The sequence below is a fragment of the Lissotriton vulgaris genome, chromosome 10 (genome assembly GCF_964263255.1).
Source record: "Lissotriton vulgaris chromosome 10, aLisVul1.2, whole genome shotgun sequence".
NCBI lineage: Eukaryota > Metazoa > Chordata > Amphibia > Caudata > Salamandridae > Lissotriton > Lissotriton vulgaris.
Window position 1 is genome coordinate 557,221,494 of NC_141698.1, and position 72,089 is coordinate 557,293,582.

A 72,089-nucleotide genomic window follows, 5' to 3' on the forward strand; every position below is an offset into this window, starting at 1 on the left:
TTCTTCTTAACGACGTCTAGTCCAATCGCCACCGCGTATATCTTGCTATCAATCGACTTCATGCCTGCCGGCAGCTCCAACAGGATAGTTCTAGTGTCATCCTCTGCATCATCAGGTGACCCAGTGGCCTCTTGCCTCCGGTCTGATCACCCATCGTTTCAGTAGCACTTGTGCTTTGCTTGCTCTCAAATTGCAGCTTGGGCTGCTTAGGATCAGATTTCCCCCTGCTGGTGAGGACATCAGCAGGTTTCTGCACGCTGTCCAGCTGCACCACTCAGCACACACCCAGCCACAGTGGTCCCCCTAGCACAAAGCCCACTCGCTGAGCACCAACTCGTCTGTTGCAGAGCCGTCACAACCGGGTGCAGACGACCAACACCAGGACACATAGATTTCTATCCGCTACCCACAACATCGCCAGGGTCCGGGATATCACGACCAGGCCGAGCTCATAGACAAGCCTTCAGTCACAGCCGCAATCAGGGCAGATTCCAACACAGTGCGGTCCTGTCCAACGCGCAGGGTTCCAATCCTCCCCACCTCGTGGCACCCACTCCTCAGACCACCAACCGGAGCCACAAGAGACTTACAGGCTCATCAGCACTTCATAGAGACGTAAGGCATCTGTTATGATGTGTGCCTCGTGAGGGTCTCGTGTGGTCTTGTGAATGTCTGTGTGTGTATTCTGAGTGATTTAGAATGTTAGGCTGACGGCACTCGGTCAGTGTCAGTTACACTGGACTGTCGAGGTAGTCGGATGCCAGGCTGTGCTTTTAGAATAAAGCTTACCTGAAACTACGTTCGTTTCTGCTGTTTCCTGTACGATCCCTCACAACATTTTTGGCGATGATGCTTGTGGTGATATCACGAACCGCTCCTGCTTTTCTTCGTCTTTCATCGAGTTTCATCGTGGTCAAGCACAGCCTGGTGATCCTTGACATCTGGGTCCGTTTCTTTGATGTTCGGTGAGGTCTCCACGACTTTCTGTTTGCCAGGACTTCTGGAGGTACTTTTTCTGTTAATTTCGGCGTTTCTGTGTTGTTTCCTTCAATTGGTTGCGAGCGTGGCCAACGGCTGTCTTTGCCTCAGTCACGTCATCGTTGGAGACACGTCATTGGAACGCATGTTTATCGTGGAACGCAATGTTACGTGCAGCCATTTTCTGCGATCTGAAGGCAGTGGCATGCGTGCGTAACGTCTTGCGTCAACACCGTGCCTCCATTTTTCTTCCCGATCAGCTGTTTTCTTTCACAAGTGTTTCGGATTCCTTTGTGAAGTTTGGCTTAATGTCCCGCAGTGTTTTGCCGATTTCAGGTACTGTTTCTTCAACGTTAATCTTCAGTGGAGCAGCTTTAACGCGGTGGTGTCTGTTTTTTTTTTTTGTTACTCTTTATAAATTTGTATGCACAAAATAGACTTTAAACAGAATTTTCGTTTGTGCATTTCATATGTTCAATTATTTTGATTATGGTGATTTGCACACCTTGTCTTAACTTTTGTGCAAATTTTACACGGTGATTTGCACACCTGTTCTACATTTGGTACCTTTCTTCTACGGTGATTTGCACACCTTTGATTTGTTTTGTGCAGATTATCTTATTTTCACACGTTATTCACACGGTGATTTGCACACCTTTCCTTGTTTGTGCAGATTCTGACATTTTTACACTGTTTTAATTCTCTCACATATTTTATTACCATTGTCCTTACCTTCTTAGACAACATGAATACCAATGTTGTCACGCCTCCTATGTTTTTATCTCTTCCTGGTACTCCTGTTATTGATTGGGAAGATTGGGTTGAGATGTTAGAAAATTACATAGTGGCTCTGGATGGGAAAAAATTTCATCCTGAGAGGAAGAAGGCATTATTGCTTAGCACTCTGGGCAATGAGGGCCAACTTATTTTCAAGTATTTACCTGTAGCAATGGGTCCAAATGGTCAACCGATGGATGATATTTTTAAAGAAGCTCTTAGAAGGCTTGAGATAAGGTTTGCCAAAGAAGTTAACTTAGTGATGGCAAGATATAGATTCTATTCACAACCACAAGCTGAAAACGAAACCATAGATGAGTTTGTCTCTAGGTTACGTGAGTTATCTATTAAGTGTCGTTTTGGCATTATGACTGATGAACTTATTCGTAACCAGCTCATTGTTCAATGTCGCCATAGGAAGATCCAAGAGAGACTTTGGGCGGCTAAAGATCCTTCGTTAAAAGATGCCATAGATATGGCTAAAGTGATAGAAGAATCACAGAAATGTATCAAAGAACTTGAGCAGCGTGATAGAAGTTCTTCTAGTTCTTCTTCGCAGATTGGTAATGTTGGTTTTTGCTCTTCATAGGATAATTCCGATGTAAGTGTAGTTTCAAAACGTGTACACAAAGCTAATTCCAGTGTGAATTTTTCCTCTAAACCTAAGGGGAAAGAATGTTGGCATTGTGGCAGTCAGTTTCATTTGGGGGATTTCAATAAGTGTTATGCAATCGAACAAATATGTAGGAAATGTGGGAAAAAAGGGGATTATTCAAGAGTGTGCAAGCAAGGTGATAATGCTGAGAAGAGAAAATCTAGAGCCAATGTCTTACATTCTCCTGACAATTCTCAGAGTTCCAATAGAGTATTAGTTGTACAACATGAGAGTAATGATTATGTTGGTGATGTTTGTGACATTAATACTCGGAGAGTAACACGTCCCTCTGTGGAGTTCACTGTCTGTGGGCAAAAGGTGTTTTTGATCGTAGATTCAGGTTCTCTTTTCACTATCATCCCAGAGTCCTTATTTACCAGACTTTGGAAAGGGGTGCTTCTTTCCGATAAGGACATCAGTCCAGTAGGATATCAGGGCCAGATTATTGATATTCTGGGCTATATGTTTGGGGTTATTACCTTCGGCTCCAAGAGTGTAGAAGGGAAAGTGTATATTGCCAAAGATAGTCCACCAATTCTAGGTTGGATGCACCAATTTGACTTACACATAGTAATTAATCCGAGGTCTCCCAATTGTGTTATGGTTGTGGATGATGACATGTCAATTGGTGATGTCTTGAATGATGCTAGTGGTGTATTTGCAGACAGGTTGGGTTGTGTCAAGAATTACGTCCACAAAATTGTCTTGAAACCCGATGCTACACCAGTACAGCATAAACTTAGGAAAGTGCCTTTGTCAGTCAGGCAAGGTTTGAAAGACTTGCTTCATGATTTACTTGACAACAAGGTAATAGAACCTGTGGAAGTTTAACCTTGGATTTCGCCGGTGGTTTTGACGCTCAAATCGGATGGCCGCCTTAGATTTTGCATCGATTTGAGATCACTCAATAGAGATATAATTGTTGACACCTTCCCTCTGCCTAATATTAGTGAGCTTTTGCAGTTGGTGTGGGGTGGAAGGTACTTTTCTAAAATTGACCTCAGAAGTGCCTACCACCAGATCAGGTTACATCCTGCTTCCAAACCACTTACTGCATTTATTACAACTGAAGGCATATTTCAATTTACACGCATGCCGTTAGGCTTGGCCTCGGCTGTGAGTGGATTCCAGCGCATGATGTCCAACATGTTTGAGGGGTTGGTGGGTGTCGTGTATTTTCAAGACAACATTTTGGTCTCAGGGGAGTCTGTAAGGGAACACAACACCATTTTACGTCAAGTTCTGTGCAGATTGGAAAATACTGGTTTGACTGTCAACAAAAGCAAGTGCACCTTCCTGGATGAGGAAATTGAGTATTTGGGTTACACCATTTCTAGTGGTGGGGTTTCTCCAAAGAAAAATTTATTGATGGCGATTGAAAATGCTCAGCGGCCTCTAGACACGGATCAACTCAGGTCCTTTTTAAGACTAGGAGAATACTATTCAAAATTTGTTCCAATGTTTGCGGATATTTCGGAACCTTTAAGGGTTTTGCTACGGAAGGGTGCTAGATCTTGTAAATCGTTTATAACAGTGGATGCTAGTCTTACTGGTGTTGGAGTGGTATTTTCTCAGTTACAAGCAGGCACCGAAAAAACTATTGCGTTTGCGTCTAGGACGTTAACTCTGGCTGAGGGAAACTATTCAGTAATTGAGCGTGAGGCTCTTGCTGCAGCATGGGGTGTGGAACACTTTAGGGTGTATTTGTGGGGTGTGAAATTTGTCATACGTACTGACCACAAACCGTTGGTGAAAATTTTATCAGCTGGGGATGCAGGGAAGGGTTCTGCACGTTTAGCCAGATTCGCAGCCAGGTTACAGGAGTTTCTTTACGAGGTGGTCTTTATTCATGGATGGCGTAACGTTCAAGCGGATTGCTTGTCCCGCTTAGCTGTTGATTGGGAGAGTGTTGATGAAAATTTGTTGGAGGATTTGCATAATGAGGAAGCTGTTGCTTCTGTTGGTGATGTTTGTGGGGGTTCGTTGGGGGTTTTCTCCAAGGTCCATTGGGTGTCAGAAATAGAGAAAGATTCCACTTTACAGGGTCTCATTGTTTTGATAAAGAATGGGGCTTCACGTGAAAGTTCAGTCCCGATCTCTATCAGGCCTTTTTGGAAAATTCTAGATGAATTATCTTTGTCTTGTCCAAATGTTATCATGAAGGGTGATCGGTTTGTGCCACCTTCTGGTCTCAGATTACACATTTTCAATCTTGCGCATGAGGGCCATTTGGGCAAAGGCTTGACAACTAGAAGGATCAAACAAGAGGTTTGGTGGCCAGGCATGGACGAGCAGGTTAAAGGTTGGGTACAGGCTTGTGGTGCTTGCAAAGAGAGTGAGAAAAGACTGAAGATTGGCAGTCAGAGTGTTATGGGACAGATCAATGATCCAGGCAAACCTTGGTGCAATATTTATTTGGACTTTATAGGTCCTTTTTCTGATTTGGGTGAAGATATGCGTTTTGCCATGGTGGTTGTGGATGTTCATTCCAGATGGTTGTGTGTGGAGTTCATGAGAGACATCACTACAAGGTCAACAATTTTAGTTCTTGAAAATCTTTTTATGCTTGATGGGGTTCCTCAAATGATTTTGACGGACAACGGCACTCAATTAACGTTTAATGAGATGAAGTGTTTTTTTGACAAGTGGGGTGTTAAACATTCGTGTACTTCTTTGTATAATCCCATGGGAAATGGTATTGTTGAAAGGACAAATAGAATGGTTAAAGGCACTATTCAGATGGGTTTAGCTAATGATCTACCTCCCAAACAAATTGTGCAAGATATGGTGTGGGCGTATCTGTCCACTGTACATTGTGTCATGGCTAAGTCTCCGTTTCAGGTCATGAGGGGACGTGTTCCTGGTTCACGGTTTGTTCCTGGTTGGCTTAAGATTTGAGTTTCATCTGAGGGTGAGAGTGATTCTGATGTTGTAGGGGACAAAATCGAAGTTGGAGTTTAGGTTAAAGTGAAGTCTGGTAGGGTTAGAGCTGGTTTGACTAAATTCAGAGATCCTTTTCGAGTGGTCAATGTAGGAAAGTTCTTTGTCATTTTGGATGGTGGTGAGAGGTGGAATTTAAGGAGAGTGGCTTTGTACCAAAAAGGTGGTTCGATCAAACAAGTGGTTGAGGATGATGGTTGTTCTGGAGTTTTGTTGGAGGCTGGTCTTTCTTCAGATTCTGGTGTTGGGCAGTTCGCTGATCAGGGTTTGGATGTTGGTGCAGGGAGTGGTGGTAGTCTAAATCTTGAACAGGATTCTGAACGTAGAGTGCGTAGACCTCCTAGGTATCTTGATGACTATGTTGTGTATTAATTTTGTGGGTTTTTTTTGTTTCTTTTCTTATTAGGGAAGAAGATGTGTTATGATGTGTGCCTCGTGTGGGTCTCGTGTGGTCTCGTGAATGTCTGTGTGTGTATTCTGAGTTCTTTAGAATGTTAGGCTGACGGCTCTCGGTCAGTGTCAGTTGCACTGGACTGTCGAGGTAGTCGGATGCCAGGATGCCAGGTTGTGCTTTTAGAATAAAGCTTACCTGAAACTACGTTCGTTTCTGCTGTTTCCTGTACAATCCCTCACAACACAACGCCCACCGGCTCAAACAAACAAGCCAACTGGAATGTTGGGGCGCCCCGGCCAGTACGCCCCGCCGCAGAGCTCTAGGCCCGCTCGCCTATAGTCTTCACCTCAGGTGTGTCGCGCTCCTGCACCCCAGAGAGCCGGACCCGCCAGCCACCACAGTGCAGAGGCACTAGGGCGACCAGGCAGGACGTGCCGCTAGACCTGCACCAGGCCCAGCCCGCGTCCCACACCCCACTTACTGTGTCTCTAGTCCATCACCACCAGGCTCCTCGATGGGACTGTGCACTACGTCCAGGTGAACACTCCAACAGCCTCGGTGCACTGAAGCCGTTTCCGACGCAGTCTTCAATTTCAGTCTCTGATGGCGTAGCTCCATAGAAGCCGAGCACCACACCATTCAGCCTCCACTTCCGTAACTGCAGCCGAGCTCCCCCTTAAGTGTTAACTGATCTCACCTCGCAGAGCGCCGCCGGTACCAGGACCTACACTTGCGGGCCATTCTGAAACTCATAGGCAGTCTCGCACACCACTTTGCTGCAGCTGCCCAGTTGCCGCGCACCCTCTCGCTGCCGCATCCACAGTGGGTGAACCATCCAGCAGTTGGGCTTGTTAACGGTAGTCCTCCTGCCTCTCTGCAGCGTACAGGCCTCCGCCTCGATGACGATTTGCACCAGGTCAATCCCTGCTCTCTGCAGTCGTCCGTTCTCGGCCCAACAGCTTAGTCCGGATCGGGCACCATTTTCCACAGCAGCCGAGCCGATGCAGAGTCGTGGTCATTCCACGTTGGCTGCAGGAGCGAGCTTCTCCCCCTCCCCCCCCCCCCCTGTCCTCGGCCCACGGGGCTCGTTCCATGATGTCCATGCAGCGCAAAGGCGGTTTATTCGGATGGTATTTGTCGGATATTGTTTCTGGCTGGCAGAGCTCCCTCAAGAGGTAGCCATCCCGCTAAGTCTAGTGAAACTTTGCTTGCCTATTGAATCTTACCTTCACGAAACATTTGTCCTCGACATTCTTGACAGGATATTTGGTCCACGCAATATTTTTTTTCTGACACCGCTTGAATATTAATGCACCTACTTCGGTGTGCATCTTAGCTTTCGGATGACATGGTCAATTGTGGTTTGGCTCAGGGACCCGTTCACCTTTGTACGATTGTAGTAGCCAGAATCACTGAGTCAATTAAAACATTTAGTCACTATTTATTATAAAGGATCCAAGAGTCAAATCAGTTTGTGATATGCTCTGAACTGTTATTGTTACAGAAAAATATCAATCCACTTCCCTTGTCACTATTTATTAGTACCAAGAATAATCATCCTCATTTGTCAAAGGGAATTAATGGCTGCCATTTTATGGATGCTTTAGTATGTATCAAGTTCAAGGATGTTTGTGATGACCATTTACATTACAACTACCTTTTAGGCAGGCAACTATCAAAGCAGTTTGAATGCAATGTGTTTTGTGAAATATTCTAAGTTCATATTGCAACCAATGAGATAGTTGCCAAGTATTCCCATAAAATATTGAGCCAGCTGGTTATGTTAGAGTGCTCAGCATTGTCTTAAGGTGCTTGAGCAAGTCTAAATTACAAATTACCTCCAAATTACCCACCATTATTTTCAATTGTTACCTTCAATTTGCTCTTGACATTTTAATTTCTGTTGCAAATGTGGAGGTTGAACAGGTTTTCTCCATGGTACATTATTTGACAGCTTGTTATGATTTGCACCCGGTGGCTCAATATCCTCTGTTGGCAAGAAATAAGCAATATTTTGAAAGCACTGCAATATGCGTGGGCAATGCCCTTAAGCACTTCTACCTCCTTTCGGAGAAAGACTGTTTCCAGAAACTGACTAGAGGATTTTACATGTGAACATATTCATTATTACAGCCTCTGACAAACACAACGATGATTCACAAGCTGCACTTTTGTGGTAACTTACACTTTTTAAATCCCCACCTCCATTATTTTCTGTGAGAGGGTACTGGAGTACCAGTGGTTGGCCATGTGTAGTGCCAGACCTACTACAATATTGTAAGTAAATACGAAAGTGTATGTTACTACAACATGCAGTTTGTGAAAACCGAAAATAAGTAAACTTACTAAAAAGTGTAAGCGTACTCAAAAGTGTAAATTACCTTTGTGAACCAGATCGAGTGTGTTTATTGTGGATTTAATGTCTGAAGACAGGTTTTTAGTAGCTTGTACCATCATAAAAAACTTTTTAGTTGCCAAGGTGGCACGGGGCAGCTAAGATAGGAAGCGGCAACCAACAGTTTATGGGCTACACTCCTGCTTTGGCTGAAGCCAGCGCTGGCTCCTCCGCTAAGGCGGAGGAGCGTTGCCCCACTGCTCTGTGAGCAGTAGTTAAAGGAACGTTATTAGCAATTTAGATTTCTGTTTCTTGGTGCAGGGCGGGTCGGGCTGCTCTGCTGACAGAGCAGGGGCTAGAGAAAGGAGTGGTTTTCCCACTCAAAGGGTGCATGAATGTTTGGCAGGCTGGCCAAACATTAATGCACACTTTGCATGTTCTCCACCCAGGCTGCATTACAGCCTGGGTGGAGAACATGCCCAGGCCCCCATTCCCCGTCTGAGCGCCGAAACATGGCACTCAAACCATTGCAGCATTTTGAATGGCTTAGGGGAGCCTGGGAGCCCGGGTGTTTTCTATTGCCGGACTCCAGACAGGAAGAAGATAAGACGCGGACGGAGGAGAGACAATGGCGGTCGTAGCCAGGTAAATGTTTTTTAAATTTTTATTTCCCCTCTCCACTCCCCACCACCACTGTCCAGTAGGTGCCACTCCTGGCTAAAGCCCAAGCCATCAGAAGGATACTCCTATGAAAAAGACATATCTCTGTAAATTTAGACTTCCCTCATGGAAAAGATTTAGTATTGCCAACAGGGCTGACCAGATTTCACTGGAACCCCAGTTTTGAATGGAGATTTGGGGTCACGACCCAGACTGCTATCTCCAGTTACAGAGCTTTGTTTGTCTCCAAGTGCTGAATATAACTAAAAAAAAGCTAAGGCAGGGCCAGGGAAGCAATATAGATGTTGCGACACACACCCTAGGGCAGGGCACAAGTCCTAAAAAAAGAAGTGGGGAGATGCTGTCACCGGAAGTGACGTCACAACAGGAAGTGATGTCACGAAAGGTGTCTTGCACCATCAGGCTCACTGCCTCCCCTCGCTCACCCCTTAGATGCAATTGCATCTAAGAAGCCAGCGCGTGTGCAGCGTGCTGTGAGCTCCGATCTCGTCCCAGAGAGGCCAGATGGTGGAGTCCAGCTGTTTGGCAGGGGGGACGGTGTCCACACCCGATAAAATAAGTGGGGGGACCCGCGTGGTACCCCGACCCGAGCCCTGCCCTAGGGGATAGGTCTCTTTCCGGTATTGAACTTAATTTTAAAATAAACTTTCTCACAGGAATATAGCTCGGGGTTGGGGAAGAGCGGGATATTGGGTAGCATACCGGCCCTATACTTTCTTAAATGAGTCATGGCCTGGCAGTTACAGTCAGATCCCCATTTGCAGCAACAGTGACATCAAGTCCCTCTAGCTGGAGACTGGGTAGAGGTCTTTGACCTAACAATATTGTGCCATTTTAAAAATCAGTGGAAAAGAGTACAATGGGCATTTGCTACTAAGTGCCCATTGAAAAAAGAAAAGAAAGAAAGCAGTGCAAGAGAAAGTGAATTAAAATAAGATGATGTGTCCCACTAAAGAATATTTTTATTAAGAATGCGGACACATCCCCTACTTAAAAACAGGACAGTGCAAACTGCAGCTCAAACAAATAACTGCCATAAAGGGGCCAACATGTTTCAGCCAAGTGGGCTATGCTTCCCTAGGCTTTCTTCAGGACCTCTGTTCTCAATATTGCTACTGCGTGTATTGGTAAAAATAACATACAAAAAGACAAAACAGTAAAGATAAGCCTCCCCTAGACTCAGTGAATTCTTGAGGTACCGACGGATAGAGCGGGCCTTAATATCCTGAGCATGGTCCAGGTGAGGTGAGGTCCAGTCCCCTGTCAAGCTGGATGTCATACGCATCCCTTGATGTGGAGGAATAGATTATTTATTCATTCACTGTATCACAGCAAGTATTTATCTTTACTGTTATGTCTATTTTTATGTTATTTTTGGCCGGGATCCAGCCTTGCACAGAGAGGCGTGGTGTCCTCTATGATCAAGTGGTTCACCATCCCCTGTAACTGGTTGACCAAATGATAGAATTGATCACCTGAATGAGTTGATGGTTATCCAGATTCTAACTATGTGGCTGATCCCTACCATATTATCACAGAGAGTCTTTGGTCTGGTGGGTGTTGTTCCTTATATTTAGCTGCTTGAAGTACATTTGATACACTCTACCACTGGGAGAAGTGTTGTGCCTTTTCATTGATATTAGGCATTCAGACTCCCGGTTCGTTGTGTTGTTTTATATACATATTTAACATACATAAACTTTTTTAAAACACTCAAAGTCACTGGGTGATGTCATATGTGAGGTCAAAAGCAGTGCATTGCGGGGTCGCAAATTATAGTTAGCTCTCAGATAACTATAATGGCTGAATTTCGCTGGTTTTGTATGAGTGAAACCTGAGCATAACTATAACGTCCCTGTAACCTTTGTTTTTTTAGTAAAAAAAATAAATATATATATATATATAACCTAGTGGTGGTCACCCCTAGGGAGTTATAGTTAGGTCTGCTTTTCCTTAGAAAGAAAGTTTTTTGGTTAGCAAATAATGATGGCCCCCCCTTTGGCCAATCTTCTCAAACTTTTCCCAATTTTCTTTTCATCTACCTCAGCTCCTTCGGGGAAGGTATAGGGGTGACTATATATATGGATAGCGGTAGATATATACAAAACCAGTCCTTTTGAAAAATTCTAATTACGAAGTAGATATATATATATAGATATCCGAGAAAAACTGCTGTGATAAGCAAAAACACGCACTCGGAAAGGTGCAGCTAGTAAAGGTTTATTCCCGAGGTAACGCTATTATTTTTTGTACTTGTTTAGACTTTTGATTGAAAGTAGTTATGATTCTGGGAGAATCTGATGAGACAGTGGGTTTGGGCACAATGGCTGATAATTGGAAAATCTTAAAATCAGACTCCATTATAGGACCCAAACTCTCAGATAGACCACTGATAACGTATAGAAGAGGTCGCAACTTAAGAGACATGTTGGTGAAAAGCGACATCTCAGATAGAAAGGGCCAACACATCCGAGGGCTTAGTGGTTTTTACCCTTGTGGGCACTGTAGGGCTTGTCGAACTAGTGTGATGGTGAAAGATTTTGAGATACCAGGGACCAATACCAGAAAACAAATCAAACAATTTTTGACGTGTAGTTCCACTTTTGTGATCTATATTTTGGAATGCCCTTGTCATAAAAAATATGTGGGCAGCACTTCATGTATGGCAAAGAAAAGGGTCCAGGAACACTTAAGGGCCATCACCAACCAGGACCCCAAATACCCTATTGCAAGACATTTCCAAACCGCACATCAATCAAACAATGACCTACTAAAATACTTTGCGATTGAACAGGTCAATGTTGGCAAGCGGGGTGGGAATCGTGAACTTGCTCTCAGAAAAAGAGAATCCAAATGGATATTAGAACTCGAGACCAAATTCCCTGGGGGGCACAACTTGGATGAGGAGCTCGCAACTCATCTTCACATGGAGTAACTGTACATGTCTGGCTACTACACAGTCTTTAGGTTGGACCCCTGCAACATCAAGTGTATCCTTGTACGGAATAATGTAATCTGATTGTTCATGCATATTAATTGCTTACAATGTTCAACCGTGTTTTTAACCTATTTTAACCCACTATTCTTGTTACCTTATTTTCTAGGAGCCGGCTGGGGGCACATCACTCCTTAGAAAATCTGAGCACTGCACTGACCCTCACATGTCTGAACTGAATAGAAGACTGTCACTTCACCACGATAAGCTAAGAAACACACCATCACCTTTATTATTTTTCTTTCTTCCCCCCGCCTTTTGATCCCTTGGATCTAGATGCACTCTGTTTACCATGATTGAACACTCTGGTTACAAACGAGATTGACCACTATTGGGATGATAAATATCCCAGAGACTTTAGACTCAGCCTTTAATTTAATTCTGTTCTTTTTCGGGCACTAGACCGAGTGAAATTTTGTTTTCTTGTAAATATGGCCTGGTAACGTTCTGACACTGCCTCTAGTCACAAGCTAATTCCAATGTCATGCATTTACCTCATGGGCACTTTCGCTTAGGACGTGCATCACGCAATTGAATTACCGTATATTTTAAGAATGGTGCAGATATAAACTGTTTACGAGTGTGCCAGACGCCCTACGGCTACCTGACCTGACAATGATGTACATTGCAATTGTTGGGTCTAAGGCTTAACAATAGTCACCTACATAATTAACTTATCTGACTGGCAACATATACTTGAAATGTTTTGCAAACATTAATTGAAGCACTCGTATGCTTTGGGACAGATAGCGTTTAATCAATTTGCACCTTTCGTTTAACTTGTATGTCCGAGGCTCCTGAAGTATATACTGTGCCTCATATGCCAGCCTAATATGAAATCAGGATATATATGTGAATAAGTTGGAATTTGTGGCTTATTTTACCCTCACAACTTCCCTCAAATTTTAAGGGAATTGGACGGGCTGTTCAGAATTACGCCTAGTATGTAAATGTAAATATTGACTGCTGCAGGCAACTGTCATACCCTGTACAATGCTATACCAGGTACAAATAGCTTGAGTACTATTTAATTTGAAATTGCTTTTGTAATGGGAATGAGTATATGTCTCTCATCGCACATCAGGTGCAATTATCATTTCGTTGTTTACATCTCTATGAAGCAATAGACATGCAATGTGAAATGACTAGTTACTAATGGCCAACGCAATTCTTACATTGTAAGTGTCCTTCTCCTATGTTTACAAAACATGGTGGTCATTTGTGTTTGTACCATTGTTCACAAGGGCAGGGGTCACTAACTGAAACCATAAATCTCTGCTGGTACCTCCAGAGGCCCACGAGGCTCCTCGGCATATCTCCTCCACACAGGTCCAAAGCAATAACAACAAACAGAGGACTATGATTCCCCTTCTTGGCGGCCATTTTAGACTGATCTTTCGCAGTGGCGGCCATCATGGACTAGTTCAATCTCACTATTGGAGCAAGAGCTGAGACCAGACACATAGTCTAAGTTCTACCACCGCGCTCCTTACTTGCCTGTATCTTGTGATAGTGTCTGCCTTTTATTGCAGCTTTTCTACATCTATGTGTTTATGCAACTGTTCTTTACCTGTAATGCACCGACTGCTACAACATATATTCTTGGATGCTTACAATGTACAACTATTTGTTTCTCTATGTACTGGCCCTATAACCTGTTATGAAATTGTTTCTTACCTGTAACGCACCGACTGCTTCCTCATATATTCCGGGGTGCCCACAGTTTACAATTATTTGGTCTTACGTATTGGTCCTATATCCTGTTTTTACCTGTAATGCACCAATTGCTACTTCATATATTTTAGGTGCTCATAGTCTACAACTATCTGTTTCCGTGTATTGGGATTATAACGTGTAAAGTACCGACTGCTACCTCATATTTACCTATGGGTGCACATTAGTGTCACCTGGTGCATTTAACTCCTGTACTGCAACATTTGCTACCGCATATATCTCCTGGTTACGCTCTAATGTCACCTGAGATTCATGTAACCTACTGTCGTTTTTGTATTTTGCTCCAGCATTCTGACCATACATCTACTTGTATTCGGTACATTTAGGCACACTGCACCCTTCCTTTGTGTATTTAGTTGACGCTTATCACTAGTGTGTGCTGTGGACCTTTATACTCTCTACTACCCCTATGTGACCCTTAGAGTATTCCCAATCATATCCCTCCTGTGTAGATTGAAGATAACTCTAATGACTAGGATCCTATGTGATTTATAGATTGTATCCAAGTGTATCCCCTCCCTGTGTTTAGAGATATAGCTTTAACGACTAGTTGCCTGTGTGACTGTCGGAGTATAGCCAGGTGTATACCTTCCCTCGTGTGAAGAGATACCCTATTCACTAGAACTATCCAAGTGTATCCCCTCCCTGTGTTTAGAGATTTAGCTTTAACGACTAGTTGCCTGTGTGACTGTCGGAGTAAAGCCAGGTGTATACCTTCCCTCGTGTGAAGAGATACCCTATTCATTAGAACAAAAAGTAATGTTGTTCTTTATGTATTTGTAACTGATTCTATGTAAAATACTTTGATAACATGTAACGGAACTGGTGCTATGTAAAGCGCTCTGATAACCTAATCGGTTCAAGTTCGCGCTATATAAAACTCTAAAAATAAATAAATAAATAAATAAGTACAAAAGTCGTTCATGATTGGTTTATGGTTTAACGTGTGATCAAGGCACCCTTGTGCTGAAACGCGTAGCGTTACCTCGTGAATAAACCTTTACTAGCTGCACCTTTCCGAGTGCGTGTTTTTGCTTATCACAGCAGTTTTTCTCGGATATTGACTTTACTCGGCGGTGGGATTGGCCGAGCGCAACACGCCACCTGACCATGGGATATGGATCCCGGCAACTAATCCTCTGCTCAAGTGACTAAATATATATATAGATATATATATAAAAAATATATTTTATGTTCACAACAATCAAGCAGTCATGTGCCACCTTAACCTTCAGACTACAATTGTGTCACAATCACTGGCCGCTGTAAGATGTAGCTGCTACTTATTGCACCATGGAAATTAGTGGTTGTATGCCAATGATGGTGATTGTAAAACAAATGGTTATTGGCCCCCTGGGTGCCAGTAGAATGATATGTATGCATTTTAGTGCAGTATACAACAGCTGTGTCACAAGTTATTGTTCTGCATAGATTGCAGAATGGTAACATACAAATATACTACAGTGTTTAGCTTTTACAACAGGGTAGCACCTGGTACAAGCATCTGGATTAGCTTGCCTGTGAGATACCTGTTATGATTCTACTAATCCTATGAATGGAGTCAGAGAGTAGAGTGCAGCAAAATCTTTGTCATGGGCAAGGATGACTTAATAACAAGCATGCGCTCAATCCCTTAGCATATCTAAGTTCAAATGTGCCTCTGGGTCTGCCTTACCAAGGAGTGTGATCCTGTGTCTGAATACCCTTTCTCTCTTTAATCTCCATTGCTTGTTTAGCATAGCAGAGGTTGCAACTCCATGTCAGTGTTTTGGAAAATTATGGAAACTTTTAAACAACCAGGGGCCGTATTACATGAAGTGGCCCAAGGGCGCAATAGGTGTTTGCACTTTGTATTTACAGAAGGGGCTGCAGATGCTTGTGCTTCCCCTTCTGTAATACCGATATTGCTGGCGCACATAAAAGCCAATGTTATCTGCAGGTGGCGTTCCCTCATTTGCATGGGGACGTGCCCCATGCAAATGAGGGAATCCCTTTGCCTCTGTGCCTGCTCCATATTACATACGTGGTACAGAGGCAAAGTAGCCCTCAGGAGGCGCACTGAGAGTGCGCCATCTACAAGGTGGAGCACTGATGGCAGCCTGTGGAGGACGAAAGGGGGTCCCATGTACCCCCCAGACATCCCCTTGCAGGAAGGTGCAGTCACTGACTGCACCTTCCAGCCACGGGATCTCTAATCCCCTTCAAAAGTGCAGGTTGGTTGGTGCCTGCACCATGAAAACACGGAGTGGCTGTAAAGCAGCCTCTCCATTTTACCCAGGAATGACCTGCTATTGGGGGCAGCTCTTGCTCTCGGCTGCGTTTTCACTGTGTGCACCCGGCGCACCTTTTTAAAGGTGCGTCGGACGCAAACAATGAAAATGCCCACTTACCATAATATGGCCCCAGCTGTGTAGCTTCTTCCTAAATGTATCGTAAATCATATAGTGTCAGAGTGATCTTGTCCTAGAGTAATGCAGAGTATTAAAGACTACTTTTCCTTCAGGCACCAATGCATAGCCCTTCCACTACATCAAATCATAAAAATAGCTCCAATATTTTACTCAGGAATAATTGGCTTCTCTAATTGTTGTTGCTTTTTGTGCAACAAATTTTGCAGTTCTTTTCTTGTCGCTATGTGGTGTGGATTTAATCAAATTCATAGTTTTGTAATTTTGACTAAATATAGACTTTGGCCTCTAAGCAGCTGGGACAGTGGTGGGACCACATTCACTGCTGAAGCACAATCTGTTATAATACGAATTTCCCCATATAAGGTTTTTTCACAAAAAGTGCCTCTGCTGAGATGGAAGGAGCATTTTCCTTGAAAATTGAGAATGTCGGGGAGACGCGCGAGCGCGTCAAACAAGATGGCCGCCATTACCGGAGCTCCGTAACTCCCTCAGCCCGACTTCGTTCCAAACGCCGATTTTTGTGTCAGGAAGTCGGCGGAAATGCTGGCGCTTACCTTATAAAGTGCTTGCTGATTTCTGGAGAGATTTTGGGGCGATTTCTTGTGGAGGAAGGTCGATTTCTGGCTCCATGGTTCTGGACCCCGGTCTCTCCTTCAGGTACTGCCGAGTTTGAGTGCTTGGGGGCGGAGCAACTTCTGTGACAGAGCCTGGCTTGGGCCTAGCCACGCCTCGAGACTAATATAGCTGCTGCACCTGCTGCTGTTAAGAGTTTGTTGCTGTTTTTGGTGATAATTACCTCATTCTTCTTGCATTTTGAGGCTGTTTTTCATCTTTTTATCAATTTACACCTATTGCAGAGCCATTACTCACCTCAAAATGGATTCTAAGAATTCCAATGCTAATAAATGTAAGCAGCAGATTTCTCCTCCTCCAGCAAAGTCTAAGATGGTAGAGTCTTCAGACCCTGCTTTTGCTCTCATTTTGGAGGAAATTAAAGCACTACGCTTGAATTCTGATACAATTGCTTCAGAAGTCAAAAATATCCGCAAAGATATGGCCTCTATGTCAATGAAAATTTCTGACAATGCCATTAAAATTCAGGATAATAAAAACAAACTTGACACTTTTACACCTTTATTGGCCAAAATTGTTCCAATGCATACTCAACTGTTGGACATGGAAAATCGTAATAGGCAATACAACCTGCGTATTTTTAATTTGCCTGAAGAAGTTGAGGGGACTAGCTGTCGTTTATATCTTGAATCTCTTCTACCGGGCCTTTTGATTATAAAATTCGCTGAAAAATTTGAGATTGATAAGGCCCACAGAGTCTCTTCCCATCGGAATCCTAGACATACTAAACCCAGGCAAATGATTTTCAAGGTCCTGCGTCATCATCATTTGGTCCTTATTCGCAAGGCTGCAAGAGAAATTCCTTCCTTATTAGTGAATGGGACCAAAATTTTTATTCACCAGGACTTTGCCAAAGAAACTGTTGCTATTCGCAAAGAGTTTTCTGCCTATCGTCCACAGCTGCGACACCTTGGATTTAAATATGGTCTTTTTGATCCTTCAACAATGCGTGTCTGGAAAGACAATGTCTCCAAATCTTTTCAACGTCCTGAAGATCTTCGTTTGTTTCTTGAGCAACAAGCTCCTCCATCTATGGATACTCAGGATCCTAATACTTGACTTCGAATAGCCTGACTTTTCTTGTCATATCTTTGCATATTCTTATACTTATGGGCTCCAACGGTTTCTGGCCATTCTTGTGGAACGGGTGTGCGTTTCTTTGTCCTTATTTATGTTCCTTGTTTGTCTCCTCTCCTTTTTTGCTTTCTTCCTCTTGTGTCTTTACTTTTCCTACTTTCTGCATAGGGTCGCTCCTTTTCTAAGGCTGTTTCTCCATTCTTCTTTTTCTGTATAATTCTTTTGTCCTTTTCTCTTAATGCACAATGGCTAATATTCATAATGTTAAAATTGTTTCTCTTAATGTTAAGGCATCCGGTAAAACGCACTAAGATCTTAGATTACTTGGGTGCGTGTAAAGCTGACATTTGTTTTATTCAAGAAACGCATGTTGAAGATAAAATTCTCCAATATATGAAGAAAAAATGGGTTGATAATATTGTTTCCTCCCCTGCGCAGGGAAGAAAAAATGGGGTTGCAATTCTCTTTGCAAAACGGTTACATTGTCAGATTCTTAATAAATTTACAGACTCAGAAGGTAGATATATAGTGGTTAAGGTTAAAATTCATGACACAATTTACTTTTTGCTTAATGTTTACGGTCCTACGGCTGATGACCCTTCTTTCTGGTCTGCTTTAACTTCTGAGGTACTGAAGTTGGGGCAGGTCCCTTTGATTGTTGGGGGGGATTTTAATGTAATTATTGATCCGTTACTAGATTGGCTTTCCACTACAAAATTCTGTCCTCCTAAAGTGTTTCATGCCTTTAAATCTTTCCTTCATACGACCAAATTAACTGATATATGGAGGTTACACTTTCCTACGGAGAAATGGTTTTCCTTTTTCTCTAATCCCCATAATTCACATTCCAGAATTGATTATTTTTTGCTTTCACCCTCTTTACTTCAATCAGCCACCAACCCTGTTATAGGTAATATTGATGTTTCGGACCATGCGTCGATTTCCTTTGTGTTAAATATTTCCTCTACTTTTATTAGGCAAAATCGTTGGCGTATGAACACAAATATAGTTCTCAATGATAAACATAAGTCCAAACGTTTACAAACTATTAAAGACTATTTTTTATTCAACCCAGAAGGTTCAACTTCTATTGTGAATAGGTGGGATGCTTTTAAGGCCTACATCAGAGGTGCCACTATTTCTATTATGGCACATGAAATTAAACAATTTAACTCTAATATTACTCATTTGGAAAAACAAATTGCTAAATATGAACGTTTATTTATTTCCTCTAATGACCTTCAGTACAAATCTAAACTGCAGAAGCTTCGTTATGAATTTAATGCTATACTTAGTACTAGAGCAGGAATCCAACTTACAAAATCTAATGCTAAATTTCGCTTTAACACCAATAGATCTGGAAAACTTCTTGCAAACTATTTACTTATCAAGAGGGACAAAACTCAAATAACATCGATTCGCAGTCCTAGTGGTCGAGTTGCTATTTCCCATAATGATATTGTACAAGAATTTTTAAATTTTTATTCTCAGTTATATAGTAAACCAGTACCTTGTGATGACTCTTTAATTGATTCCTTTTTAAATCAGTACAAATTACCTCAAGTCTCTCCTGCAGACAGATTAAGTTTAGATTCTCCGATTACTTCTGATGAAATTCTACTTGCTATTAAATCACTTCCCAAGAACAAATCCCCAGGCCCAGATGGTATCCCCGCTGAATTTTATAAAGAATTTCAATCTTACCTTTTACCTTATTTAAGTTCACTTTTTTCCCATTTTGGTTCCTCTGGCACTATTTCAGGCTCCTTTACGGACGCTTTAATCATTGTTTTGCCAAAACCTGATAAGGACCCTACCCTGGTTGCTAATTATCGTCCTATTTCCTTAATAAACCAGGTTTGTAAACTTTATGCCAAAATTCTTGCCACTAGATTAGCTCCCATTCTTCACTCCATTATTCATCCAGATCAATCAGGTTTTATGAAAAATAGGTATTCGGCTAACAATACTAGATCCCTTTTACACGTTATTGAACAGAGTCCTTATCTTGCTTCCCCTGCGGGAGTGATGGCTTTGGACGCAGAAAAAGCTTTTGATAAAATTAATTGGCAGTTTTTATTTAAAACTTTATTGTCTTTTAATTTTGGTGCCCATTTTATTTTTATGATTTCTGCTTTATATTTTGCCCCTACTGCTCGTTTGTTTATTAATGGTCTAATTTCCACTCAATTTTCCATCTTTAGAGGTACTAGGCAGGGTTGTCCCCTTTCTCCACTATTGTTTTTAATAGGAATTGAGCCTTTTATTAATTATATCTGATGCAATGATAATATTCAGGGGATTGCGATAAATGATGTCATGATTAAAACTTTGACCTATGCTGATGATGTTTTATTGTTTATTAGTAATCCACTTTCTTCTGTTCCCTCCCTATTAGACATTATTAGAAAATATTCGGTGGTTTCTGGTTATAAGTTAAATGTAAGTAAAACAGAATTTTTTCCCTTGAATGCTTTTTGTACCCCGGATATGCTACCAAACACAGATATTATCTGGCAGAACAGTAAGCTGAAATATTTAGGTATCCTATTTGCCTCCTCGTTGCCTGCTACTTTAAAACTTAATGGTGACTTTATACTAGAATATATTAAGAACAAAACATCCAAATGGTCTCCCCTTTTCCTCACCTGGTGGGGTAGAATGGAAGCTATAAAAATGAATGTTGCACCAAAAATTTTCTACTCATTGGCCATGATTCCCACTCAGTTCCCTCTTAAAGTTTATAAAGATATTGACAGATTGTTATCTAAATTCCTTTGGTCTAATAAGGTTCCTCATATTGCTTATAAGAAATTAAAACTCCCTAAGTCCCAGGCTGGCTTTGCTATTCCGGGCTTTTACCTCTACCATAAAGCTTTTATTTTAAAGCAAAGCTCCTTATGGTTTACAACCTCTCATATGGTCACACCCCCAATTTGGCTTGATATTGAATCCTCAATTGTTCGTCCCTTTTCACTGCCCTCTTTGCTGTCAATGCCCTCTACATCCAAGGTTATTCATAAATCCTCTATTATCAAATCCTCTAGATTAATAATTAAAGATTTGGATTCTAATTTTGAACTGCCCTTACTCTCCACAGTCCACTTGTCTTTATGGCACAGTGCTTTACTTAAACTAAATAGAAACATCAATTTCTGGTCCTCATGGAATTCAAAAGGAATTTTTTATCTCAAAGATGTCTTTTGTGGTACTGCTATTATTCCTTTTGAGCAACTACAGTTAAACTTGATATCCCACCATCTGATTTTGTAAAATACCAAGCTTTATGTAATTCAATTTTGGACTCTTTTCCCAATGGTATTCCTTCCTCCACCACTAATGATCTGTTGACTTACCTTGCAGCTGTGACATCATCCCCAAAGCTGTCTCAGTATTTTATGAAAAATTTACTTCTTTCCAGGGCTCCAATTTTGGTACAATATCATCTTTTTGGAATAATGAATTGTCCATTTCCCTATCAGATGACATATGGTCATCAATATGGCTTAACAGTATTTCTGGTTGGCTTCCAGTGTCTTTGTATCAAACTAATGCTTTTCTTTTATTTAATGCCCTATGGACCCCATTTCGATTGTGCCAGGCAAAATTGTTACCATCTGATGTCTGTTGGCATTGCACTTCTAGCTCTGGATCACTACGTCATATGTTGTATGATTGCCCAGTTATTTTAAAATTTTGGTAGGATGTTTGGATTGTAATTTCAAAAATTTTACCTGTACAAGATGATATTTCTTATGCTATGTTAATATGTAAATCAGTTGCCCTTTCCCATCCTCTTAGTGAGTCAGAAGCTAAGTTATTTAATTTCTTAATGTCAGCTGCTTTAAAATCCATTACTTTTTGTTGGAAAGATGCTTCTTCTCTTTCAGTTCATGCCTGGTGGTCATGGATTATCTTTACTAGAAAAGGAGCACAGCTGTCTCTTAAAGGCGTTGTTCACAATTCACAATCATTTCAATCTTTTTGGTCACCTATTGATTTGTATGTTATGCAATGATTCTTGGGTTATGTTCTATTCTGTATTTTGATACTTAATTGCCCCTATGTTGCCAGCCTTTTTAATTCAATTTAATTATGACTCTATTTTGTTGTATTTTATGATTCTATGATATGTCCCCTACCCCATCCCTTCCCGCCCTTTTCTCCCCATTTCCTATTCCTTGTATCATTGCATTTTATGTTTGCAATTTCATCATTTACGCATATGAGAATTTTCTTTTGTATTGTATTTGTCTGATTTCTTCTGTTTGCATATTGTTTCAATAAAATCATTCTGAACTTAAAAAAAAAAAAATTGAGAATGTCGTCCATTAGGCCATGGTATTAACATACATACCAACAATAAACAAAAACACTAAACTAAGCTCTAGCCTTGGGTTCTGGAGCAGCTATCTGCCTGAAGTAAAGTGCTTCAATGCCCTGTCAAGGGCAGTTAGCTCTATATAAATGAAATTATAATTAAGGCTCCCTGTTATCCGTTTTTACTGATTTTTACAGATACATACAGACAGAAAATCATTATTTTTCTTGTCTGTATTAATTTTTAAATGTGGATAAAAATGGAAATGTGAGTTGCTTTCTGAGTGATTCTAAATACTGTCTGTCATAATTGCCAGGCCTATAGCTCTGAGGATTGAAAGGTGAGGGGGTTAAAAATTAATCACATTTTAGTAAAGAGGCTTAAACAGCAGTAGATATGCACATGGTTGTTGATACAATACAAAATAATAAGGGGTATTTATAAGATGTTTATGCTCCAACTTGGCAGGCCTGGCTCCAGGCTTTTGCATGTGGAGGTGCATGAAAGTAATAAATGGGGCTCAAGTGAATATATCCTAGCTGATTCCCAAGACCGGGGGGTTCATTTATGAGAGCTTGCGTCACTTTTTCGACGCTGGTGCGTCACATTTTGTGACGCAGAAGCGGAGTAAAAAATGTGCATTGTTGCATCACATTTACAAAGTGACGCATCTAGGTAGATGCGTCACTTTGTAAACCCCTGCGCTACATTATACCTGCACCAGGTATAATGTATGCAGGGGGGGCGTTCTGACGCAAGACAGGGTCAAGTGACGCAGTGAAATCTATAAGATTTCACTGCACCACTTCTAGGATACAAATGCGTCAATTTCTTACGGATGCCTCACAGCAGGCGTAAGACTGACGCAGGCCCTTTCACATGGGGCTTGCCCCATGTGAAAGGCCACATTGCTGGAGTTGCATCACTTTTGTGACACACTCCAGCAATGCGTCACTTTTGCGCCATACAGATACGTCATAAAAACTGACGTATCTGTAACTCCTTGCGCCATGATGCGTCATACTGTAAATATGACGCATCATTGGTCTCGCAAGGAGGGCGCAGTGAAAAGTGACGCATCGCTGTTTTCACGCAGCGATGCGTCACTTTTCATAAATGAGGCCCCAGGTCTTCAGATGGGGAAGGGCATGGACATTGCTTGGAGGGGCTCCCACTCCTGGCCCTGTGCTGACCCTGCAAGCTGGGGAAACTCGTATCGAGCAGTTGAAGTTTCATTTATGGGGCGCTCAGAAGAACATAGGCATGGGGACAGAACATGGGCACTCGTGCCAATTATTCCCGGCCGGACTGGGAACAGCAACCAGCCTTGCCAGATTGCTGTTCGGTCGGCCCTGGGAAAGTGGGGTGGGGGAGGGAGGGATGGGTGCTAGTGCGAAGCAACAATCCCGCTTTTGCTACAGGGGGGACGATATTGCATCACTGCTGCAAAACCGGCCCCCAGTAACAAAACTGCCCCCCACAGGTACAAAACTGGCCACCACAACTCAGGCCAACTGGGGAAACGCCCAGTGCCTGTTACGGCCAGTCCGGCCCTGCTGTTATCGATGCATTCTCATTAATCTAGGTTTTAAACTTTAAATGCTTGATAGCCCTGGCCTCAATTCATGTTATTTACTTTGGAGGGTGTGATACCAACATCATCTGTTCACATTTCAGGTATCATGCGTAGACGTGGGATAAAAAACGTGGCTCTCATCACTTTCTCTGCAAGCGGGCTACCAGGCACAGGTTCCAAGAAAAAACACAATGGTCCAATGCACAATCATGTCTTTTTATTTCATCTCCGGGCTTCCATATATTTGACATCATGGCGACTTTAATTAACTTTATTTCGCTTTTATATGGAATTCCCAATTTATGGTGTATATTGTACCCTGTGGAACCTCTTGCTTATATGGGAATCTCTTTTACTCTGTTAGGTCTGGTCTAGTTCGAGCTTTATAAAACTGCTAAGCCAAACATAACATTAATGAAATGAACATATATCTAATTTAAATAGTGTGGATAGCACATATATTTGAGAATTCTTCCATTTTAACCCATGCATTGCAGCTATTTTTATGTGCGCGCGTGCAGACTGAATATGCACAATATGTCCTTCAATACAGTGCCCCTTATGAGGAATGTTTTGAATTTTTTCCTCCCCCGCTGGGGATGTGGGGCCATGAGCCAGCCAATGGCCCCCTGCAGCTTCTCTCGCCTCTGACCCTCTGTTGTCCAGAGCAGGCTCTTGGTGGGAAAAAAAATCAAATCCAGATGCGAAATCTTTTTTTCCGTGTGACAACACATAGCTTTCAGCAAAAAAAGTGCAAAGTAATTTGTTTTCCCTAGTGTGATAAGGAAGGAATGTAGGCCTCAAAGGATTAACTCTGGCACCAAATGCGTCTCAGGAAAAGAAGCTCGGCTAAAGGAGGGGGCGCGGGGGAGGGGGAGAAAGAGGCTCAAAGAAAGAAATGAATCCAAAATGGATTCCATGCAAATAATGATGTAGAGGGGGAGAGTTCAGAACACAGCATGGAGTGTAAGCGGATGTTCGGCTTTAAGAACGATCCCATGGAATTACAAGAGCCCTGGGAAGAAAACCCTTTAGGTTTATTTACCACAGGAAATGGTGCTGGGGCGATTTCTTTATTTAGTCCTCATTATCTGCTACTGGTGCAAGTTAATACAGGGCTCAATTAATGCCGTCTGGGAAACTTCCAAACATGTGGGGTAAATATGTGGTTGCACCGAGTGAGTGCAGCAAATCTGATCTACTCAAGTTGGGCCGGTGGTAGCAAGTGGCAGGAGTGAATTTACCAAAGAAAAAAATTCTAAACACAGGAGGCCTAAATGTGCATTTTTAGCACAAACTCCAAAAGATAGTGTTTAAAAAAAGCTAAAATTATGGGCCGTTCTGAAGTGGACTAGTGATACTTTTCAGCAATTTTTTGGTCCTTTAACTGACCCTAGACAATCTAAGAGAGATGTCTAATGCTATTCTCTTTGGATATTCCGCAAAGTTTTATGAGCCTCTCTGTCTTTTGGTGGGGGAGAGGTGCACAATTGAGACAGATACAAAAAACACATGTACTCTTATGGAGTGCTTAACCAAAAAGAAAAAAGTAGTTCCCTAAATGTGTGCAATCAAAGGATACAAATCAGCCAATCAAAAGGACGGTAAAGGGGTAATGGTCATGGGAGGGGATAAACACCAAAAGAGGAAGGCAAGCCATTGAATAAGAAGTATGCACATGAGAGTGACAATAAAGCCAACCAATGGTAAACAATGGGCATGACCTAAGCCCACTGTTTGGGGCCGATTAGGATGGCGGACGGAAATGGGTACTGTCCGCCATGGTGGGGGAAATTTTACTCCCGGCTGCGCCGCGGAGATACCGCGTTTGGGATTAGGATATTCATGTGACGAAACTCCGACCGCGGCGGATGGTTCACAACCAACACCGTCCGCGGTGGACGGAACACAACCAAGTCCGTCCGCGGCGGACGGAGTTCAATGAACAACCACTGCCGCGGACGGAAATGACAGCGGAAAATAAAACATGTACCGCCATACCTGAGAATACTCCGTGGCCGCAATTAGGATAAATCCGCCCGTACCACGGAACGCACAGCCATCCACGTCCGCGGCGGAAACAATGCTACGAGAACCACAGCATCACCGCGGAAGGCCAACACGCACAACATCCCTAGCGCCGAACAAATGTCAGAAACTGCACCGCAAGTCCTAAGCAAACATACGAACATTGACAAGGCCCCCCCCCCCCAACACCAATCACAAGCCACCATGATACGTCCCAATCATCCAATAATGCACACACGTCAACACGCCCACCTACCACCTGACTCGCAACAACCATTGAGACACGACTACAAAATGACACCCACACACAACCACAATCCTTTGCACCACAGCATTGCTGCCAGCAAGAGGGCAAATCGAGAAACTGCTAACTCACATAAAATCACATAGAAGACACCCACCCACCACCCTACCACACCCACCACACAAACACCCACCACACAAATCCGACACATCACACACCACACACCTGCACCTCCCAACTCACTCAACTCACACACTGAGCACCACACACCATGGCACCCAAAAAAACCCCGAAATTCTCAGAGACAGAGTTGAGGGTAATGGTAGATGAAATAATCCGTGTTGAGCCCCACATCTTCGGGGCCCTTGTCCAGCAGACGACCGTGGCGCAAAAGAACCACATGTGGGACAGGATCGTCACTCGGGTGAATGCGTCGGGGACTGTGCCGAGGACGAAGCAAGACATTCAGAGGCGGTGGCATGACCTGAAGACCAGGATCAAGGGCATCCGAGCGAAAAACGTCGCTAGAGCCAATCATACTGGCGGTGGCACACCCCCGGAGCCATTACCCTACACCGATTGGGAGGAGAAGGTGCTGGGGATACTACACCGAGAGAGCCTAGACGGACTTGACGAAGGAGAAGAGACTGGTGAGTACAAACCAAGCACCACGATCAGCACGACATGGTCAGGCTCACACAACTGAGAAGAAACATCCCCTACGCCCCAAACCATGCACGTTCGACACCAACTCACTAACATGTCCATGGCTCCCAACAGGCCCCCATGTTCACGGGGAGGGTGGTGGTGGTGGTGGTGGAGGGTGGGGTGTGTGAGAGGCCCAAACTACAACTCCCAACAGGCCCCCATGTTCACGGGGAGGGTGGTGGTGGTGGTGGTGGAGGGTGGGGTGTGTGAGAGGCCCAAACTACAACTCCCACCTGGCCCCCATGTTCACGGGGAGGGTGGTGGTGGTGGAGGGTGGGGTGTGTGAGAGGCCCAAACTACAACTCCCAACTGGCCCCCATGTTCACGGGGAGGGTGGTGGTGGTGGAGGGTGGGGTGTGTGAGAGGCCCAAACTACAACTCCCAACTGGCCCCCATGTTCACGGGGAGGGTGGTGGTGGTGGAGGGTGGGGTGTGTGAGAGGCCCAAACTACAACTCCCAACTGGCCCCCATGTTCACGGGGAGGGTGGTGGTGGTGGTGGTGGAGGGTGGGGTGTGTGCGACAGGAAACAGAAATGGCTACAAATCTATATAACCATGTAATGTCCAAATTACTGACCAGCTCGATCTTGTCCCTCAGGTGATCGTCAACTGACTGCGGAAACCAGTACCCGGCCGCCAGCCTCGCCTCCCACATCTACAGGACTCTCTGGTGACGAGGACACAGTCAGCTCCGGGGCGGAGGATGGAGCGGGACCAAGCACGCAGCCAGGGTCATCTGGCTCACAGGGACTCCCGGGACCGACCAACGTCGCATGTGTGACTCCAGCGGCACCTGTCTCTGTGATCTGCACAGTCCCCACCACCACCAGTACCACCAGTACCACCACTACCACCAGCACCACGACTCCTGCCGCTGCCACCCAGCATAACCCACCGCGCAACGCTGGTCCAACGGCCCCACACACAAGCAGGGTGAGTGGGCCACAAACACAGGCAACGGGACAACATCCAATCAGGCGAGCCACACACCGCCGTGCAGAGGAGGAACAGCTACCCCAGCCAGTGGCACAGTCCCTACAAGCTCTTGCCAGGTGCCAGGCGTCATACGACCGGTCCCAGGCAAACGCTGATCGTGCACACCAGGACTCAGTGGACAACACCAACACCCAGCGCCAAATCGCTGGCATCCTTGGCCAGATGTTGCTGATCATGGGGCAGCAGGCAACGATGTGGAGTGAATGGGTTGGCCGGAACAACCCCCCCCCCCCTCCACCAAGTGTGGTAGCGCCACCGTCACCTCCGCCTCCCCCGTCACCTCCGCCTCCCCCGCCACCTCCGCCTCCGCCGCCACCTCCGCCTCCGCCTCCACCGCCGCCACCACCACCTGAGCCCTTGGCGACGGATGTGGCCCATCAACAACCTGCCCTCCCAGCTGACTCTGTTCCAGGTCAGAGACGGAGGGGCCGTCCGAGGCAGAAAGAGGCTGAGAGCAGTGTTGGAGCGCCAGGCACACGCTCCAAGAGGGGACGACCATGACAATGTCACTGCCTGTGCCAGACATTCACCCAGCTAAGTAGCCTGTCCCACAGACAATCATTCCCACTGGTCTGCTGGACTACCCTGACACCCCCCAATGTGGTGTCAGCACGGACATTTCATCTGCCAATACCTTCAACTCCAACTCCCTCCACTCCACTGACTTGTAAATATTCACCAGCACAGAAGCACAACCTGTAAATAAATAGCATTAACTCACACAATGATGTTTTGCCTCCATGTTTATTCACATGATTGCCATCAGATACAGACGTAAACAGGTACAGGGATCATAGTCGTACATGATCATGGCGCTGCGGGAGTGACCTAGAGAAAACCAGAGACAGCAAACACACGTCAGTAAAGAGATTCACACACATCACAACACAATGCACAGCTACATTACACAAACGACAACCATCACACAAGCATGGGATGAGAGCACACACATCATGGACACTTCCATGTCCAAAGACATGAAGACACACATGTGCAACCATCACAAACAACACCCAGCTGATTAACCCCATATCCACACAACACCAGCAAACATACATGAGGCATTGTCAACCGCCACTAGAGGTAGATACTCACATTCAAGGGAAGTAGCGATCTATGAGCTGGCGCCTCTGGTCCACACCTTCCTCCTCACCACTATCCTCATCAGTCGACATGGGTGGGATGGGAGGCCGAGGCACTCCTTCGTCTTCAGGGTCCAATAGCAGTTCAATGCCATTGCGTACTGCCAGGTTGTGGAGCATGCAGCAGGCAATCACGATCTTGCATACTTTTCCTGGTGAGTAAGGCAGGGCCCCTCCGGTCTTATCGAGGCACCGAAACCTAGACTTTAGCAGTCCAAAGGTACGTTCGATGACTCTCCGTGTCCTTCCATGTGCCTCATTGTACCGCATGTCACCCGCCGTCCTCGGATTACGTAGGGGACTGAGGAGCCAGGGCCGGTTTGGGTAAGCCGAGTCGCCTATGTAGGGGGATGACAGAGACAAACATCAGAAAAAGATATGGTGGGTACCCCATGCAACACAGAGATCACAAGAGTACCCACTGCACACTCACCAACAAGCCACGCTTGACCGGGTCGCAGATTTGCCATGAGTCGTGGGACATTGCTGCTCCGCATGATGTGGGCGTCATGTGCGGATCCAGGAAATCTGGCACACACATGGGAGATGATGTTGTTCGCCAGGCACACCACCTGCACGTTCAGCGAATGAAAGTGTTTGCGATTCCTGAACACTTGTTCGCGTGCCCGTGGTGGAATGAGAGCGATGTGTGTGCCATCAATTGAGCCCACAACGTGAGGTATGTGGCCCAGTGCATAGAAAGCAGCTTTGACAGCTGGCAACTCTTCCGGCCGTGGAAAATGTATGTACTCATCCTTGTACAGCATCATAGCTGTTAACACATCCCGAAGAACCGTGCTGAACATGGCCTGTGACATCCCCCCGGCAACTCCAACTGTGAACTGAAAAGTGCCAGTAGCGAAGAAATGTAGTACCGCCATGACCTTTGCAGTGGGTGTAATCGACCCAGGATACGTTCTACGTGGCTGCAGATGAGGAGACAATTGTGCCACAAGCTCCAGCAACCGACGTCGATCCAGCCGGAATTTCCGAATCACCTCCTCGTCTACCATATCCTCCAGCACAGTGTATGGCCGATGCACATTTGGAGCCCTCCTGTGTGGGACAGAGATGTAACTTTGGTCAACTTACAAACGACGCATACGTGTAGAACTCCATCACATGTGTACCTTACTGACAAAACTTCAGTCTTCACCCTAATGTTTCGTAGACACATCACAGACACTCATGCTACTGCATGCACACAAACGATAAGTGTACACACGCCATGTCATCAAGCACAAATGCCACCACCAATAATGATGTGCATACGGAAATGACATGCATGGTGACACAACGTACAAAACACATACACGGAATGCATGTGTACCACCACCACTGTAGTCACCTCGACACAACAAGAAACTGACAACAGATGCATTAATTGGCCACACAGCCGTGATGTACTGTGTAGTTGTGAAGATGTAACAACGTCTGTAGGGTCACACCCGACGTCAACAAGTACAAATGCACATCTGTTGCCCATTATGTGCCGACCGATTGCCATTGTATGGACACACATGCTATATTGTATGACATATGACCTTTCCCAATCACGCTCACATCCCTCATGACACAACTGCACACAACACATCACGGTGCAGCGTCTGACAAGATCACATAATTGGCGCCGCCATGGCGGTGCTCAACTTCCGCTACTTCCCAAAGGCCATATGCGGCCAGCGTCCCTCTCCCCATTGGCTGCATGTGCATGGACCGTCACGGGCAGACATCGGCGACCGCACGTGCAAGCCTCAGGCACGGATGCTTCAGTTGCAACAATGTACTATCACTGGCGCCTCCATGGCGGTGCACGTACTCAGCGGGGGAGGTGCAGGCCTATACACCCTGTAGATGTAGTCAATGGACATGCCATTTCATGACCCCCCTTACAGTCACCTTGCATCATCCACCGTACACCGGCTAGGACGACCGCCGTGCCCGGCCATGAATAACCGCCGTGCCCGGCCATGATCAACCGCCGTGCCCGGCCATGAACAACCGCCGTGCCCGGCCATGAACAATCGCCGTGCCCGGCCATGAACAACCGCCGTGCCCGGCCATGAACAACCGCCGTGCCCGGCCATGATCAACCGCCGTGCCCGGCCATGAACAACCGCCGTGCCCGGCCATGAACAACCGCCGTGCCCGGCCATGAACAACCGCCGTGCCCGGCCATGAACAACCGCCGTGCCCGGCCATGAACAACCGCCGTGCCCGGCCATGAATAACCGCCGTGCCCGGCCATGGCGGTTGTGTTCATGGCCGTGCACTGCGGCCGTCCTAGGCCCGGCTGCTCCGGCCGGTGTACGGTGGATGATGCAAGGTGACTGTAAGGGGGGTCATGAAATGGCATGTCCATTGACTACATCTACAGGGTCTATAGGCCTGCACCTCCCCTGCTGAGTACGTGCACCGCCATGGAGGCGCCAGTGATAGTACATTGTTGCAACTGAAGCATCCGTGCCTGAGGCTTGCACGTGCGGTCGCCGATGTCTGCCCGTGACGGTCCATGCACATGCAGCCAATGGGGAGAGGGACGCTGGCCGCATATGGCCAATCGCAAGTAGCGGAAGCTGTGCACCGCAACTATGGGCCAGTCATTGGCCCATTTCACGATCACGCTTCCAGGGCTGACCAATTGCTGGCGACGTATGCCACTGACACGTGCTGAGGGCCCTATATATGTGTGTTGGCCAAAACGACGCTTCCTACCCTGGGGACCAGTGCTGCCTGTGACCATCACCTCGACCTGCTGCTGCTGCTGAGCTGACCACCGACTGCTGCCTGTGACCATCACCTCGACCTGCTGCTGCTGCTGAGCTGACCACCGACTGCTGCCTGTGACCATCACCTCGACCTGCTGCTGCTGCTGAGCTGACCACCGACTGCTGCCTGTGACCATCACCTCGACCTGCTGCTGCTGCTGAGCTGACCACCGACTGCTGCCTGTGACCATCACCTCAGCCTGCTGCTGCTGCTGAGCTGACCACCGACTGCTGCTCTAGTGCCATACTCCGTGATCTTGCCATGTCGAGAGGCAAAGAGATCCGGTCTCGACCCTTCACCGCCGCGGAGCTTGATGTCCTCGTGGACGGTGTACTCCGCAACTATGGACGCCTCTACGGCGCACCAGGACGGGTGGTAAGTGCAGTGTGGGACATGTTGGTGTGCATGAGGGGGCAAAATGATCTTGCCAATTTCTATCTTAGCTGTGTAGTGTGGGCTACACATATGTTCCCGATTGTGCATGGCTGCTGACAGTTACGTCTTGCCCCTATGTGTGTCACAGGCCACCTGTCCACTGACTTTAACCCTTTTGTCTTTCATCATGGTAGGTCAAGCTGCACCTTCGCAAGGACCTGTGGAGGAGCATAGCACGGGAAGTACGGGCATTGGGGGTGTGCAACAGACGACATACACACTGCCACAAACGCTGGGACGACATTTCCAGGCTGAGCAAGAATGTAGCTGAAGTAACACTGGGCCTGATTCCAAGGACGCCCCGTCTGGCCCGACGCTCCATGACCCCTCTCATGCACCGTATCATTGCAGTGACGCATCCTGAACTGGCCGAACGTCTGAGTGCCGATCAACAGCAAACTAGCGGTGAGCATACTGTCTGTGTAGGAAACTTGTGAGTGCTATGCATGTATTGGTGCCCAGACACACTATTGAGTTCCGTGTTGCGTACGTATGCCTGTGCTGCCATTTTGGTCCCATTGGGTGGTACTCATTTGACAGCCAGGTCCGCCATGTTGACACGCCACTTGCTTAGTACTTGAGTGTTAATGCACATCCCCTAGTGGTCCATGGCCCCATGGCAGGAAATGTGAGGATGACTGGTAGGGGTGGGCCATGTGCAGGATGTGGGCTCCTAAACCTTTGTCTGCTATGTAATTTGGCTATCGTGTTCCTTCTGTACGTCAGTCTGCCCATGACTCACACATCTTTTCTGTGCATTTCAGCTTTGACAGAGGACACTCTGCCACAGACGGTGGAGAGTAGCCGAGGAAATGAGTCCGGCTCAGACTTCGCACACACGCAGACTGACACGGAGGAGGCCAGCGCCGGAGAGGGGGACAGGACCGTCCCTGAGGACTCGCATGTGGAGACACCATCGTCCTCCTCGTCGGACACTCTTGGTGAGCCTGCACTGTTGTCACAGACTGGGAGTGGGCACTCATCACCTTCTGTCGGAAGACAGCACACAGGGCCCACACTTCCACCAACTGCACCATGTACTGTTCGTGGCCGGAGGAGTAGGGGGAGCAGAGTGGCGTTCGGTGCAGGCACCGCTGCCCCTGCCACGGTGAGCCAAAATGCACTGTGTGCTGAGGCAGTTGATCTGCTGCGACAGCTGTGTGTGGGGCAGACCAATATGACAAATGCTTTCCAGGACCATGATAGGAAGTTGGGGCAGGTGGTGGCATTCATGGAAGGGATGCATGGCGATCTTTCAGGTCTACACAGGACAGTGCAGTCATTGGCAAGCAGTGTGTCGTCTGCAATAGTTCAGTCGAATGAACAGGGTGCTACTTCTGTTTCCCCATCTACACCGCTGGATGTCTCAGGGGGTAGTGATTATTGTGAGCAAGACTCAAATAAAGGTTATTGCACTAGAAGCAGCGTCAGACAGCACGTCAGGGCACGCAGGGCACAGACCACATCCCCTAGATCACCTACATCTGTTCACGTAGACGACGTCAGATGCACTGGAGTACACACACAGGATCCACAAGTGTTGTTGGAGGACATGCCTTCAGGAGCTACACAGGCATTCAACACAAAAGGTACTCCCAAGGCATGGGATACTCACATGTCCATGGACTGTTCCTTGGACAAGGCCAGTCAGAAGACTAAGGCACCTACTAAGAGCAGGGAGACTCCCAAGAGCAGGCCCACAGCAGAGGTAAGGGACACTCCCAAGGACAGTGAGAAGACTAAGGCACCTACTAAGAGCAGGGAGACTCCCAAGAGCAGGCCCACAGCGGTCGATAGGAACACTCCCAAGGACAGTGAGAAGACTAAGGCACCTACTAAGAGCAGGGAGACTCCCAAGAGCAGGCCCACAGCGGTCGATAGGAACACTCCCAAGGACAGTGAGAAGACTAAGGCACCTACTAAGAGCAGGGAGACTCCCAAGAGCAGGCCCACAGCGGTCGATAGGAACACTCCCAAGGACAGTGAGAAGACTAAGGCACCTACTAAGAGCAGGGAGACTCCCAAGAGCAGGCCCACAGCGGTCGATAGAAACACTCCCAAGGACAGTGAGAAGACTAAGGCACCTACTAAGAGCAGGGAGACTCCCAAGAGCAGGCCCACAGCAGAGGTAAGGGACACTCCCAAGGGCATGGACACACACAGAGAGCAGGTGTCTACTGGAGACAGGTGCACCACAGACGACAAGTCTGCTGGCAGGAACAGGGCGGCGAGCAGGGCACAGGCTACATCCAGAGACAACACTCCACCTAAGGATAAGGCACATCCTACGGACAAGGCATCTAGCATGGACAATGGCGCAATCAAGGACAGGCATACTTCACCCCTGGCTGCACTGAGGCTGATGTTTACTACTGAACGCCAAACTAATGTCTCCGCGGCGGAGTCCCCCCATACCTCCACTCCCATCCAGGCCAGTCAGAAGCAGAGGTGGGTGTCCCCTGTTGTTGCATCCCCCATTACACATCATTCCGAGTCCAGGCGGCAGGCACAGAGCAAACGACAAGCAGGCTCCAGCACGTCCCCAGAAACCAGATCCCCGGCAGCAGTTGCTCCACCTATGCTGGGTGGTGATTCTTTGGAGTCCCCGCCACTTGGCAGTCCAGTCCTGTCCAGGGTGCACTCACACCTCCATAAGAAACGCAGACACACACCATTGACACCTGCCAACCCCGATTTGGCTCTAGATGACCTATCACCAGCTCCCAGGCCCACCCTGCCTCCTGGCCCATACAGCCCTGTGGCTCATCATTTCAGTTGTCCCAGTGGCGCTGGTGCAGTTGACTCTCATGTATCAGATGGTGGCACAGTGTCAGTTGTGCCCTCTCTTGTTGCACGTCCTGGCAGTGTATCTGGGTCTATGGCTCACGTGTCAGTTAGGAGATCTGTGGCTGTGTCTCACACTCCTGTTGCTGGTGCTGCCAGTGTGTCTGGGTCCGTGGCCCATGTGTGTGTGACTCGGGCTGTGACTGTGTCTCACACTCCTGTTGCTGGTGCTGCCAGTGTGTCTGGGTCCGTGGCCCATGTGTGTGTGACTCGGGCTGTGACTGTGTCTCACACTCCTGTTGCTGGTGCTGCCAGTGTGTCTGGGTCCGTGGCCCATGTGTGTGTGACTCGGGCTGTGACTGTGTCTCACACTCCTGTTGCTGGTGCTGCCAGTGTGTCCGAGGCAGGTAGTTCACGCAGTCCCCCTGAGTCTGTGATGTGAGGTGCTGTACACTTCACTGAAATGTTACTTCACATGGTGTGTCCATTGGGAACTGCGTGGCACTCTTGTGGTTCCTGTGACGGGTTGGTAGGGACACGTAGTTGTGCAGCCTCTGATGTACCTGCTGTGTACTGCACTATGCCCTGTTGATGCTCTGATACTGCATACTGCCCCTCTCACGTGCTGCCTCTGATGGACCTGCTCTGTGCAATGGACTGTTGATTCTCTGTGCCCCTCTCATGTGCTGCCTCTGATGGACCTGTTCTGTGCAATGGACTGTTGATTCTCTGTGCCCCTCTCATGTGCTGCCTCTGATGGACCTGTTCTGTGCAATGGACTGTTGATTCTCTGTGCCCCTCTCATGTGCTGCCTCTGATGGACCTGTTCTGTGCAATGGACTGTTCATGCACTTGGCCCCTCTCACGTGCTGCCTCTGATGGACCTGTTCTGTGCAATGGACTGTTGATTCTCTGTGCCCCTCTCATGTGCTGCCTCTGATGGACCTGTTCTGTGCAATGGACTGTTCATGCACTTGGCCCCTCTCACGTGCTGCCTCTGATGGACCTGCTCTGTGCAATGGACTGTTGATTCTCTGTGCCCCTCTCATGTGCTGCCTCTGATGGACCTGTTCTGTGCAATGGACTGTTGATTCTCTGTGCCCCTCTCATGTGCTGCCTCTGATGGACCTGTTCTGTGCAATGGACTGTTCATGCACTTGGCCCCTCTCACGTGCTGCCTCTGATGGACCTGCTCTGTGCAATGGACTGTTGATTCTCTGTGCCCCTCTCATGTGCTGCCTCTGATGGACCTGTTCTGTGCAATGGACTGTTCATGCACTTGGCCCCTCTCACGTGCTGCCTCTGATGGACCTGTTCTGTGCAATGGACTGTTCATGCACGTGGCCCCTCTCACGTGCTGCCTCTGATGGACCTGTTCTGTGCAATGGACTGTTCATGCACTTGGCCCCTCTCACGTGCTGCCTCTGATGGACCTGCTCTGTTCTTTGCAATGGACTGTTGATGCTCTGATACTGCATACTGCCCTCTCGTTACCTGCCTCTATTGTACCTGCTCTGTTATGCACAATGCCCTGTTGATGCTCTGATACTGCATACTGCCCTCTCGTTACCTGCTATGATGTACCTGCTGTGTACTGCACTATGCCCTGTTGATGCTCTGATACTGCATACTGCCCTCTCGTTACCTGCCTCTATTGTACCTGCTCTGTTATGCACAATGCCCTGTTGATGCTCTGATACTGCATACTGCCCTCTCGTTACCTGCTATGATGTGCCTGCTCTGGTGCCCACTTTGCCCATGCTCACGCATACACTGTGATTAAACCCCTATTTTGTGAAATAAAGGTGGTCTATCAAATCTCGTGGTTTTTCGTTGTCATTCCTGCTTGCGTACTACAAATGTGCATTCGTATTTGCTTCTCATCAGTGGTTACGGTGACATGACACTCCCCCTCCCTACGTCACGTCCCTTGCTGGTATTCACCTCCAGACAGCCAATGGTTTGTGCCTTACCTGCGTCGTCGTCCATAGTAGGTCATGACTAGGACGTGGTGGATTGCGAAGAGCATCGGGAAAGCGTGTAGCGCAGGGTCCATGGTGGTGGTCAGCTTGCGGTGGGTATCTCGGCTATGTCACCTGTGTTCGCTGTGGGGATTCCGACGTGTTCAGACAGGTTGTTTTTCCGCTGCGGTTTTATGTGTGTTTTCCGCCATCTTGATTGGGGGGACGGTCTTAGTCGTCAGTACGTACGGCGGTGCGTCCGGATGTGTTACGTCCGCCGCGTGGTCGTGTGTAGTTGGCCGGCGGAGCGTGCTTTTCCGTCGCGGACGGAAATTTGACAAGTTTTCCTATCCTGATATGGCGGACGGAGTATCCGCGGCAGGCGGACACGGAAAAGGCTTTTTCCACCTACTCACGGGCCGCGGTGGCTCTTCCGTCCGCCATCCTAATCGACCCCTATGTCTTTTGCAACCAGACTATTTGTGCTGTCTGGTAGACAAGTGCTAAACATACCTTGGCTAAGAGGTTTTCTTTACAAACAATCATACTAGGTGTTACCAAAGCTTTCCCATTTCTGTGACTGGGCTAAGGGCAAAGCTATACTCCGATAAAGACGCAGGCTCATATGAAAACTAAGCAACCAAAGGGCTTTGGATTGAATAGGGAGACAGTCTGCTTATTCTAAATGTTTCACTAAATGACAAAAAATATAATAGGGGAAAATAGGCTGGTAAAAAGTGATGAAGATTAACAAAGGTTAGTCTGTTTCTTCAGAGGAGACATCTCCAAACACACAGCTGTTTATTTACTCTATGGTTTCTTCACGTCTGGCAATCAAAAAGTCTCGGCAAGGTGTAATATTCTTAGGAGACAGACACCAAAAAGTCATCATCATTGTAAAATAGCTGTACACTCTAAAAGTCTCAATGTTGATTGGCTCACAGCTGGCCGATATATATCCAGGTAATTCTCAGAAGCTGGGACAAAGTTCATTACAATCACATCCCACCTATCACTATGCCTCATTGCAATAACTATTGACTGTGAGGATGAGTTCATACAATAAACTAGAGTGCTAACCCAGCTGATTTAAGGTAACAGGGCCTTGAAACATATTGCTGGACAAGACAGATTTAGAATCCTTCACTTTCCCGTGTAGTAGAATAAATATGTACATGAAACTGGCTCCTGCCCCTTCTGCCACAATTAATGAGTCAGTGAAAACATTTATTTTCTCATGATTTTTTTTATATACTGAACATGTTCCCACTCTCAGAAAATAGTTAGTGTAAACTGTGAAACCCACAACAGTTTTCACTGCATTTAAAAATAGTTGCCTCATTGACTACATTACATGGCGTCAGGCCTGTACGGCACCCTTGCAGTTCCTGAAGAGGTGGTCTTACAGGTCTGAGTGTGGACTGGTGTTTTGGCTGTTTGTGAGTTTGTTTTATGGTCTGGTTTTTACTAATTATTTCACTGACATTACCAAAAATATTGCCTGCAGCAAGCGCAAATGCATGCAGTATCCCATACCTAACAAAGTACAGATACAGCTTGTGTTTGCAAGTTCAAAACTGCCCAGATTTGCGAATGTGAGCCACTTTTTTGGCTATCTGATTCACTTTTATTTTGATGCCTGGGCTTATTTTCTGTCCTATCCTGTCACATAGGTACCTGTGGGAAGAGGCTGTAGTCTTAAGAAATCAATTATCTAATGTTTGTTTAATCAGAAATGTTTAATTTTGCTGGCCTAATATGCCATGAATTGGAATGGGAGAGCTATGGTTTCTGACAAATACCCATACGCTTGCAATGTTTTCAAACAACATATGTCATAAACAACGTATTTAACAACAGAAAACAATACTTTTGCATTACATATCTTTAGGAAGTCATGTAAGCCATGTAAGCACTTAGGGCCCGATGTAGGTAATTCTAATTTACAACTACTTAAATACCGAATCATACCGATTCGGTATTTAAGAAGTGGTAAATTAGAGGGGGGGGGGGGGGAATGTAGGTAATTCAGAATCGGTAAACACCGAATCGGTAAGATTCGGTATTTACTGATTCTGTAAATACCGAATCGGTATCCCCCATTGATTCCTATGGGCCTTGAAGCCCATAGGAATCAATGTGGAATACCGAATCGGTAATTACCGATTCGGTAAATTCCGATTGGTGCAGGGTGTGTCACTTTGACACCCTCTGGCACCCCAATTCCGGACTTGTGTGCCATGTGGCACACAGACATGCCCTAAGGGCATGTCTGTGTGTCACATTGCACAGGTGTGCATGCACAGATGTGCATGCACACCTGTATTCGGTATTTTACCACCCAATAGTATTGGGTGGTAAAATACCGACTCGGTAAGGCCTGTGGGACTCAGAAGAGTCCCACCTACATCTCAAAGTTACCGAATCGGTAAAAATACCGATTCAGTATTTTACCGATTCGGTAAATTTACCGAATCGGTAAAATAGGGCCCCTACATCAGGAATGACCATTTACCGGTCGGTAACGGCCGAAATCGGCCGTTACCGGTTGGTAAATGGACACCTACATCAGGCCCCAGGTCCTGAACTATGAAATTCAAAACAGCGCCACAGAGAAAGCTAAATAAAATGAAATCTGCGGTGTTACAAAGAGCAATTCAACAAGTAGATGGTATTATAGAAATAGTCATGAGAAAGAGGATGGGAGCCTGCTAGTTTAGCTACAAAATATTACAAGTATTTTTTAATGCACACTGGGGCAGCATTTTCACTCCAATGTTATGAAAAAAAAATTCTGTGACCCTCTCATTCAACAAAAGGGCATTTTATCAAGACCCTATCGCCACCACAACGTCACTTTTTGTGATGGCGATAGGGTCAGCGTCCTATTATCAAGGTAGAGCTAAGCCACTTAACGTGGCTTAAAAGTGACTGAAAGCCACGTTAAGTGGCTTAAAGCTGCCTTGATAATAGGGCCCCTTTCATGCTAAACTTAGCGTGAAAGGGAGCGTGCAGTGGGTGTTGCAGTGGGCGTTCCACTGCAACACCCATTGAAGTCGACGCTGCAACCTATTATCAAGTTTGACAATAATATTTCTCCTCGTTCTTGCTTTTTCCATGTATGTTGCCTTGTGCAGCACACATGGAAAAAGCAAAATGCCATGGTTTATTTATGTACAGGAAGGTGTCCCTTCCTGTACATGAACAAACCGTTTTTCAAAATGCCATTTTGTAACTTCCATGTGTGCTGCACGAAGCAGCACACATGAAAGTTACAAAATGGCATTTTAGGTTTGTTTATGTGCAGGAAGGAACTCCATCCTACACATAAACAAACCTCCCTGCTCGCTGACACCCCTGCATTCTTGTGTAAGGGTGACCATGCTGGCGCTAAGTTGTGTGTAACTTAGCGCCATCGCAGAGGGAAATGCCTGGCTGCACCATATCCTTGTTAATATGGTGCAGCCTTGCATTTCCGAAGTGGCGTAGAGACGCCTTAAGCCAAGACGGCTAACGCTCTCTCTACCACTGCTGTGGTAATATGCCCCAAAGTGTTCTGCTGCATGATTAAATAATATTGTCAGACTTCTATAAAATTCATCATACCTAATTAACTTCCGGTCTCTGCCATGTAGACACACGTTCTTAGACAATAGGTATGAGTATTATTAAACGTGTTTTCTCATTGCATTACAGTTTACTCAAACACGTTTTTTGAGTCAGTGGTGCTGAAGATAACCATAGGAGACTTTTTTGAGTGCAATGGTGACAGTTTTAGATGAAGACTGACATTGAAGTTTTATTGGGGACCGCAGACCTACAGGTCAGGAGAAAAGCATTAATGTGACGCGGGAGAGATAGGTTACTAGTTTGTGGTGGGGCAATTCTTCTGAGTTTGTTTGTGCAGCTTGATATGTGGTAGTGCTTATTGTGTCCTGCTTTGGAGGGGAAACAGCGTTTATGACGCTGTCATTACATCGCAGTACTATTAAAACACGGTTGTTACAACGACTGCGTTGTTAGTACGCAATGCATTGACATCGCAAGCCATTACAACGACTTACTGTAGGGGGTGCTGAGGTATTGGAAATGAATTACAACACCTTCCCTACTGTTGCGCAAACTGGAGTAAGAATAGTAAATAATACTATTCCTAAATCCAGTGCACACCCTACTGCAAGTCATTGTAATGACTTGCAATGTAAATGATTTTGTCCTTACAGTGACTGCATTTTAAAAGCATGTGATGTAATACACCGCGTTCTAATGTGCTATATTGGCTCTGGAGAATGTGTTCATAGAATGTGTTGTGCGAGCTGTGATCAGTGCGTATTCAGGTGTGTTGGATTAGAAGTAATGTGCATGGAAAAATTCCCAGAAGCATTGGATTGACTGCTTAAAGGGTAAGCATGTAAAAGTGACATGTAATTATAACTCTCATTGAATCATGCCTATGGGTGAGCGAGTCCTTATGTAGAGAATCAATGTGAGTGTTGTATTTTGTGTACCGGACTAGATTAGGGTATTGGTCGACAGACAGGAAATGTATAAAAGGGTGGAGATGGCTACAGGATGGGCTGCTCCTTGACAATATTTCTGTTTGTGTCATTGCAGGAGTAGCTTTGCTAGGTTATGGTTTCTTGAATACCTTGATTTATACTGGCAATATGCTCTCTGGTTCCATTCCCTGAAGAGTCTGTGGGTGATATTGAGAAGATGCAGCAAGCAAAGAAGGGCTGGATAGCAGAGTCACATGGCCTCATTTACATGGCCCTAGAAGCAATTTTGTGCTGCCGGAACATCACTTTTTTGAAGCTCCGGTGGCACAATGTGCCGCAGCATATTTACAAGTCCATGCAAAGCCACACTACGTGGCTTTTACTGGCTTTGAAAATATGTGCCCCTTTCACGCAGAACAACTGCATGAAAGGGTCGTTCTATGGGTGTTGCTGTGAGTGTACCCACACAACACCCATGTAAGCATTCCCAGAGGTACGAAGAATAATAAACCTGCAAATGCACCAGATTCCTATTCCTCCCCAAGTGAGGCGTAGGATTGGCGCAATAAGGAGAAATACTTTTATTTCTCCTCATTTTTTCCTCTTTCTATGCAAATTGCATTCTACAGCACGCATAGAAAGAGGAAAAGGACATCAATTGTTGTTTTAGTGAAGGAAGGTGTACCTTTCTGCACAAAAACAATTATACCCTCAACGCAGGCATCTTGCAACATGACGCAAGGGTGTCTGATGTTGGTGCACAGCTGCTGTTTATACACCAGCGCAGGGAAGAAAGACAGGAATGCACCATTTCTTGTAGATATGGCGCATGCCCTTTTGTTTGACCCTCGGCAGCGCAGCAGGAAAGCCTGCTCTGCTGGTGTGCATCAAATGTTTGTAATTGAGGTCGACAGTCTGTAGAGATGGTACACAAGGCATCAGTGTTATGATTGTAAACAATGGTAGAACTGTTTATGGCAGCGGTGAACATATGGAGCTTTACTGACCTACATTCCCAACTTCATAGATGGTGATGAGCATTTCACATTTCTAATCATGGTAATCTGAGACAGTAAGTTTTTTTCTGTGAAGGGATTTTGTGTCCTTTGAGACTATGAAGAAAAAATTTAGTGCGAAGGCGAGGAGGACATACCATGAGTAAACAAAATATATGGTAAGTTGTCTCAGTCTGACACTTGCTTGTCACTCATGAAGGGCTCTGGGTTGGGCATTAGAGTTCGCTTTTTAGGTCTCACTAAAGCCAGCGCATGTGCTTCTCTGGCGAGACATTTAATTAGTGGCACTTCAAAGTGTTACCACCAGCTTTGCTTGGCCACCAGCTTGCGGCCACGTGCGCATGCACGTGCGCAGCCGCCATATGTTTCACTATCCTTAAGTGGCTCAGGAAGATTATATGGATGCTTCCTCAGGACACACAAAAAACCGTAGTCCAGGCTCTAATAACATCTAGACTGGACTACGTCAACGTCCTGTACCTTGGTACCTGCAAGGAAGTAACAAGGAAACTTCAGATGGTACAAAACGTAGCGGTTAGGCTACTTTGCAAACTGCCTAACAAATCATCCACTTCTACCCCTTTACGCAACCTTCACTGGCTCCGAATTGAAAGCCGCACAAAATTCAAAGCCATGTGCTATATGCACAGAATCAAATCAGGCAAGGCACCACCCTATCTTAGAACCCTAGTTCACCAATACTGCCCTTCACATGTCCTTCATTCCTCAAACCAGCATAAGTTTCAGGTACCCAGGATTAACGGAGCTAGAATGGGCGGACATTCTTTCTCGTATCTAGCGCCCTCCCTCTGGAATTCTCTCCCCCTTCACCTTCGCACAGAACCCTGTTACCTCAAATTCCGCATGAATTTAAAAACATGGTTGTTTAACCAATAGGCTATTTTTTTTCCCAGGCCCGAAATCTCTTTTGCTATGTTCTCCCTCATCCTGTCCTTAGCGCCGGGAAACCTCCGGGTAGCTGCGCGCTCTATAAATATAAATATAATAATAATAATAATAATAATATGGCCATTCAGAGGCACTTTTACAACAGCTCTTGGAGACCTTAAAACTGACGCGGCCTAGGGGCCACGTCAGTTTCCAATGCCCTCTTATTACATTTTAACTCGACTGATACATCGTGGAGATTCAGGATCTACATAGAGGCCAGCCACCAATCCTCCATAAATCTACACTGAGACTACTTTACATTCATAGCTGTCTATCATCTCCAGCTGATTCCCTTCCTGTCGCTCTCTTTAATATTCTAATGCTGCTTCAAGTAGCAAATTAAACTCATGCCTTTTGCCTGTGCCAATATTTATTATACAAATTTACTACCCTTCTTTCCTGGGTCTCCACATATTTGCTGGAGACTTTTCAACCTCCTTTTCGATTGCATCCACCTCGTGCTGCACTTTGTAAAAGTAAACAAGGTGAAAAATCACACACTGCAGCTCTCTATTACAGTGTGTGGTGTTTCTAGTTCACTACGTATGTTCTCCTTTAAACCCGCTGCTTGCTTATTATTCACGTTCTTATTTTTTTTAACGCTTTGGGTTTATGTAATGCGTTTTGTGTAACTGTTTTTTTAAGCCTAACCAGTGCGCCCATGTGATCAGCTCTTAGTATCCAGACCGCTGATTGAGTGGTCGGTCCCCTGACCCGCATAGGAGGTTTGGACGCCAGCCACCAATCAGTACTTTGAAAAAATCCTGACATTGTATAAAGATGATTTCAGAGAACAGGGTCCGCCGGGGTCAGTAGTAGAGCAGCTCCCGCGTCAAGAGCATGGGGTTCGCAGAATACTAGTTCACAACATGGAGAACCCCCTACGAAATTGAGGCTAGTCTTGGCTTGTCCATGCCGATGAGGCCTGTGCTGCTTCAGGAAGCAAGCTTCAGCCACAAGGCAGCGACTGCATGAGCCTATGGTCCCTAAAACTACACAGTCTGATGCAATGTCTCTAATTTCTGAAAAGCCACATGTGCTGTAATGGACTCCCTGTTAGATCTACTGCATGAGGAATCTGGGGTACAAACATGAGCAATTTGTGCTTTAAAATCAGCAGATCAGGAAGAGGATAATCAAACACAGCTATAATTTACAGCACTAATAATGCCAGGCACAGAATTGGCTGAAAAGCAGACGTTTTCAAGAGTTCTTCAATTTGTGACAGATGACTTTCCAGAACAAAAGGGAAATGATGTCAACTGATTGATTTTAAAAAGTGTGATCCATGAGCTAGAATAACCAATAATATTGAATGGAGACATGAATAAGGCTTCTTTCCGATTGTCCAATAGGTCACTTTTGACAGTAAATCTTTTACATTATTTATTTGAATGTGCAGAACTGCCAATCTTAAAACGAATATAGCACCTATTAACTAACATAGTTGCCTAGCTTATAACGTCAAAGGTCAGCACGTGATAAAAAAATTCTTTAAGCATGGCCATTTAGAGGCACTTTTACAACAGCTCCTGGAGACCATGAAACTGACGTGGCCGATCGTGATCAGTTTCCAATGCCCTCTTATTACATTTTCACTCGACTGATACATCGTGGATATTCAGGATCTACATAGAGGCCAGCCAGCAATCCTCCATAAATCTACACTGTTGCCAGTATTACTCAATGAATCTGTCCTACGCAGTACCGGCAAATCTTCTCGAAGCTGTCCTACATAGATCACACTCTATGAACCTATCCTTCATAGATACAAGCCATACTACTTAAAGTTCTCTCACAAAGACACCTATGATAAAACATTATATGAATCTGTCCTGGGCACACATCAGTATTACTCCTTCTAGCTGCTCTATACAGATATCAACTATACTCTAGAAATCTATACTATAAAGATGCCTGCAATACTCCCCGAGGAGGAGCTACACAGATGCCTATAACAAGCATTGGCATAGACAATAGGTCTCACGTTTGGGACCTTATAAGTATTCAGCCAGAGCTGTTGGCTCTGCCAATGTTTTTAAGATTAGTTGTAGAGCAGCGTGGCTGATGTGCAGCATGTAGAAAAGTTATCATAAAAAAGTGCTATAAGTATTTTTGTTACTGTATATGACACAGAAGACATGAAGTACAAATAAATTACTCTGTTAAATAAGTATTGGCATAGCCAATAGGTCTCGCTTTTGGGACCTTATAAGTATTTAGTTTTGCAGCACAATATCCTTGGTGCAATAACATCAGCTGTTGCATGGCTAAACCTTGTACCTTATAAGTGTTTAGCCATGCAACAGTTGATGTTGTTGCACCAAGGATATTGTGCTGCATAACTAAATACTTATAAGGTCCCAAAAGCGAGACCTATTGGCAATGCCAATGCTTGTTGTGGTACTTCATGATAGTTTTGGTATGGCCAGGGGCCAATGTGGATCTGTGGGGGACTATTACATGCATTCTGGAAGTTGGTCTTATATGAAGCTCTGCTTGCATTAGATTTGGTGTCTACGTATGATCTCACAAAAAATTTTGACTATTGATAGGCAGTTTCAAAATGAGATAGCTGCCATGGAAATATGACATTATGAGAACAAAGGGTGTATCATCAAGACGTCACATTTGTTTGTTATCAGATTTAGGTGCAAAATCACTGTTGGTGCAACATCATTACAACTGTAAATTTCACTAACTGGAAAATATTTTTACAACAAAGCGCAGGTAGCAATTTACTGCCAGGCCCTCAAGAAAATGAAAATATAGGAAAGGAAAAAAGGACAGTGTTGTAGGGGTCAATGGACAAGTTGAAAAGGAAAGGCAATGTGGAAAGGGGGTGGGGATAAAATAAAAATAAAGGTATGTGGTGCGGAGAGGAGAAATGATGTACATGAGGGAGAGAGCAATACAGGTGGCAGAGCTTGGCGTGGAGAAGCACACAGGAGAATGTTAGCAGCGCACGAGTTACAGAACAACGAGGAGTGGGTATTTGTGGGGGAAATTATTGTGTTAAACAGGGACACCCTGAGTAAAGTCAGATTCCTGGATCAGGGAACAACAAGTGATAGAGAGAAATAATATCCAGGCAATGATAGTAGGAATAACTGGCAAAAAGAAATTTAGTACAATAATATATAAACACAGGTAAAAGAAAGTAAGATAACGATTAATCATAGTCACATATAAAATTTTATATCATTGATACAAATTGATAAAAATTTAAAATTATTAACATCAAATATAAAATGACAATAAAAGAAAACAGATAAGTTAGTCTCTTTATCTCAAAAGGGGAGGTAGAAGCTGTGATGGTTCCCACTGCTTATAGCTCCAGTTGGTGTCAACGCGTTTCGACACAGAGTGTCTTCATCAGGACCTTATCAGCATATTTCTAAAATTATAGGAGGATAACAGGAAAACTTTTACTTGTGTTTAAATTGATATATTTCATCAAATTTGATAAATTGCACTAACATTTAATGCCAGAGAATATTCATGATACATTTTACCGCAGAGAAAGGACATTTGGACAGAACAAGATAACAGAGTATATACATTCAGATTTTAACAATTTTTTTATATATAAAACATTTTTTTGAGTTTCTTATTCTTTCAAATAACTACTTTATGACACGATCTTTAATTAAGCTAACAGTGAAACTGCATCGCATAAACACATCATTATAAAAAAAGATGGTGAATAGGTCCCATAGGGACATACACAAACAATATATATTCTGGTCCTTAGAATATAGAAAAGAGGAGAAGTTGGGATCCCAGGTATTGTCATCCTACCTAGTTTAGAAGTTATTTTGACAAGAAAAGAGGGCATTTTTTATGAGTTTATTATAATACAGGAAAACAGGACCGGTGATACCCTATATTCTAAACTTAAGACTCATTCAAAGCTCACTATTTCGTGTGATGATCGTACTATTTTAATAATCATAAAGATTTGGATTGCTAAAGTCTATGTTATTAACGCTAATTCTATAGCTGTAAGTTGATGTGGACTCTTTAAATATGTATAGAGTTCTATCCTGCAATTACAAACTAAGCATACTTTATATAGCCTATGTAACCAGGTTGTACAACATGCTTGTTCATATTCATGGCAATTGCATACCTGAAACTGTTTCTCAAAAGTATCTTCAAAGTTTGTAAGTTCAATCGATGTAAAAAAAAGCAGTGCTATAAAATATCAGTCATTCCACTATTAGGAAAGGGGAGACAAGAGCACAGGATGTCTCAATTAGAACTGTACATAGGATTTTGCCAAGGTTCGCATATCTACTAATGTGCCTGGTGTGTATGTAAAGATTACCTTTATCTTTGGAAATATTTAAATCCTGCTAATATGTCAGGTATCATCGTCACTCGGTACTCACCTTGTCTCCAACCATTAACTCTATAGGGAAACCGATACAGTATATTGAGTCCGGATTTCTCTCAAAAACGCCCATGTATTAGCGAGGTTTTTTCCTTGCGTGAAAAGCTTACCTTAAGTGGTTAATCTGAGCGTGTTACTATTGGCCTCCAAGGTACAGGACCATAGGTTGCATAACACGTGTTTAGCCAGTATATTTTCCTTTCTATAAAAAAAGAAGAAAAGAAGAAAAGAGGGCAGATGTTTACTAAAATGCCTGCATACGGCGAAACATGATATTAACGAGAAAGATAGAATAAACACGTACGTAATGTAGACCAGCTGTCAACCGGCGTGTAACAATGTTACGAGAAATAAACGCGGTTACAATTTACAGCAGGACAAATAGGCTCGAAAAAGCGGTCTCTGTAATTGGAACACAAAGAGAAACGTGACTCAGACGGTTAAAAATTAAAACCGTGCAAAAGAACCAAGTGTCGCTTGATTTTCTTAGTCTAGTGTTACTATTTCTCCATAGCGGGATAAATCTTAAAAAGAGCAAGACTAGACCGTTCTTATCACATGCTTTTGTGGCTGAAGACGAAGTTATTCGCTGATTGAAAGAAAGTGATTATTATTTGATGATGCCGAGATACTCAATAGATTCTGTCAATCACTCACTCGGAGTGCATATTTATATAAGCGCATAATTTTGTTCGCGGAAAATGCGACTAAGCTTAGTTAAATGTTTACAAACGGCACGGTTTAGCAAACCGCGAGACGCATACCTGCTTTGTGATTCTGATCTAGCGTGGTTAATGGCGGCAAGAGAGTCCGTAGCGAAGGTAAAGGAAGTGTAAGATAGCAGCTGATTGGGGAATATATAGCGCAGGTACCATTCGGTATGTGAACCGATCCCTCCCCTCTCTTAAAGGGCTATACTATTAGATAGCAAAGAGGCGGGTGGCCAGCGCAGACATTAACACGAGCGTAGATCAATTGTATAAAAGCGGTTCAAATATTACCTATACAGATATTAAACCAATTAGAAAGAGCTTGAATAATTATTTATACAATACTTGCTGGCCTAAGTCTAACTGTTACGCTAGCGAAAAGTCAATCGTTTCTTACTATTTAGTCTAAATTTTAGTATGTGTCACGCCCGGACCAGGTTCATCAGGAGGTATCAGAATTCTATATTCAAATAACATACAATTATTGACTACCTAGGGTCAATTATCTATACTCATATTCTTATGTGATAGCATTTTCCCACGGAAGTTCAAGGTTCAATCCCTGGTTGAAAGTATTGAGGGTGAAAATCCAATAGACCTCTTTCTTTTTGTGAATTTTACTTCCTCCTTTAGATTCCGGTATGTGTATTTTTTCTAAAATACACCATTTCATTTCTGTAGGTAGATGTTTATATTCCAAATAGTGGTTCACCAGTGGTGCCATTGATTTTTTCGTCTTGATTGCAGATCTGCGCTCAGTTAAGCGCGTTTTTATAGCTCGAGAGGTCTCACCCACGTAGCCTAAATTGCAAGGACATACAATTAAGTAGACTACATTCTGGGTGTTGCAGGTACATAATTCCTTCGCGTTAATGGTTACTTCATTGAATATTATAATTTCACCATTAATGATGGAATCACAAGATTGGCATGATCCACAGCGGGAAGTACCTCTAACCATCCGCTAGAAACACCCTGTTACACTTCAAAAGTTACCACCCGAGGTGTCAAAAGGACAGTATTCCTTTTTCTCAATTCCTCAGGGTGAGGCGCAATTGTAGTAACCTCACAGACTATGACATCCAGTCTGTCGCAATGAAGAAAAAGTTCATAGAGCGAGGCTATCCACATCGCCTAGTCAGAGAAGCCTACAAAAGGGCACGTTTTTATGATCGTGACTCCTTACTAAATACCCAGAGACATAAACAAGAACAGAAACTTGTCTGTATTACGAGACATTCTACTTTGAATTCAACTATAAAGCAGGTTATCAACTCAAATTGGCATCTGTTGAATGTAGACCAAAATAAAAATAAACTTGCGAAACCTCTGTTCGCCCATCGGCGAAATAAAAATCTGAAAGATCAAATTGTCAGATCTCGGTTCACAAAACCCACGAATACCCCGTTCATACAAAAATCTATTGATGGAAGGGACGGGGTTAGAGGTACTTCCCGCTGTGGATCATGCCAATCTTGTGATTCCATCATTAATGGTGAAATTATAATATTCAATGAAGTAACCATTAACGCGAAGGAATTATGTACCTGCAACACCCAGAATGTAGTCTACTTAATTGTATGTCCTTGCAATTTAGGCTACGTAGGTGAGACCTCTCGAGCTATAAAAACGCGCTTAACTGAGCACAGATCTGCAATCAAGACGAAAAAATCAATGGCACCACTGGTGAACCACTATTTGGAATATAAACATCTACCTACAGAAATGAAATGGTGTATTTTAGAAAAAATACACATACCGGAATCTAAAGGAGGAAGTAAAATTCGCAAAAAGAAAGAGGTCTATTGGATTTTCACCCTCAATACTTTCAACCAGGGATTGAACCTTGAACTTCCGTGGGAAAATGCTATCACATAAGAATATGAGTATAGATAATTGACCCTAGGTAGTCAATAATTGTATGCTATTTGAATATAGAATTCTGATACCTCCTGATGAACCTGGTCCGGGCGTGACACATACTAAAATTTAGACTAAATAGTAAGAAACGATTGACTTTTCGCTAGCGTAACAGTTAGACTTAGGCCAGCAAGTATTGTATAAATAATTATTCAAGCTCTTTCTAATTGGTTTAATATCTGTATAGGTAATATTTGAACCGCTTTTATACAATTGATCTACGCTCGTGTTAATGTCTGCGCTGGCCACCCGCCTCTTTGCTATCTAATAGTATAGCCCTTTAAGAGAGGGGAGGGATCAGTTCACATACCGAATGGTACCTGCGCTATATATTCCCCAATCAGCTGCTATCTTACACTTCCTTTACCTTCGCTACGGACTCTCTTGCCGCCATTAACCACGCTAGATCAGAATCACAAAGCAGGTATGCGTCTCGCGGTTTGCTAAACCGTGCCGTTTGTAAACATTTAACTAAGCTTAGTCGCATTTTCCGCGAACAAAATTATGCGCTTATATAAATATGCACTCCGAGTGAGTGATTGACAGAATCTATTGAGTATCTCGGCATCATCAAATAATAATCACTTTCTTTCAATCAGCGAATAACTTCGTCTTCAGCCACAAAAGCATGTGATAAGAACGGTCTAGTCTTGCTCTTTTTAAGATTTATCCCGCTATGGAGAAATAGTAACACTAGACTAGGAAAATCAAGCGACACTTGGTTCTTTTGCACGGTTTTAATTTTTAACCGTCTGAGTCACGTTTCTCTTTGTGTTCCAATTACAGAGACCGCTTTTTAGAGCCCATTTGTCCTGCTGTAAATTGTAACCGCGTTTATTTCTCATAACATTGTTACACGCCAGTTGACAGCTGGTCTACATTACGTACGTGTTTATTCTATCTTTCTCGTTAATATCATGTTTCGCCGTATGCAGGCATTTTAGTAAACATCTGCCCTCTTTTCTTCTTTTCTTCTTTTTTTATAGAAAGGAAAATATACTGGCTAAACACGTGTTATGCAACCTATGGTCCTGTACCTTGGAGACCAATAGTAACACGCTCAGATTAACCACTTAAGGTAAGCTTTTCACGCTAGGAAAAAACCTCGCTAATACATGGGCGTTTTTTAGAGAAATCCGGACTCAATATACTGTATCGGTTTCCCTACAGAGTTAATGGTTGGAGACAAGATGAGTGCCGAGTGACGATGATACCTGACATATTAGCAGGATTTAAATATTTCCAAAGATAAAGGTAATCTTTACAGACACACCAGGCACATTAGTAGATATGCGAACCTTGGCAAAATCCTATGTACAGTTCTAATTGAGACATCCTGTGCTCTTGTCTCCCCTTTCCTAATAGTGGAATGACTGATATTTTATAGCACTGCTTTTTTTACATCGATTGAACTTACAAACTTTGAAGATACTTTTGAGAAACAGTTTCAGGTATGCAATTGCCATGAATATGAACAAGCATGTTGTACAACCTGGTTACATAGGCTATATAAAGTATGCTTAGTTTGTAATTGCAGGATAGAACTCTATACATATTTAAAGAGTCCACATCAACTTACAGCAATAGAATTAGCGTTAATAACATAGACTTTAGCAATCCAAATCTTTATGATTATTAAAATAGTACGATCATCACACGAAATAGTGACCTTAGAATGAGTCTTAAGATTAGAATATAGGGTATCACCGGTCCTGTTTTCCTTTATTATAATAAACTCATAAAAAATGCCCTCTTTTCTTGTCAAAATAACTTCTAAACTAGGTAGGATGACAATACCTGGGATCCCAACTTCTCCTCTTTTCTATATTCTAAGGACCAGAATCTATATTGTTTGTGTATGTCCCTATGGGACCTATTCATCATCTTTTTTTATAATGATGTGTTTATGCGATGCAGTTTCACTGTTAGCTTAATTAAAGATCGTGTCATAAAGTAGTTATTTGAAAGAATAAGAAACTCCAAAAAATGTTTTATATATAAAAAAATTGTTAAAATCTGAATGTATATACTCTGTTATCTTGTTCTGTCCAAATGTCCTTTCTCTGCGGTAAAATGTATCATGAATATTCTCTGGCATTAAATGTTAGTGCAATTTATCAAATTTGATGAAATATATCAATTTAAACACAAGTAAAAGTTTTCCTGTTATCCTCCTATAATTTTAGAAATATGCTGATAAGGTCCTGATGAAGACACTCTGTGTTGAAACGCGTTGACACCAACTCGAGCTATCAGCAGTGGGAACCATCACAGCTTCTACCTCCCCTTTTGAGATAAAGAGACTAACTTATCTGTTTTCTTTTATTGTCATTTTATATTTGATGTTAATAATTTAACATTTTTATCAATTTGTATCAATGATATTAAATTTTATATGTGACTATGATTAATGGTTATCTTATTTTCTTTTACCTGTGTTTATATATTATTGTACTAAATTTCTTTTTGCCAGTTATTCCTACTATCATTGCCTGGATATTATTGCTCTCTATCACTATTTGTGGGGGAAACACACAAGTCAAGAGCTGGAAATACATGCAGTCTCGTGCAGTGATTAACCAAAAAGAAAAAAGAGTAGTTCTCTAAAAGTGAGTAGTGGGAGGATACACAACAATTAGTACAAATGATGGTGAATAGACTATTCTCTAGGGTAGGGGGCACACATAAAGAGAAGGCAAGCAATCAGATAAGGAGCAAGCAAATGAGAGTGGTATTAAGCCAACTGACAGTAACAATGGGCAGGCTGTAAGCCCACTGTAATAATTTTGGTAATACACCAAAAGGTCTTTTGCAACCAGACAGCTTTCTCTGTCTAGTAGGTGAGACCCAGATTGGTAAACCTTAAGGTAATTTTCCCCATGTGATCATACAGATAAGTGGGCACTGCCTCTAAAATGTATGATTTTTTAGCCAATGTATTTGAAGGTTAGCCTGCATTTTATTTATTAGCCTTGTTTACAAAAATATTTTGGGGAGGGATTTCCTCCAATTTTTGCCAAAGTGTGATGCTCGGGTGCTGCATCCGCAATGTGCAGGGGTACATTGTTAGTGTTCATCTATTAGCCCCAACTCAAAAGCTGGACATGCACAGTAGTGGCTGATCTGCATAGTCATGAAATGCTTGCCCTGCAGAGTATTTTGTGCATATGAAAAGGTGTGTGCAATGTCAACAGCAGGGTAGAGCAAGTTTTAATTGGTAAACAAATGTAAGTGCTGGGGCCCAGACCTTTGTTCAAAAACCCAAGTCTGGCACTCTCAAAGGTCAGGATACTGAACAAAAAGGCTGCTGTGTGGTCTTGAGTCCTGCCATACCTTTTTAATTCATCACCAGACACTCCCTGCCTCTTTAACTTTCTATTGCAGGTTCTTTTTCATCTGTGCTTTCTCCCTCCGTCACATTTTTTCTGTCCTCCTTTTGTGTTTTTCTCTCGCTTGCTCTGGATTAAACTCTGTTGAGGAAAATTAATTTCTGGTCCCTGCAAATGAGAACAGGTGGGCTCCACCTGCATCCACCAGCTCAATTTAAGCACTGGTTTAGATTTATGGGAGATAGCAGTGTACAGATTAAAATGTTCTTGCTAGGCAGAATGTATTTCACCTTTATGGGAGACTGAAATATCTATCATGGTGTCAGCAATGTTCAAGCCAGCACTGTGTAAGTCATTTAGAACGAATGTCAGTGCACTTTATGATGTGCTGTCACACAACCTTTGTTAAGAGGGTACTAAATCGGCTGCAAAGGCACAATCTCTCTGGAAACATTTCGGCTGGATCACAAAAAATATTTTTGACTGGCGCTATTTCATGTTCTTGCTGATATGTTAAGACAGTGAATGGTGCAAACACATTTTACCACATTATTATGATGCAGGTTTGCAGACATGGTGATTTGTGACAAGAATTTGCATATAAGTTGTTTTTTGTTCAACTATGTTTTTGTGCTGAATTTTTGCAAGGTGATGTGTTGTACTGTGGTTGTGTTCTGATGTGCGTAGACTGTTTTGTGCCCTGTTATTTTTTAATAGTTTAGTTATATTGCTCCATCCATGTTAGTGTGTTATGTTGTGTTGCATAATTTAGATATGACAACCAGTGCTGCTACATTGCCAGTCAAAAGCAGCACATGCCTTGAAAGTTCCCATGGCAAGCACCCATTTAGGATTGTCTACCGCGGAGAAATAGTACTGCTTCAGCTCTTTAACTACTTAAAACACAGTCCTTCCAAAACTGTGACAGAGACTGCACCCCTTATTAGACATATATTGCTCACTTTATGCTTTATGAACCTTGGTATCAAAGTCTATGATCACATCTCATTAAAGAGTATACTGAGATGCTTCAATCTCTGAAAATAAGAGATTTGTCCTTGGTCAATACTAATTATAGTTCTCAAAAATATAACTTACATCAATATCGTGAAATATATTATTATGTATTTAATTCTGACTGTATACACATCTTGTGAATTCACTCTGCCACTGTGCCACTACCTACATTACTGTACTACTGCACAAATTAAGTATAACAAATGCTGCTAATCCTAATAACCATAGCCTCTGAATTTAAGTGCCAATGAAGGTGAAACTATGCATCAAATTTGACAAAAATATGACACATGAATTTGCTAATTATATATCAAAATGAGACACATTCTTTGGTAGTATTATTTTGATATTCTACATTTTTATTTTATAAACTGACATTTTGTAATGAAGATTCTTCAAAGCAAGGTAGAAGCAGGTTAGTATCTTTATTGGAGCAAGCAGGTAAATGTACATCCATCAGCAACAGCTCCGTCTAACTGCCTCTCATCTGCCCTTCTAGAACTATGTCATGTCAACATACTTCTAGTTACCATGGCACTAGAATAGGCATAGCCAAGATGCCACAGCTTCCTCCTTTATATAAATCAAACAATAACAAAGCATGATCAAAACATTTACATTGTATTATAGAAACGATTACACTATGAGCGATTGTACTACAAAGTTGTAGAGCGATATAACAATACAATAAAGAATATAACAATACAATAAAGAAGAAGAATGCTAGTGAACACACATCAACAACCATATCCCCTTCCATATCAAAATGCAAAAAAAGGAACAATTACATTAGAAAACGTCGGTATTTAACTGGTAAACTCATTAATCTGCCAGCACGTGTAACACTCGAATATTGTGCACCCTCGTCAAAAACAGCCTCTTTATTTACACTTAGAGGTTGTGAAGAAGAGTAATTCAGTCCAAAATCTGTAACATCATCCCACATACAATTCATGGAAGAAAATTTTCTATTTCTTTTGCATCCTGAAATTTTGTCAGTATGAGTGTTAGAAATGGGATTTCTGGCTAGCTGAGACTTGCTCCAAAGCGAGGCAGAAACCACCACTCTAGTCAGGATAAGGGAGCTACACTTCTAAAATAACCCCTGCTCACCCCCTTGGTAGCCTGGAATGAGCAGGCAGGCTTATCTTAGAGGCAGTGTGTAAAGCATTTGCATATAACCAACAGTAATACAGTGTACGCACTATAAAAGAACACCCCACCAGTTAAGAAAAATATCCAATTTTTATATACTTAAGACAAGACCAAATACGGTATAAATCCACAATACTATACTTCAAAATCTTCACTTATCAAAATATGCTTTTAAAAATAGTTCCATAATGTGGATAGCTCTGTCCGGGGCTATTACGGCATTGTGATGAACAACTCCAAAACAGTTCTGGCTGACCGTGGGGTCGCAGGCCAACTACAGTGTCGGGAAGATCCGCAAACAGTACCTTTCGGAGATGCAAGGCGATGGGGCCCTTGAAGTCGGGTGCTGCGTAGTGAAGCACATCGGTGTGGCGTGCGGTGCCCCCAGGTCACGGTGCGCACATCGGCTCGGTGGCGGCATCAGATGGCGTAGTTGGTGAGACCAGGGTCGTGGTGCGAGATGGAGGCGGGGCTCGTCACGGTGTAAGCAGCGGAGTTGTTGTCGCTGAAGCACTGTTGTCGGCTGACGAGCTGGAGTCGATGGCGCCGGCATTCGTAGGCCATGGCTGCGGTGAGGGATGAGGGCGGTGTGTTGGGTAACTCACGATCGGTGCCCCCGAACCACGGTGCAGGCGGTGGCATCGATTTCGGCGGGAAGTGGCGTCATCAGGAAGGCCATGGCATCGCCGTGTAGCGAGGCAGTGCAGAGTGCAGTGACCACAGGTCGCGGTGCGAGCAGCGGCTCGGTGGCGGCGTCAACAGGCATCGTCGGTGAGACCATGGGTGCAGTGCAATGTTGTGGCAGTGCCCTCTGCGGTGCCAAAGCTTCAGCGTGAAGCAAGTCGGTGCGGTGTGTGGTGCCCACAGGTCAAGGTGCGAGCAGCAGCTTGGTGATGGCGTCAGCAGGCGTTATCGGTGAGACCAGGGTTGTGGTGCGGCATTGCAGCGGTGCCCTCTGCGGTACCTTCAGGACACGGGTTTGGCAGGGTCGTTGTAGACATCGTAAAGGGGCGCTCTGCAGGTTGCAGCACAAAACACAGAGTCCCCAATGGGGCAGGTCGAAGAACCTGAAGTCTTTGCTGTTCCTGAGTGTTGGACTTGGCCCTTTTTGCAGGGTCATCTCTGAACTTTTTGCCTTCCTCCTGTATTTTGTCTGACCTGTTTTTGTCGGTTTTATGACTCTGGGCACTTTACCACTGCTGATCAGTGCTAAAGTGCATATGCTCTCCCTATTGTAAATTGATATACTAATTAGTGATTCCATGATTGGCTGATTTGGTTTTCTCGTCAGACCCTGGTACAGTGCACTGAGTGTGCCCAGGGCTTGTAAACCAAATGCTGCTAGTGGGCTTGCAGCACTGGTTGTGCCACCGACAGAAGCAGCCTGTAAAGTGTGTCTAAGGTCTGCTATTGCAGAGCCTGTGTGCAGTCTGGTACTGTCATGCTGACTGGGCAGATGTACCCACTTGCCAGTCCCTAAACCTTCCCTTTTCTTCATATCAGACACCCCTATGGTAGGCCCAAGGGCAGGGTGCATTTTAAGTATAAGGTAGGACAAGCCCTGATATGTGTGGCATGTCCTAATAGTGGATTACAGACATTTTCATTTTTCACTATTGCAAGGCTACCTATTCCCCATAGTCCAGAATGGGCAGTTGGGTTATTACATCTTATTACCTATCCAAGCCTGCTCTGCTAAGTTGTGTATGACTTAGTACGTACATTCAAAACGGCATTCTCAGTTTCAAACGTATCTTCCATACTTAATATATCATCATCACTTGAAACATCACTATCATTTTCATTCTCTTCATTTTTGTCATTAATACTCCCTACAACTTTCTTGTTTGCTTCTGTTGATCTTACTCCTGCTAGCTTTTGAAAAATGACCCGCTTTACCACAATAGGTGCACTTGGATTTTATAGCGGGACATCCTTTTTATCATTGGTAATGTGACCTTTATAACCACATCTGAAACAAGCAAAGTTATTATCTTCTTTCTCTTTTTTACTCAAGTTAGTTAATTTCTTGCCTGTTTCTTTGTAAGAGAGTTTATCTACTTTCTTCATATCTGATTTACTGTGTGAAATTTTACTAACAGTATGCCCTTCTTCACTGTTTTTTAATGCGACGTTTGCACACCATTTTAACATTAGCAATAATTTCATTTAGGGAGCATCACCACATACCCTCAATTTTCTTGAATTGATGAGTTGTTAGAATGCAGGACTAATTGGCCCCAATTAAAAGTATCATGCAATGTACCAAATGCTCAAGTAATAGCTTGTTTTTTCAAAGCAGAAACATAGCCTTTCACAGGCTCTAATTTGTTTATTTTTTTCTGGAAGAATTCATATCTATTAATACCGACACAAACTGTGGGGTGGTAGTATGCATCTAAATCTTTTAAGGCTTCTAAGAATACATTTGCGTTCTCAGAAGATCTTACCTTTTCTCCATTTGATTATACACCCTATTACCTTTGGGACCTAAGCTATGTAATAAAAACATTTTTTTCCTAGAATGAGTGAACTCCTCTTCATTTTCCTCTTCTAAAGCTGCTATATAATTTTAAAAATAATCATTCCAATCGGACCACTTTAATAATGGTTCACCAGGACGTGGTAAAAATGGAACAGGAGGAACTAATCCATACCTTTGAGATGCCATATTTAAATATAGATAGTTTGTATAAGTGTCAATATGTGATGCTCAAAGGATGATGTGATTTAAGTATAATGATGAACTAGTGTTCTATGGTAAACACATCAAATAGCTAACATATCTATATATCAAAAATACTTTGAGTATTATATACTGTGCACCTCAAGGTGAGCTAAAAATTAATGAGAAGTTAAGTTATTATGGTGTGCACATCACCGTGTGCATTAGAGGAGGGAAAACATTTTTTTGAGGTATGCAACAGTATTTGTAGATACGATCAGTTTTGTAACTTGGAAGTACAAGATGATATGCGGTGTGCATATCACCGTAAATGAAATTTAAAATGCGCTGCAAAGTACAAGAATTATATTATCAAAATACCAACGGTAAAGTACTCTTCTGTTGAATATTTCTTCCAATTTGTAAATGTTGCTGTTAGTGAAGTCTCTGTTAACGATCCTTCCGATGGGTAGGTTGAAGAAGGTGCTGGTTGGTAGGCGATGATGGCCACATCCTTTGAAATAAATTGACATCAGGAATGTTGGGATACAAAGACGTTTTCAGTAGATCTTCCACATCAGAACACTGAAAAAGGAGCGAGAAGGATGGAACAATCCTGCTGCTTGAAAAATGCGGCGGAGGTAGGAATCCGCCAACTGCCACCAACAACCAGGTATCAATGAGTGAAAATTACTCACAGTTCAGATGGTTGCAACGTTGAAGTTTTCTTACTCACAACGCAAAGCTTATTTTGTAGAACCATGAGTTCGATGTGAAAGTGAAATCGTCTGATAATATCCATGATTAAATCAGTAGGCAATGTAGTCACAACGAACACTATGTGGAAAAACTATATCCTCATGTTTGTCCATAAAATGGTTAATCCTCTGCTTGCTCCGCTCGTAGGAGGGTATATGTTGCATTCAGGATAGTGAATAATAGTTTGTTGAATAAAGATTCGACAATTTGTAGATTTTTTTTAAAAAAAAATCTTGTAGAAGTTACTCTCCTGAGTACATGTATATCCCGTGAATCGTCGCCAAAATGTAATGAAGATACTTCAAAGCAAGGTAGAAGACGGTAAGTATCTTTATTGGAGCTTTTTTCTGTCTGACTGATGAGAGTCTGTGTGTTTTTTGCTTAAGTGGTTTGTAATTAGATGTATGTTTTGTTGGAGGAGTATGAATGCGATTGCCTGTCTGGATGAATGAATCTACAGAATTGTTTTTAATGTCCTTTTGAGTTCTGGGCTTACGCTACAAGAATTATGTATACTATGTGATTCAATGAAATAATGTTTATATATTTAAAGAAAAAATGTTTATAAGTAAAAATGTCAATAAAATAATCTAAAAGATTATCAGCTTCTCTGTGGGCAATTGGTAACGTTAGAACCTATTGGTCCGCCTGACTGTTGGGAACCTCCCTTTCATGTTGTTACTTAGCAAGCAGGTACATGTACATCCATCAGTAACAGCTCCATCTAACTGCCTCTCTACTGCCATTCTAGAACTATATCATGTCAACATACTTCTAGTTACCATGGCACTAGACAAGGCATAGCCAAGATGCCACAAAGGTATTGATATTTTGATCACATAACCACAGTGTTACATGACCGTATACCATAGCGTAGTACTGATTTTGACGTTGCACAATGCAAAATATTGCAGTGTGTGTATATATGTTTCAAGTATCCCACGATATATATTGACCACTTCACCCATATTTTCTCGTGTTTCTTGGGGCAACCCTGGGATACATAGATGCCTTTTTCCTCTGTGGTGTATCAGTCCATTGCTTGCTTCCAACAAATCAGTATTGGGAGGGGGAAACTGTCTACCACAATGTGGAAATGTTTATCTTGGCTAGTACCGCACCAATCCCCACTACGGCCCTGTCCCCAGTTGTGTCAATGATTCTGTCCACGATTCCCAATAGTGCGATCCCGGGGGAACAGACTATCTGTCTCCAAATTACTTGCGACAGTGTGGTGAAGATTGTTTGCCAGTAATGGTCAACTTGGGGGTATTATCACTCGAGGTGATAAAAGTGAGCTTACGGCTCTCAGCAGTGCCAGCACACCAGGCTCTCCAGTGTGTCAGTGTGACAGAGCTGTAACCGTGTTATATATGGCATGCGTAAAAAATGAAGCTAGATCAGTCGGAACCTCCATTATATGACCTGTACCCTAGGTGCCATCCGGGCTTCTCTCCAGTCATAGTCATCTAAACAGTCCACCCATTGTCCCTACTGGAATCTTAGCGATGTGAACAGGTCGGGGGAATTCATTATGAGATACTTGATAATCAGAGAGATCCGCTTTCCCTCAATAGGCCCCATGAGGATTTGAGATTCCAAAATGCTCTATTCAGGGACATGTACTAGGAAATCTCAGCATTGGTTAAGTACCTGGCATACTTGAAGGTATATAAAGAAAATGAGACCCATGTTGGCCAAATTCCTCTTGTAGAGTCTGTTAGGTTTTGATGTGTGAGACCTGCCAAATGTCTTCCATTGTGGAGATTCCTATTTTGTCCCATCCTCCAAACCCAATTAAAGAAATGTGACTCAACCATCGTTCTGTCCAGAGAGGGGTCTTGAGGAGATCCTTTTGTCCCATCCAGTCCATTTTGACACTAACAGCAGATTTCTGTAATTTTAGCACACAATAATACTGTCTTTGCAAAGGTTTTACCCCTTAAGTACACGACTAACACCTGTATAAAGCAGGCAGCAACTGCAAGGTCACCATTTAACTTCGCAAAGGAGCAAACCTGCTCAGCCTGTCATGTGATGCTTTTTAACATAACATTTTATCTGTTTGGAGCCCAAAACAATTTTTGGGGTTTGCATCTGCATATTTTGCAGAAGATGGTGGATTATTAGAGAAATGCAGCATGCAGGTGTGTGGAAGACATGTAGTGGTAGAATTGCATGGTTCCAGATTCTTTGGGTATGACTTGCTTTATTATTGAGCAGTAATTGCAGCATTTCTTCCATTTCTAGGCACTGTAATCAACAGATCTAACTATATCTTAATTTATGTTTCTCAATTTATCCACCTTGAAAAGACTGAAGAGCAAATCAGCCCTTCAAGAATTCAAACTCATGACTTCCTGTTTACTGCATTTGTAAATAGCATGTGTTCAGCTCACAGAGCAACCCTCTGGTATTTGACAGTAAAATGTCTTCCACACTTCTCATAAAAGAATTATCTTACCTTATTTTATTTATCTGTGAAACTTATAAAATGCTTGTTAGAAATTCGGTTGTTGGTTGACAGGGGTGTGAGCTCTTGTCAAGCTGCAACCACAATCCTAGTCAGGGTAAGGAACAGGAAAACCCCAAATTAACCTTGTAGGTTGTCACAGAGAAGTCAATCTTAAATAAAGGCAATGCTTTAAGTGTTTGTGCAACATTGCAAACAGTAAGAACAATGAAAACAACACACAAAAAGTTCCCACAAGAGGTTTGAAAAAATTGAGTAGATTTTAATAAACAAAACAAGACCAAAATGACAACAATTCCAAGAAAGGAAACTGGAGTTATTGAATTTTAAACTTTTAAGGTAAAATAGCACCAAATAGCATGAAGCGCCAAAAGGGATATCTGTTTGCACTGGTCCATGAAAAAGTCACAAGTTCAAGCTGACTGCGATAGAGTGCGTGCCGGCTACAGGGACCAAGTTAGGCCCGCTGAACATAGTACCTTAAATCTGAGCATTGCATTGATTTGCATCGAGGATGTGCCACGCATCAGAGGTGATGCAGCAGTTTCAGGATGCGGCAAAGCTGCAGTGTGAAGGTGTGTTGCATCGTTGTCAAGGATCCTGTCAACAGGGCTTGTGAAGCGACGTTTGGTGTTGAGGATGCGAGACACAGCTGAAGCGATGCATCCGTTTTAATGAGTGTTGAAGCTGCGATGAGGAGTTTTGGCATTGCCATTGAGGCTCCAGTCGACAAGGGATGTGAGTAGCTTGCTCCAGGAAAAGTGTTGTGCAGTGGCAGTTTAGAAGGCGATATGTCGGTACTAAGATACAGGAGGCAGCAGCGATGTGAGTGTTTTGCGACAGGTCCAAGCCACACCACAGAGGCAATGCGTTGGTTCTCCTCAGGGATGCACTGCACAGCTGAGGTGATGGGCCACCTCTGCTCAGAGATGTGTTGCTCAGCAGAGAACATATATCAATTACACTAGCGAGCAACTTAGACCCATTTCCAAGGGTCCAGGAATGAGGTGGCATCAATTGGGAGGGTAGACTCACAGATTTCAGAGGCCAGATGCAGGGGTTGGAAGCCTGTTATTTATATATTTAGTTATTTGCAAAGTTTTATTTAGCGCTGGCTAAACCCCTAGGTATCAAAGCGCTTTACATGAGGATCAGCAAGTTAAAGATTACATAATTACTTCAGTTGCAGATTCTAAGTATACACCTCAGAGAAAGATAGAGGGAGGGAAACATAACAGAGAGACGAGGAAAACCATGTCAGATGTCCGGCTTGGTAGGAGATGTCCGAGGGGGGTGAACCAGGACAAAACTCCTCTATAGCTGCATAGGACAGCTCCACCGTGCACCGGCCAAGGTTGTTCGGACTCCGCTGTGAGAAACAGACAGTCCAAAACATGCTATTACACAATAACATGTTATTTTCATGCTACGTAGCAAAGACAAAACGTCTTGTGTGGAATGGAAGGTAGAGGCGAAAGGTAAACAGGGAAAAAAGGAATGCAGATAGCATCAGGCAGAACAGAGGGGAAAAGGGACTTCATGTGCAACAAGCAGTCAAAGTGAAAGATAGACAATATGTCCCTAAGGCTTTAGATCAGGAGGCCAGCCAACTAGTCCTTGGAGTTACTCTAGGCTCTGGGGTCAAGTGATGCAGGGCCAGTCCTTAGCATTGAGGCAGGAGGGCAGCAGCTCAGCAGGTCAGAACAGCAAAGCAGGAGTCCAGCAAATCAGCAGTCCAGCAGAGTGGCAGTTCTTCAGAAGCACAAGAGTCCTTCTTCCTGACAGAGTACCCTAAGGTCCTGAAGTGTACTGAAGGGGTGGAGTCTGAGGTCCTTCTTTTATCCACAGTTGTGCCTTTGAATTTGGGGAAAAGTTTCTTGAGGCATTCCCTTGAAATGCTCCGATACCCTGCCCAGTGGTAGAAATTACTGCAGAATAACTACAGGGGGTATGCAGCCTTTGTCAGGCGGCAGGACACAGCCTATTCAGGTGTAAATGAGGCTGTTCCCAGCTCCTCCCATTCGTCCTGTCAGTGATAGCTCACTTGAGTCACAGCTAAGCTCCCATTGTGTGTGGATGTCTAGGAGGAATACACAAACTGAACTGCCAACAACACCCAGTCTTGTGACCTGAGACTGGCTGCTGGCACTAATTGCCTATGGCAAGAAAAGGCCAACTATTTGAAAGTACCATTTTCAAAATTGTAATTTGAAATCTGACTTCAACATAAATTAGGATTTTAAATCAGGATTCCAGCGACAGCAAACATGAACCAGCCTTATCTTGCCATTTTTAAATTACAATTATTAGATATAATCGCAATCCCAATGTTATCCTATCCATACTAATATAATAAAGAGAGAGCCCAAACCTTTGAGGCAGGTAATCTCAGGAACCACAGCATCAATCACAACACCCAATACAGCGTTGGAAATGGGTATATGCAGCAGAAGGACATAGGCTATGCAGACGCCCACCATATACATTTAAAAGGTAAATGAACCGTGCCAGCAAAGTAGTCCCTTGTGGGCGTCTCTGCGTTGTGCTGTGGGCGTGTGCTGGGGACGTGACAAATGCTGGGGGCGTATGGTACGTTCCGCCCTTCATGCCATGTCTCATATTGTGTGCTAATCCCACCCTGCTCCCTTTAAATACCCCTGCACCCCATAATCATAACCCACCCTTACTCCTTAAAATACCCCAACACCCTTAAACACTAACCCATCTTAACCCTATCAATATACCCTGTACCCCAAAACCCAAACCTATCCCTAAACCCTACAAATACCCCTGTACCCCAAAACCCAAACCTACCCCTGAACCCTAAAATACCCCTGTACCCCAACCCCCAAACCTAGCCCTGAACCCTTAAAATGCCCCTGTACCCCATAACCCAAACCTACCCCTCAACCCTAAAAATACCCCTGTACCCCAAAACCCAAACCTAGCCCTGAGCCATAAAAATAAACCTGTACCCCAAAACCCAAACCTATCCCGGAAACCTAAAATACCCCTGTACCCCAAAACCCAAACCTAGCCCTGAACCCTAAAAATACCCCTGTACCCCTGAACCCAAACCTAGCCCTGAACCCTTAAAATACCCCTGTACCCCAAACCCCAAACCTACCTCTGAACCCTAAACATACCCCTATACCCCAAAACCCAAACCTAGCCCTGAACCCTAAAAATACCCCTGAACCCCAAAACCCATACCTATCCCTAAACCCTAAAACTACCCCTGTACCCCATTACCCAAAACTATTTCTGAACCTGTAAAATACCCAAACACCCCAAAACATATACCTCAGTACCCCAAACCATATACCCCTATACCCATACTTACCTTATCCAAACATTAAAAAAACATGCTATTACCATTCATGCATTTACAACGAATTTCGTTGTAAATGTATGCATGGTAAAAGAATATAAAATGTAATGCCATGCGTTATAATGGGATTGCTGAGTCATGGTACTTTCCTATTAAAAGTATGCGGAGTGATGGTATGCGGAAAGAAAGTTGCGGAATAATGGGTGTTTACCCTCCCCCGGTAAGTACATTGGTGACACGGCGGCCGACATCTCCAGCAACATACTCATATTTTTTCACCACCCATTTGAAAAATGCACAGGTCTCTCTCATTGATGGCCAGCAACGACATACACTTTTAGACACACCTCCCGCCACAAGTTCTAAAATTGCGTACTTTAGAGCTGGGGAGCTACGTTCGAATCTCGGCGCCAGCTCAACATCCTGTGATTCCAGGCAAATCGCTTTGTCTCCCCGTGCCTACCACAAATGAATGTGTTCTTCTGTAATGTAAATTGTGCTCATGCCATGTTGTCGAGTTTGCGCTCTATAATATTGCAAGGAAAAATAAAGTACGGAAACTCGAGTTCACACACTATTGAACGCGCACTCTTAAGTGCATCAGCAGTGCACTGTGAATCGGAGCGTTTCACAGGCCTGTCACAGATAAGAAATGCTATTAAAACGGAATCCTACAAAACAATATACTACTGGCCGGCAACAATTCATACCCGGACAACGTCGGTACGGGCTGCTAGTCTATACTACTATTATAAAGAGAGAACACAAACCTTAGAGCCAGGTAAACTGCAAAAGTAATGCACCAATCACTACACCCAATACACAATTTGAAAGGGGAAATGTGGCAGAAGGACATAGGCTATAGATATGTACACCATATACATTAAAAAAGCATAAACGCCAAAAGTGGTAAAGTAGTCCCTTGGGGGCGTGGTCGTGGGCGTCTCAAGCAACAAAAGTGGGCGTTTACAGGGCAATGCCAAGTGCAAATAACAAACATAGGCCATGCTACTTCACAACACACTTACATATGCACACAGAGCGGAAATGCACTTTCACTGAATTTAGAACGCACAATATGCAGACAGAGCGGAAATGCGCTTTCAATGAATTTCTAATAAACATTTGCAAATTACAACACATACAGCGGAAATGCGCTTTCAATGAATTTAAATTCACACATACAGCGCGGTAACACCAATATACAAAAACAGCAGAGGTGCGCGCTATAAGAAATATACACACATTCATTGCAGTAACCAGGCAACATTGACGCCTTCGCATTAAAAACCGGGTGGGCCTTCCATCGACGAGGAGTGTCAAATGACGCCACACAGGGGACAGGATTAATTGCATACTACACCAATCACAACGCACTAAAGAAACACACACGACTTCGGCTTACCAAAAAAAAAGTCTTTAACCATTGGCCATTGACCAACGATGTCACAGGGGGGTAAACACGAACAAAAAAAGCCGACATTTCTTAACGGAGAAACGCAACCGACTGCGCATTTATGAGACTTTCCTCACATCTTGCGGACAAGATAAAACACTTACAATAAGACATACGAATAACGAAAATACTACAACTGCCCATAATCACTCGAGCACTGCCAGGACTTCACCACACAATTGACAAAACGAAAGGGAAACTTCTTTGAAGGGATACGAAAACGAACACACGGAAAGAGCCTTCGAAAGAAAAAAAAACATTAAACAGGTGACACAACACTTTCCTCACATCTTGCGGACAACATAAAACGCGAAAACAATACATACGAATTAAAAAAATAACACAAATGGGCCAAATCAGTTGAACAGGGCCAGGACTTGCATAGACAACTCTTCTGCGGGGCGGGCGGGGGCCCTGAAGCAGCCTTTTGCTCCCGGACAACGTCGGGACGGGCTGCTAGTAAGATATATAAGGCTTGCAGTAGTGAAAAATGAATTTAAGAGTTTTTCACTACCAGAACATGTAAAACTTAAATGTACATGTCCTGCTTTTTTTAAAAATACACTGCCCTCTGTCCTCTGAGCCATCCAGGGCCTACTCTAGGGGTGACTCATATGTATTAAAAAAGAAGGCTTGGGCCTGGCAAGAAGCTTATTATGCCAGAGCGACTTGGCAGTTTGTACTACCCAAATGCAATGGCAGGCCTGAGACATGTTAAAAAGGCTACTTAATTGGCTGGCACATACAATCTTACAGGCCAACTAGAAGCATTTAATTTACCGGCCCAGGGTACATGCAGTGCTCTTTACTTTTATGGCGGGATTTTGAGGCGAGATGCTCCTTTAGAGCCGAGGTTCCTTTGTTGAATGTGTTTGGTGATTTTATTGCTGATGAAGAGTGGTCCCATTCCATGTATTGCTTTGTGGGTGATACAAAGCCGCTTGAACGTGGATCTTCTGGCAACCGGTAACCAATGCAGGGCTTTCAAGGCAGGGAAGATGTGGTTTCACGGTTTGATATGCAAGAGTAGTCTGGCAGCCGAGTTCTGAATCCGTTGTAGTCTTTTCTTTTCTTTTTCTTTTTTTTTTTTTTATTGACAGCACAAGCAATCATTTATTACAAAAATAAAGCACTTTCAAAAAAAATTATAATACATACAATTCATTAAAGATTTAAGCAAATATCAATAGGCAAATGAATTACAGTAAGTCAAAGAAAAATACGTCAATTTCATCTTAAAAATCATCAAATGGGCTCGCAGCCAGCTTTTAAACCAAAAATCAATCAACTGAATAGGAATTCCCAAATGTTAATAGCCGGGTTCATAATTATCCTAGCCGAGCAGCATCCTTAATCGGCAAATGTCATCCATCGAGTTTACTAAGCAGCATAATCAGATTAGTGCTAAACAGTTAAAGTCCTGCGCGAAAAGGCTGTAATTCCAGGTCCTTGAATGATAAAGTGAAAGAAAATAGGAGCTATTCCCAGATATAATACAACAAAAAAAAAGTCGTTCATTCGATAGGAGGAAACAAAATACCCCATATTTTATCCACTTTCTTCAAGGATCGTTTCCCTCAAATTTTTGCGGAGGAAAATTCCATATCATATATCTCATTTATCAAGAGCCACCATTCGGTTACCAATGGTGGTTTGTCTGAGATCCAAACCCTAGCAATTATCAATCTAGCACAGGAAGTTAAAATAAACATTAAGTCCTTGTAGATAGCAGTATTTGGTTGTATTCCCAAAAATATCATCTCGGCAGATAGTGTACCAAAGATCAGTTTTTTCAATTTCAGCACTTTTTCTATTTCGTCCCAAAATGTTTGCAAATGAGAAGATTATATGTACTAAATCAGCAGCTAGTAGGTCACATTTTGGGCATTTTGTACGTGCAGATAATGCATTGTTCCCTGACCACTTAAAAAAGTGGAGCGGCCTGTAGTATAGCTGGCATATAGTCTTATAAAATTGGAGTTTTAAACTAGAAGAGTGAGTTAAAGAGTTGCTATTATGAAGAAAAGTGGAGATGTTATGCGGGGAGATGGGCATTCCTAAATTAGTGGTCCATTTTTGTGCAAGTTAAATACAGTCATCAGGTTTAGATTGACAGAGGCATTTATACCCCAAGCTAATTATATCTTTATTTTTTCCCCGTAAATACAAGTCCATATTTCTGAGTCTACAATTTCCTTTAATTTTAGTTTATTCACGAAAAAATCACGTATCTGTATATACTTGAATAGCGCATTTTCCGGGAGTTTATAAAGTATTCTTAAGGTATCAAATGTTAAAAAGCCTGATGCGCCGTATAGGTCAGAAAGTTGGTTTACACCATGATTAGCCCATATTCTAACTATTGGATCGCTAAAAATCTCAGGTAAACCCGGGTTATTTCCACATGCTTAGCTTAGGGTGAAAAAACGTAATTTTATTGATAGCCATGATGGTATTCCATGTGTGAACCACGTCTTTAGCAGTCTTAAACTTCACTCGTTTAAAAGTAATTCGGGTCATTGCTTCTAGCTAGAAATTGTACAGAGTTTGCCCCAAGCATAAATTGGTGAAAATAATAGGGGTAGCTAGAGGAAAAAAGGCTACATATCCGACCCAAAAAAGAAGCGTAAAAATAACATTTTAAATCGGGGAATTCGAGGCCGCCCTTAATAGCTGTTAATTTGAGAAGAGAAAGAGCTCTACGGTTTTTCTTGTAGCCCCAGATATAGCTGCCTAGAATACCATCCAGTTTTTTAAAGAATACGTTGTTAACAAAAAGAGGGATAGACCTAAATAAATACAAAAATTTAGGCAGGATGTTCATTTTTATAAGGTTGATTCATCCAAGCAAGTTTAAGGGAACCTTGTGCCATTTTTTAAGAAGCCCTATTGTCTCCTTCAATAAAGTATCATAGTTTAGAGTCATAATTTCTTTTAAGTTAGATGTTATTTTAATACCCAGGTAGTTCGCTGTATGACATACCCCCAAGACTGGGGCCGGCAGCTTGACAATTATATGCGTTTTATTCAAATTTAATTTGTATCCCGAAACCAAGCCAAATTCGTCAGCTTCCTTGATGATCCCAGCTATGGCTTCCGGCACATCAGTTGTATAAATTGCCAGATCGTCTGCATACGCAGTAATTTTGAGAGAGTTATTACCATGAGTAAATGGTTTAATACATTCTTGAGTCAGTATCACATTAATAAAAGGCTCCATTGAAAGAGCAAACAAAAGTGGAGACAAGGGGCACCCTTGACGTGTACCTCTTAAAACCGGGAAACTGTTAGAAAGTAAATTGGCATACTCTATTTTTGCATTGGGGGAATCATACAGTACTTGAATCCTGGTTATCAACTGTTTCCCAAAGCCCATCCTCCTTAATATAGCCCAAAGATAATCCGAGCCCACTCGGTCGAATGCTTTTTCTGCATCTAATAACACCATACCGAGTGCGTAGGAATTAGTAGTGGCAAAGCCAAATGCAGTAATAGTAGTATTAACATGTGCTGTTGTATCTCTGCCCATCACAAAACCGTGTTGATGTTGACTAACTAATTTAGGCATTAGCGGGGCTAATCTCATGGCTAGTAACTTGGAATAAACCTTAGCATCAGCGTTTATCAAGGAGATGGGCCTGTACGACCCACACTCCAAAGGTTATTTATCCTTTTTTTTTTAAAAGATAATTTTGGCAGTTTTCCAGGAGTTAGGGGCTTTGCCTGTATCTCCAATTTGATTAATCACCAAGCAGAATGTAGGTAACAGTTCCTCGCTGCAGCATTTATAGATTTCGATTGGGAGTGTATCATCACCGGCGGATTTCCCCTGTGGGAGAGAAGAAATAGCCAATTGTAATTCGGAGAGTGAAAAATGTCTTTCAAGTGGTTCCATTAAATCAGGTTCCCTATCTAATGTCAATTCTTGATTATATATCGTTGCATGTTGTCTTCAGTAGGGGTAGATTCGGGTGTATAAAGGTTGCCATAATATGTTACAAATTGCTGTAATATCTGTTCTGGTTGATTATAGCTAATCCCATCCGACCCTTTAATGTTTTTAATCAAAGAATTGGCCCTATCTTCAGCAACCTTAAAAGCAAGAATCTTACCTGCTCTGTCGCCGCTTTCATATTGCGACTGTTTGTATTTATGTAGTTTCGGACTAACTTTATGTCTTGCTTGTGTTTCCAATTATAAGTTAGACCAATTGGCTTTGCCAATGTTTTTTTACATTATGTGTGCTTTCATCAATGTTAGCTGCAATGTTAGCTTTCACCCTCTGATTTGAGTTTTCATTAAAAATGTTTAGCTGTGGCTATCCAACATGGCACACAACAGTTCTCAGTCCTTCTATATATTGCGAAATCCTTACTTTCCCGTAGGTAATTATTCTGGGAAAATTCCCAATGGTAAACTTAGACCTGAAGTCTAAGTTTACCTTTGTGAATTGGGCCCTTAGACTTCAGGTCTAAATTTAAACTCCAGGTTTAAGATCATCTTTATAAATATGGCCCTCTGTTGTTTCAAATGCATATACACACTACAATCAAAACAAATACAGCCAGCCATTAAAGACAGAAGCATAGGGTAAAGGTATACAGTGATGTTTACATAGCACTTGAGGAACAAAAAACAGTGTGTTCTCCCAACAATGTACTACATTTTCCCATCTTTTCAAAATATGGGGTATTCCCCCACACAATCTCTAGTGACCAAGTACTACTCTTTCCACAGTTCATACCAACATACACCCAACTGTACTACTCTTGTATCTTTCGCAATGGAGTACTACTCTTTTCAACTTCCACAACACTTGAACATGCACACCAGCACGTATTTACGCAAAGCAGATGGGTACTAAAACCTCTTCCCCAAACTGCTAACTAGACTCCATATAGAGTCAAACGTAAATGCTCACAATCAACCTACAGATGGATAATTTAAATTTCTCAACCTGTCTTGCAGTACTAAGCATTCAGCACACCACCACCATTAATATAAATTATAATTCCGAACAACAGAAGTCAACTTAGATGGAAATTTAGGGACTACTTTACAAGCCCATTGAGCTACCAGTGCGTCACTTTTTTGATGCGCCAGCGGTGCAGAGTGAAGACCCACATCTACGAGGCCACGCATAGCCACTTTGCATGGCTTTTCATGGCCTTCTAGATATGGAGAAAGACAAAGCAGTGCAACTTGCTGTGTTGCCTTATTCTGCGTCAAAGAGGCATTCCATGGCCGTTGTGAAGGATGTTCCAATGCAACACCCATGGATTTTGGCACAATCTCAGATTTACAGGGACTTGTAAACTTGGGACTGCATCAAAAGCCTATGCCACCCCAGGAGAGGCGTAATGAAGAGAAATAACTCAATTTCTCCTTGTTTTTTCTCTTTCTATGTGCTCTGGATTCTGCAACACACATAGAAGTAGGAAATTGAGTCCCTTGATTGTGTTTTTTAGAGGAAGGTTCCCCTTCCTGCACAAAAACAATCACTCCTGTAATGCAGACACCCTTGCACCATGGTGCAAGCGTGCAAAGTTGCCTGCATTGGTGCTAGGCAGTCAAAATGGTGTCAGCACAGTGAGAAAAGACAGAAATGTGCTGTATATCATAAATATAACTCATTCCTGCAGTTTCCTTTTGACGCAGGGCAGCCCATCAAAGTGGCTTACTGTGCTGCCCTGCATTAAAAACTTGTAAATGAGGCCCTTAGTAGCCCTACACATGCATTACCAATAAGATGTGTATGGCATATTCACAAGAAACACTACCCAAACTAATAAATCTCACAGTTAAAGGGATACCAGGCACATTCCTTAACAGAAGAA